Here is a 72,089-nt window from a genome sequence, read left to right on the forward strand (position 1 = left end):
GAGAGATCTATGGTGCGGTGTTCAAGCAAGCGTCCGTCATCAGACTTTCTGAGCGGTATGAAAGCGTGCCGGGGTGAAATGGAACGAAGCACTCTTCAGTTTTGTATCTTTCTTTTTCCCTCAGTTGCGCCGTCTGGACGGCGGAGACACTGTCGTCTGAGACTACTCAGAGCCGTATAAGACTACTCGGCGCGCGCTAATATGACTTTATATTGAATTAAATTTTTATACGAGGTAGCAAAGTATGCCGACTGAACGGAATGGACCTTAATATTGCAAGATACTACCTTGTTTTCTTAAAGAAAGATCACACCTGAGAAGAGGTAAAGTACAGGAATTGTGTTGTGTGTATGCTTATACAGCCGGAAGTTATTGAGCTCCAATGAACGTCTGGTGTTTCAGCTGCTAGCTTGAGATTTTTAGAGTGAACCTCGCAGTAGTGATACACTAACGTACGCCGGTACGATGTCCATCCAGATCGAAACAGGCAAATGAAAGGATTGAACTCAGGATCCCTCGGTTCTACAGCTCCGAGGGGAGTTTATTTTAAGGGCCACAGAAATAAAGAATACAACCTTCTATAATGTCAATATTTTAAACATAGAGCACGTGCATACTGGTCTACTGGAATTAAATGAAGGTATTTTATTTGGACTTATATTTTAAGTAGAATTAAATAACATACTTTGCCTGTTTCTCAACTCTTTTATATATGAATTTTTGACGATGCTGTAACACATCTTAGATTTGAAGTTTTAAGCTGAAACGTTTTGTGCCGAATATTTCATGCTTTGCACACCTTTTACAAAAAGTTTGCGGTCAACTATTTTAAGTTGGTCTTTTGCATTGTGCTTAAAAGGTTTCTAAGCATATAAAAAGTTAAAAAAATATATTTATGTTTAGCAATTAAAAAAAATATCATCCTCGATAATTCTGTCGATGAACCCTTCAAAACCTGTAATTTAAAGTCCGCAAAGACATGTTGCGCTATATTGGTTTCAAGTAAAAAACAAAAACAAGAAGGTTTAGCCAGGTTTGTGTCACAGTCAATTACCGTTGAGGGGTCTCTCTCAACACTAATGATACTCGAGCAGCACATCGACAATAGCCGTACTTAATCGCCAGATAAAAAAAACAAAAAAAACAAAAAACATGTGAGCTCTTTTTTATAAGTCATCTGGTTGATATTGCCTACGAATACTAAAATCTGCGGCGAGTTCAATCCCTAGTTGTATTTGGTTGATTGAGCTTCACTGCGCTATTTTCCAAGGTTTTCTTTTATGTAGGTAGTCTGCAGACAAAATTGTTTGATTCGTTTCTCTAGACATCACTATACTCCGTTTCCAATTCCGATGGACTGTACCGGACCTTACGCGCCGTGTCATTCAACTCAACCTATCAAGTGACAACGCGTCACTGCGCCCCTTTCGAAGGTCACATGACAGTCACTCAGCACTCAATTGATTTGGATGGCTCCTAGCGTTCTCTGTGGTCCACACCGTAAGGTCAAATGAATCATAGGAACAGGCGACTTATAGGAATCTTATACTTTGACCGATAACGGGCATGACGAGGGCAAAAAAACAAACAAAAACACCCAAAACAAGTTTTGTTTAAAAAGGGGGAAAAAAGGACCGAGGAAGTGGAAAGCTAGGCAGCGTCATTGAACCAGTGGTGCGCCACCGCGCAAGTGATGCCTCTAGTGTTTGTAACGTCAATGCACATCGGGTCATGTTTATAGATTAGGCAGGAAAGCTCTGTGTAGCCTTAAAAAGGGGTTCTACAGAACTGCTGTGTCTCCTTCAATCATATGTGCAGCATGGGAATAGAAACGAATGTAAAAACCGTAAATGACAGAAAGCTGAAAAAAGAAAGAATTGTTTTAATCAGTGTTAGAAAATTTTGTTTTTCGATATTGATCACAGGCTTGCGTGCCAATATCTGAATGTTCGAAAACAATCGCTCAAGGTTTGAGAGTTTTTTATGACAAGTAGGCGACGTAATGAACAGGTAGTGATATATAGAAAAATTGACCTGCACCCAGACATTGTTTCTCATAATTAATGCTCTTCTTTTAATCGCAAGTTTTAGAGTACAGTACACACATTTGTGCTTGTGTAAAGAAATAGTGCCGTGGGTATGCGCCAATGTAAAACGTGGTTTGGGCTTGGCGCATGCGCAGTGGTGACAAGGCTATTGTTTGCTTACGGAAAGTTTTTGGGTGCTCTGTTCTCAACTGTTCTAATGTTATTAGTTAAGTTATTTGCTATCAAACAAGATCACACCAGTAGTGCATGTAAATACGGGTAACCACCTAGCCCTTCATGATCTACGGCTTTCCGTGTCCAAATATATATTTTTATGCAATTTCGTTTTGTGTACGCTATAAATTGGGCGATGACACGTATAATGTAAAGTGAATTAAAAATGTCGACCGTTTACCCACTGTTCGACCCAACAACATATATAGCATTAGGTGTTTCCAGCCTTCAGCTTCCTAGTGTAAATATCACCCGATGTGCAGTGGTGTTACCAACACCAGGAACATCAATCGCACGGGGGTAGAACATTGGTCTAATGGTGCTACATAACTTTCCACTTCGTTCCTCTTTTTTTTTTACTCGCTTTAGACACAACCTGTTTTTAGTTTTCTATCGCCATGCTAGCCATCGGTCGGAGCATAAAATTCCCTGACATCGCCTGTTCCTATGGTTCGTTTTACCTTATGATGGACCGCAGAGGACGCTACGAACCTACAAGTAAAGAGTGTCACCTGACCTTCGAGGGAGGCGCCGTGACGCGTCACTTTACGTTCAATTGACTGAGGTGGCCCGTAGCGTCCGCTACAGTTTATTGTAAATAAAAACGAAGTAGCTTGATGTCTAAAAAAATTAATCGAACAATTTCTTCCCAGTAGACTACTAACATTAAAGTACGATTCTGGGAAAGTAGCGCAGTGCAGCGCAATCAACAGAGTACAACACCGAACCAAACGCGCAAAAAAAACTCAATTTCCATTAAAAAAAAAAATTAGCCACATTATTAATAAACAAAACGTCGCAGGTTTTTTGGTCAATGCTCCATGGTGTCTGAACGATAATGCAACCAAGTACGACCACTGTGGATGCGGTGCTCGAGTGCCACTGGTCGTTGAGTCAGAAACATTTCAACGGTAATTGACTGCAACACAGACCTAACTAAATGTGTGTTTTTTTTTCTAATATGAACGAATATTGTGCAACATCTCTTGCGGTTTCCGATTTACGTGTTTTCAAAGGTTCATCGAGCGATGCCTACAAAAAAAAAAATCGACTGCGATTATTGTTTTTTAATTGCCTTTCAAATTTGTATAATTCTGTCTTTTTCAATATTTAGAAAATATCTGGGAGCAATGCAGAAAATACTTACAATAATTGAGCGCCCACTTCAATTTTAAAAGTGAATAAAGCATAAAATTTGGTGTACAAAACGTTTAACATTAGAAACCTAATTCTAAGATGTGTTAAAAGATCCCCGAAAAATGCTTGCATATGAGAGTCGCGCGAGAGGCTAATTATTTCATTCTATCTAGTTTAAATAAAAACTTAAATAAAATAAATTTAACTAATCTAAATATACCAGTTTGCCTGCTTTTTATGTACAAATATTTATGTTATTCGCGACTCCAGCAAAACGGACGCCACCAAGCGGGAAAACCCGGAACCAGCCGGACCAGGTCGCCCCGCGCCCCTCCGCGTCTCTGGCTTTCGCGGATACGTGTTGTCGGCGCGGTGGCGAACAATGTAATTTGACGAAGGTCCGAAAATTTTTTAAGTTTGCCTGATTTTTCATTAGTCTGGTGAAGCCTCAGCAGATTTTTTCCTTCCATCACGTGTTTGAAAGCCCGTTTACTCCACAACACACGGTCGCGTGCTTTCGATTTCTTGGATGGGGAGGAATCACGGAAAAACGTTTTGGTTTCTTGTCTGTCTCGAATCACATTCAAAGTTACGACTACTTGGTAATTGATAAGTGCTCTCTTTATAAGGATGCAGAACAGTGGACTGGGGACGACAGACGGGGTGTTTCACTGGAGGGAATACTAACGTTACAGTCAAGTAAAGGGAAGGTTCGATAGCTGCTTTTCTTGAGTTTGGCTGCGTTCGATTAGCTTCAAGTCTGAGGCACCCACGCCGGTCGGTGCTTTTGGCTGTTTTTCGCCGAGAAAGCCTCTGGACCACAACGAAGGAGTTGGACTGTTTTTGCAATTACTTGATTCCGGAAAACCTGCTCGCTGCATACGATTAATGAGGGAAATTGCTTGCTCTAAAAAAGTGGGGGACGCGTCTCGCAAAGTTAGGAGCTGTCACGGCATTATGACCTATCGCGCCTCCAATATTTATATTATACCCCCTTCGAAGCCAGTTGCGATATACGTTTACATAGTTCAGGTTGACCGGCCACAAAAACTACTAATTTTCTCCGTCCAGTACTCAAAGTCAAGTTCACTGCAGAGAGGTTCTGCGTAAATCTCCGATGAAGGTTCTCTTCAGTTTGTCCGAATTCGTCTCCGTGCTACCGGCTACTACCAGTTGGCTGAGTTTAAGTAGTATCTCTCTGTGTGTCAAATATACTTCTATTCAGCAGTTCACTTCATAGCTAGTAAATTAAGCCCATATTTAAACCCGAAGAATATACTAATATTGCTTTAGTGGGGCCCATAGTAAGTAATATAATACAATGCCCGTATATTCATCAAAATAACTTCTCGATTGCTACTAAGACATGAATTGAATTACGAGTATCAGCTGCTTAGTGGGGCGCCAGCGGGTTAACACGCTCTTTGACTCAAGAAGCGCTTGCTTAATTTTTGCGATTTTCCTGCAGCCTGTGTTGTTGACCGAGCAGACGACTGGAGCAGTTTCTTAAACGCGGATACGCACAAAAGCTCGATTTTGCGGACAGATAAGTCGCATGGTCGAGGCATCTGAGTTAGCTGAAGATTACTCTCGGTGGAACAATTTTGTAGGCATCGCCGCTTTCCTTAGCTGATTAAAACTGATTAGAGTCTATTGCCGTCTCTCCGGAGCCCATAGTTTCGGTTTTGAACAAAATCTCTGATACGAAAGTTTGATATGAAAAGAACAAAAAACACGGGGAAAACAAAACTATGCTCTGCAAGTTTATTTGCACCGGCTACACTTAACTGTCGCATTTCAGATACCTATAAAATTGGGCATTAAAGAAAAGAAAACCTGTTAAATTCAATGCGCCACCCGTTCAGGCGGCCCGGCCGAGCCAACGCGACCTGGACTCAGCCGCCATGTTTGTTTGGTGGTGGCGCCCCCTATAGGTCGCTGGAGTCGCGAATAGAAAATTGTATTTTTTTAATCCTGATGGGGCCCTCAAAATTTGCCACGACACGCAATAGGGAAAATCGTAGTTCCATCTACTTTATACGCGATTTTATTTTTTAACCAAAAAAAGGTAGCATTTTGCAAAAGCAAGGTCCGTTCTCATACTTCATCACCTCATGCAAAAAGTATGGGCAAAAAAACGGCACCAGCGCTTGCCCCGTCCACCTTCCTCGTCTTCGTTATTTGTGCGCGGTTTCCAGTTGTGGCATTGCAGCCCCACAACCGTCCTTATCTAAACAAACCCGTAAGCAACTGCAAAAAAAAAAAAAAAAAAAATTGTTATGCTTAGTTTTTGCAAACGGAAGTATATAAGCGTGAATATTATAGAAATATAGAGGATCAGAAAGCACATTGTTTGTGTTCGCAGCCGCGGTTGTACTAAAGCTGCCGTAGCCCAGCGAGGGTGTTTCAGAGGAGCAGCGGAGAGCTTCGAGTCTTCCGCATACTATTATTGAACCTAACTTTATATCCGCATCTATTAAAATGATGTTGGTAAAGGCCATACTCGTCGTCTTCTTTGCGGAAATCGGTGAGTGCACAATATTTTCTTTTGCAATGTAAATTACATTGGCAGAAAAAAGGGTGCATTTTTACACCCTTTGTTTCATATATTACGTACCCCAAAACTTTAGTTCGACGTACAGCGCCCTATAGTCGAACAGACGGTCCCAAATCTTACGAGGGGCTTGATAGCCGTGTGGTACACCTTATTAAACTGACAGACTGTCAGTCCTGATTAGGAGTTACACTTGTAAAAGCAACGGGTAAAGCAACACGGCAACGAAGCACAATGCAAGGATCACCAAAAAACAATGCAAATCAAGAATATACAATAGTTAGGTTGCGTCCAGCTGGAAAAGGAATAATTAAAGATCGATGGAAGAAACAACATGTTGTGGCAACAGATTCCAGTCCCGCACCGTACGAGGAAAGAAGGAGTACTTAAAACAATCTTTATAGAACGAAAACTCTTGTAAGCGACACGAATGTTTGTTACGAGTGTTTGTTACACAGCGCATACAGCTCTGTCGGCGAATCTAACCTGCGATATCTAGAAGAAATAAAACGCAGGGCCAGTCGCTGTACAATTTCTAGGCCAAGGATTAGGCTTTTTATGCGCGGGTCCCATACTTCCGACGCATATTCAAGCAAGGAAAAAATCAGGGTTTTGTAAGCGATCAGTCTAGTCTTTGTAGATGTCACGTCTTCTGGAAACGTTTAGAGTTTTAGACACTCGCCTTTTTTTGCAAGGCGATTAGTTAATGACCATGGTGGTCTTTACAAATTAACTAATGCTGCAATTGATTTTCCTTTCATACATAGTAAAAGTTTATTCTAGGTTCCTTAACATTAAACCGACTTTTTTATTATTTTAATGTGTCTTGCAATACCCCATGTCAAAGATTCAGCACACGTTTAATAAGTCTGGCAATGCATGCCTTCATTTCTTTGCTTTTTCGTTGTTAAAAAAAAACTTTCTCAAGTGTGCTAACTAGCTTGTGACATCTTTTTTCGTTATTATTGAACTTGAGTGAGTGTACCCTTATTCAGACCTAACAGCTGTATTAGTACACGCTATGAAAACAGGATTGATTGATTGGTTTGTGAAAAGCGTTATTAATATTATTATTATTATTGTTATTGTTATTGTTATTTCTATTGCTGCTGCTGTTGTTGTCGTTGTCGCTGTTGTTTGTACATAAATAATTATGACGTGCTGCTAAGGTAATAACAAAAAACTTAACTCGTACTCCATATTGAATGTGCACTGGGTTCAATCCCCACCCCTGCCTGTTTTGATCTAGATGAGCGTCGTATCGGCGTGCGGTCGTGTGTCACTACTGCGTCGTGCATGCATTTAAAGACCCCAGGCTAGCTGTTGTACTGCATTGGTTAAATTGCTCATCTATAGCTGAGAGAAAAGTCGCGAGTTGAGGCAGGATAACTTCAGGCTCTGTAAACATGAACATGCACACAATTATTGAATATTCAAACCTGAGCGTGAATGCCGATCGTGTTCTTAATTTTGAAATGCTTTTTTTCCCCTATCAAGAATCTGGTTTAACTTCATCAACAAAGGGAAATGAAGAAACCAAGATTCAGTTGCCCCCAGACTCTTACATAAATGCAACGGATGCTGAGGGGTGTTGGTACCCGCAAATAGTGGATTATATTGAAGGACAAGGCCTTACGGTAGGTCTATTTATTTTCCGTTAGATCATCATTAGTTTTTGCCTGAATATTTTAACTGATATCTTGTATGATTGTCTACTGCACACCATACGTAAACCTAGAACTTAGAAAAAGCTAATGCTATTGAGTGCTCTCTTGATTAGCTTTGCGTTCATCTAATAAAAAACATATCTTACCTTAAAGGCGGGCGCTCAAAATTTTCTTCAGCGTGGCAGAAGATTCCCCCTCTTTTCTTTTTTTCCTCCTCCCCTTTCCTCCTCCATTTTCCTCCTCGCTTTTTACGGCCTTCTCGCACGAGTGCTAATGGGCTTACCGGCCCCCCGACAAAATCTCTGTAACCCTTCAAGGTTTTCTGCTTGAATCCCAAACACCAGGGATTAGTTAGGCGGGCTGGATATGAGCTTGGAAGGGTTCGGGCTGGCTCGTTTTTCCTAAGTTCTTTTACATTCAGATACTTCCGCATGCGGCCACACGCTACAACACCGCATATTTATCTCCAGTGAACGGAACTTGAACATCACAGCAGAAGGAAAGAAGATGGGTATTTTTATCTGAACTTTGAGCTCTACCCAGAGAGTTGAAAATTGGTCGTCTAACAACGGCACTCTGAAGAGTGATTGTATCACTATTGTGTTTTTTTTTGTACAAAGTAATAATCATGAGTAATTACAAGTCAAAGACATTGCAGTCAGAGGGACACAGTCTGACCACTTCTGGGGCATAATATAAAGGTTCGTACTACAGGTGTTTTCTAGAGTGACGGCTGCCAGGTTGAAGCTACAAAGAAGAGTAAAAACAAACTTCCATAAAAAGTGGAACGGTTTATGGTATATTTAATCTATCTTCAGCCTTTGAAAAAAACGTCTTCGTGGCCAAACGTGCATTTAGTTTCTGTCAGCAAATGTAACTGAACACTCGACAGCCGACAAATATCTTGCGTATCAGCAAAGAGAACGGGAAACATGGAGATTGAACCGCAAAATTACAATTTTCTTCGCGTAAAATAGTGCAACTAGCAATGGTAGCATATTATGCCATTTATTAAAAGACAGCAGGTATTACGAAGCTTCCATTCTCTTCCCTTCCCATTTGTTCGCTGATTAAGAAATGGAATGCCCAGATAAACTCTGCAGCCCTTTCATCATAATTGTTCGGGGCTCTGTCAGGGTGGGCGAAGGCCAGCGGCCACCTCCAAAAAACGCCAGGAGTTCGGAAGGTGTACTACCGCAAGTTTTCGGGCTGCTTGGCTAATTTAGGCGTCTGGCGTTAGCGGCCAGCTCAACGTCGTCACCAAGCGGGAAATCATGCCGAAATGTGTCCTTGAACACGTGCGAGATCTTTACCCGAACCCAGCCGGGATTCGCCACAATTCATCAATGAAAAAAAAAAAAAAACTATAAAAAGGGGTAGGCTTAAACGATTTAGCAATTTTTGAATATAGTTATGCTGACTAACTTTCCACAAGTACAGAACGAAATGCAGTGGAAATGCAGAGCTCTTATGTGTTCTTTATGTCCATACTTGTCTTTCGCGCTGTACACCAATTAAAACAAATTCTGCAATATCTGTAGAATATGCCTGGTTATGTTGTCTCTAAAAGAAAAATAATCAAGCAAGTTCGGTATGGTGAAACAATTTGTCCACATACAATTTTATGTGGAATTCAACGTCAAAACAGTACTTCCGTGGGAAATAATGCATCCGTCGCTCTTCGTCTTCCTGAAGCTGTCAACCACCGATTTCGGCTACATGACTTTTGGGTCCACAAGATATCACGCTCAGTAGAAAATTCGCCTTTCTACCAAAAGTACTGGAAATTATTTATTTTTAAAACAGGTCGGGTGGTGATGCGTGCTTGAGTGTAGGACCGTTGACTGGGCACTGGTTTGCGCCAAGAGTGCAGTGCTTCCTTTCATGCTGCCCGCGACGAGTGTTGAAATTTGAATATAGTAGAAATAAAATCAACTGACACTCTTAAAATTGTTTTAAACCTGCGCTTTCTTCAGGCATTAAGATTTTGATCCTACCTTTTATTCATTGTCGTCGTCGATGAGGGAGCAACTTTCCGAGGAGGCCGCGCTGTCCGCGGACGCGGCTTGACAGTCAAGGTCGCGAATGCTTTTCACATATCTTTAAAGACCAAGCATAAAAATGAAAGACGCTTACAAATCTCTGTAACGCGAAATTAGGGCGCAGCCACTTTGCGCCAATGAAACCAACTTTATGTTTTGGGCAGGCGTCTTGCGTGAGTTGCAGTATTCTTAATTATGCCTAATAAATTAAATGTTTAGGACTAAGTACCAAACTTTTTTAAATGTATTAAGAACCGAAATGTCAATTGGAAAGTTCTAGAGCTCCTTGAGAAATACCCAAATTAGCTGTTTGCAACGTGATACGGCTCGCGTGGCTTTCTTCTGACCAGTAATAAAGCTTATGAAACATGACAAAATACCCCGTGATAAAGCGCCCACCCCATCATAAACTCAGTTTCGAATGTCCCGGGATTTGTTTTCATAGGCCGAAAAAAAAAAAGATGCATTCAAGACCCGTGCCCCACGCTTTATTTATATCAGCAAAAGAACTGCCCCCTGTTTCATATACGTTTTTTTTTTCTTTTTTTTTTTTTTACTTACTAGATTTTAGAAAAAAACGTGCAAATTAACCTCTTGTGGATGTGAGCTATACGGCCAGGCGAAGATTGGGTTCAAGAAAGAACGGAACAAAAACCGATTGATTACCTAACATTTGTTAATGAACTTTTTGATTATAAAAGAAAACAGGATAGTTGATTTATAAAGTTGTTGGGCATAATCGTAATCCACCAAATTGTGCAGTGAAAATTAGCGGCGTTGCGGTTTGTGTAGGTGAGCTATATACGGCCAGGCGAGGATTAGGTTCAAGAACGAACGCAACTAAACCAACCGATTGCCTAAAATTCGCTAATTAACCTTTCAATTAGAAAAGAAAACGGCATCGTGTATTTAGAAAGTTGTTGGCCATAATCGAATGCTACCGAACCGTCCATTCTTAAAAAGATGTAACGCGCGTACATTATTATACGGCGTCCTGATACGGCGTCCTCCTAATTTGGGCGCGAAAATATAGTTATGATTTTATGTGGGCTCCATCTCCGCGTGGCACAGCCTTACGCCATGAAGCCAAAGTGATAAATCATGCGCATCGCTGTGACAACGCCACTGTAGAAGGGGCGAGGAGTGCGGCGGCCGAAAAGATTGCGGTAACACGATTCGCGTCCAAATTAGGCGTTTTAGGACGCCGTGAGCCACTTCACGTGCACTACATCTCTTTAGAAACAAATTATTTGGTGTTTTTGATGACTACAGATAAGGCACAAACCGCAATTGCATAACTCTGACGTCTTTTTTAGAAAAATGTCTAGTCGTTAAAAAAAATCGCCCTGTATAAGCGCGATTGTAAGGCAGTTCTTTGCGTCCGGCGACATCATTACGGCATGGGAGGAGACGTTGACCACAGATCATACGCTGTGTATGATCTGTGGTCGCTGTTTTTTTTTTTTCGCACGAGAATGAGCAAATATTTGATACCAAATAAAATAGACTTAGCATTCACCAAATTCGGCTTGTTTACTTGATTCAAATCGATATTTGATTTGATTACACTTATTCTGTACCCGCACACGCCTACTTTATTCCCAAATGAGTTGCAAGTGATAATTACATTGTTTTTTTGTTGTGCGAGGTCATCACAATTTACTATTAACAATCGGAACTATGCGATTACGCGGAGGAGGCGCATTTGAAGATATTCAAGATTGTTCTGAATACACAGACAACTTCAGACGTCTTGCCGTATGGCTCCTTTCCTACACGCAGGACCAATAATAAAGCCAAAACCTTATAGAGGAGACTATCTCTATCAACTCAAAGCGCAAACACCGTGTGAAGCGTGTCTCCGTACGTTGGAAAAAAGATACCGGCGAGCAAACCATAGCGTCGAATGTCCATGCATCAAAATGTCCGTGCACCGAAATATCCGCGCACCGAAAAGTCCCACACCGAAAAGTCTTTGCAGCAAAAAGTCCGTACACTGAAATGTCTGTGCACCAAAAAGTCCGCACCGAAATTCCCTACAGAAAAACGCTCTACACCGAAAAGTGCTAGACCCACTACGGATGGGATCCTCCGTCACCTCTGCCGGTTTACGAACCATAATGATTCAGGACCACTGGTCTATGGAGCGCCATCCTTGATATACAGAAAACGCCGCTCGTACCTCCCGTTGTCGCCATGAATCCGCCTAAACAACGAAAAATGCCAAATCAGATATTTATATGAAAATTGATACTTTAATGACTACATCTTTGAGCAGAACAAGGTATTTATGCTCTCACAAGAGCAAGAATCGTCCTCCAAACCAATGCTAAAAAAGAGCCAATGCAACTCGTTGGGAAGGGCAAGTGCCAAGCTCGCTCAAAACAGCTCCTCGGTTGGTTCAGCTCCTTGTCGCAGGTGTGCCGGCTGGCTTCTGGATAATCTTTTCAAATCCTTGAAGCTTTCATTTCCTCCACCCCAAACTTGGAAAAAAAGGAAAAAAAAAGAAACAGGCAGCCGGCAAAAAAAAAACAAAAAAAAAACGCGAAATGGCGAGGAGGAAACGAGAGGCGATTTCCTCCTCTCACAGTGGCGAGAAGGAAAGTGAGGGTCGGGTTCCTTCTCTCTGCTTGCGGGCCGGCCTTTAAGAAAAAAGTGAAAGTCGTTTACCTTGTGTTACCCTGCAACGCCGAATTGGAGCGCAGCTCTTGAGGAGGAGGAGGGAAGGGTACTGAGGGGAGGGTAGACCGGTCCTCCTCCTCCTCCCCTCATTCTTTAACATGCTCCGGGGGGGTCACCTGACCTCGGGGGGAGGGGGCACGTGACCTCCGGGGGGGGGGTGTCACGTGAGTTTGGGGGGAAGGGGGGCCACGTGACTTCGGGGGGTCACGTGACCTTGGGGAGGTCACGTGACCTTGGGGAAGTCACGTGACCTGGAGTGACCTTGGGGGTCACGTGACCTTGTGGTGACCTTGTGGGTCACGTGACCTTGGGGTGATCTTGGTTACGCCGACGGCGACGGCGACGCCGCTCAAGCCGGAAACGGGCGCCTAAGAGCTGCGCTCTAAAAAAAGTCCGAGGACACCTAAACACTTCTTATGAGTTGTGAATGCGAAAGCATGAATGTCGGTCTTCAGCTCCCTTAATTTTAGTTTGTCTGCGGCGTATTGGGTGGACGACCACGTTTCGCTACTGGCGAGATAGCGGCCGACGGCCGAGAGCGCGCTCTCGTGAAGTGGCCGCGCCGCGCTGAGGAAGAGAGAGAGAACTTCTTTATTGAAAAGAGTATTGCCCTATGTCCAGGGCATTCTTTTGAATGGAACCAGGGATGCGGTGGGCTAGATGACTTATCTAATCTTTCGGCCTTGATTACCCGTTTAACATGGGCAACGAACGCTTCGAAGAACTGTTCCACTTGATCGGGCGGGTGGGGCCTCTGAGTTCGGCCGTGCAAGCTCTGCGGAGTTTACCCGGGCGGGCTGTGCGGCCACCGTTCCCTGCTACCGGCGGCCGGGCCGCTGTGTGCGCTGCGCCGCCATGGAGAGGGCTTCTCTGGTGGCGCTTTTTGGAACTACGCCGCACGACAGCCAATGGGAGCTTATCCATCAGATCGCGGGTTCACTTCGCTCCATTGGGACAAGGGAGTTTATTTGCCGTTTGGCGTGGCTTCAAAGCTGATGACGTCGGTTTGCTCCATGGGACAGTTAATGCTTTCATATGAATAACTCGAGCAATAACGGCGGGTATAGGTCACAAGTTATTCACAATATATTGCTAGTAAACTATATTCGACTCCAAAATAACTTTAAAAAAACCACAAGGTATACAAGAAAATAGAGTGGGAGGAGGGGGGGGGGGGCGAGCAACGTAGCCAGATCGGGATGTGGTAGCGGTACCAGACTCTCGTTGAAAGCTCCCCCAACTTCAAGAGACACCAAAATCAGCATAAATACGCATTAGAGCAATTAAATATTCGTATTATTCCGAATGCATAGTTTAAGAGCACATAAAAACACGTTGCGATGATGCAGAGGGCAGATCCCGTCGCTGTAATCTTTTATTTTTTGGCATCACCGACGCAGACAAGGAAACGTGGGCTCAGTCAGAGTGCTTGGTCACTAGCTTGTGCTCCGAAAAACTAAACGTGCAAGTTGAATCATCTAGGATTGAAAGGGCGCATCGCCTAGGAGCATTCGACCCTCAGAATTGTCGCCCAATAATAGTAAAGTTTTCTTCGTTTAAAGATAAAGATAGCGTTCTTTCATCAGCCCACAAGCTTAAAGGAACTCGCGTAGCCATCAGCAAAGACTTCCCAATTTCTGTCCGGCTCGCACGCCGTCACCTTCTTGATTTTGCAAGGCCAAAAGGTACCCCCTACAGACTGCGTCATGATAAACTTGTTATAAACGATAAGTGCTACGTATTCGATGCCGCTCTTGGCGCCGTTAAAGAAAAAGACACATAGCCACGCCAGCGCTTCTTCTCGTCGCCCTCTAGGAGTCGACCGGCAAAGCACCATGTTTTCACTAACAAATCTTCAAGTCATTCTATCCTATTTACTAACATTAGAAGCCTAATACCAAAGAGAGACGAAATAATTTCAGTAATTGAAGGGTGTAATGCCGCTTTTGTTGTACTTACAGAGACGTGGCTAAGCCCTGATATATCTAACGTTGAGCTATTTCCCTCGCACCTAAACTTTCGAGTGTATAGGTCTGATAGAAAAACTTGAAAAGGAGGGGGCGTACTTTTGGCCATAAAAGACCATATACCATCTCGGCTAATACCGCTTACCACTGACCTAAAAGTTGTTTGGGTGTATATTTTCACAACGCCTTCCGTAATAATGGGTGTGTGTTACAGGCCGCCGGATAATAAGAGAGATTTTGTTATTGAGCTGTATAAATGCCTTTCTGAACTCGCATCTAAATATCCTAACGCTTTAGTTACCCTTTTTGGTGATTTCAATTACCCAAATATTGACTGGTCACCTATTTGTTCCAGCTGTGCATTTTCTCAAGAGTTTATGGACCTTTGTTTAGATTTTAGCCTATCTAATGTTATCACTCAACCCACTAGAATTACCAATCGCTGCAGCAACGTACTCGACCTATGCTTAAGCAATGACCTTTTACTCTTCAGCAACGTCACATACTTACCCAGCATTAGCGACCATCTCGTCACTGAGCTAACATTCTCCATCACTACTCCTAAGAAATCACGTTATTGCAAATTCATTCACGATTACGCGAGAGTCGACTACGCATCTATCAACACCAACCTCGAAGAATTTTATCACATATTCTCAGTTAACTTCGCAGAAAAGACGGTCAATGAAAACTGGATTCTTTTCAAAGATAGACTAACATCCCTAATCAAACGTTTCGTTCCACTCACTCGAATTATATCCGATAACACTAACCCTTGGTACGATAAAACAGTTCATTGTCACTCCAACAGGAAAAAAAGAGCTTATACGAGGGCAAAGGCTCATAACACTAACGCTTCTTGGAACGCCTATCACGAATGCGCTAGGGCCTACAAATCCGCGATTCATGATGCCAAATCCAAATTTTATACTCATGACCTCCCCAACATTTTAACCAATAAACCTAAAAAGTCTTGGAAAGTAATTAACCCAGCACTCTTTCTTCCATTACAATTCGTTGACGAGTACGGCCTTCCACTTTCTGACGAACATAGTGCTCTTCAAACTAACAACTTTTTTAGCTCGATCTTTACCAATGAAGACTTGTCAAGTATGCCCAACTTGTGCCAACCCCTTCATCCTCCTATGAATCCTATCATGATCGACCACTCTGGTGTACTAAAGGCCATTGATCAGCTGAAGGTGTCTTCTAGCTCTGGCGACGACCAAATAAACTCGAAAATATTAATAAATACTAAACACGTCTCTTCAACTTTCCTCTGCGACATTTTCTCGCAGTCTCTTCAACTTTCTGAAATTCCATACGATTGGAAAATCGCTAACGTCATCCCCGTTTACAAGGCAGGTGATCGCCAACTAATCTACAACTATCGCCCCATCTCGCTCACCAGTGTGTCGTCTAAACTCTTAGAGCATATACTCTATTCTAACATAATAAACTTTCTAGACTCCCACAGCCTTCTTTTCGAGCATCAGTACGGCTTTCGCAAGTCATACTCATGCGAAACGCAACTAACAGCTTTTCTTACTGACGTTTACTCAAACTTTGATTCTAATAAGCAAACTGACGCCATATTTATTGATTTCTCCAAGGCATTTGACAGGGTCCCTCATCAACGTCTCTTACTGAAACTTAGATATATTAATATACACCCCTCAGTCGTCAAATGGATCTCCGAATTCCTCACAAATCGCACCCAGTACTCATCTACTAACAACACCAAATCTACAACGTGCACTGTAACCTCCGGCGTCCCCAGGGAACCGTTCTTGGCCCTCTTCTATTTTTAATATACATTAATGATCTCTACCTCAACATCTCCTCTTCAATACGTTTGTTTGCAGACGACTGTGTAATTTATAGACCTATTAATTCAAACCACGATAATCAAATTTTGCAGAATGACCTCGCACTTATAACTCAGTGGTGCCAAAAATGGCAAATGACTTTAAACTTTAATAAATGTAAATCTCTAACATTCACCCGCAGTTTACACGTTTCATCCTTTTCTTATCACCTTTCCACTATCCCAGTAGCTACCTGTTCCTCATATAAATACCTAGGCGTTCACCTGACCTCTGATTTGTCATGGACTATTCACAAAAATGCTGTCATTGCCGATGCTAACCGTACTCTCGGTTTTCTTCGCCGTAACCTCAGACTAGCTACACCTTCAGTAAAACTACTTGCTTATACGACCTTGGTCAGATCTAAACTTGAATTTGCTTCATCCATATGGTCACCATGGCAATCATATCTAACTAACAACCTTGAATCCGTTCAAAACAGAGGTCTTCGTTTTATTTACTCTGACTACTCCTTATACACTAGCATATCAGGATTACGCAAATCAGCTAACCTTCACTTACTTTCTTTACGTCGAAGGGTGTCACGTCTCAGTCTTCCTCACAAAATCTTTTACACAACAACCATCTAAAAGATTCTCTACTATCACCTCCCTACCGTATTTCCCTCGTTTTGACCACTCATGTAAACTGCGCTCAATTACTTCGTCATCTGTCTCTTATAAAATGTCGACTTTACCATCTGCTATTGACGATTGGAACTCATTACCTGACCTCATTGTAAACATGACTGACACTAACAAGTTTGCTGCAGCCGTTAACCTCTTTCTTTCTGAAATACAAGTATAGGTTACAGCGTGTTTTTTATTAACTATTTTTGTTGATGTTTTTATTGTGTTCACTCCCTTGTATAATGCCCCCTGGGGCCCTCAAGGAAAATAAATGATGATGATGATGATGATGATAACAACCAAATCAGTGTCGGGCACGCACAAGATGATTCTGCAAATGCTTAAAAAAAGCTAGTGATGGGCCGAACTTTTACCGAATCGAAAATTCGGCGGCGAATTTTGGAATTTGGCAAAGCATAACTTTTGCCAAACTTTTCCAAAAAATTCGGCAAAGATTAGGCAAAAATACACTTATCAGACTTAACGTTGATATTTAAAACTTTGTGGCGAAAAAATGTTTCATTTTTTTTTCTTAACTTAAATGCAACATGTAATGCATATTGACACAGTTATTACTAACTAAGGTGATATTCTACAATATAAATGAACCCGTCCCCTTTCGTCCCATTCCTGATTCGCCCGTCCCGTTTAAACCTGTCCCGTTTAAACTCATTCTTGAAACGGCCTTCTCATTTGAACCCGTAGCCGAAACACTCTTTACGTTTCAGCCCTTTCCGTCTCAACACATTGGTATGAGGCCCGCACATCTCAAAATCTTCGCGAAAAGTCTCCATCGTTCTAACCCTGGTTTGCGCATCTTTTTTGCTTAAGAATATGTTCCGAAATGACGCTAATGAAATTAATGCAGAAGTGCAGGCGGGCTAGTTACTTTTGTTGGGAAATATGCTTGCATGTCAAAATATTCTTAGAACATACAAAACCTTCAGACAAGCTTAAACAAAATATATTTCCACTTGAACCACTTAAAATGTTTCTTCTAAGATAGTCCCCAAAATGTGTAACAAACTGACTATATACACTGCGAGACAATGTTACCGCGAACACGACGTTGGTCGATTTGTACTTTGAAACACTATTAGAAGGTATCAAATTGTACCGCTTAGGTTAGTGGCCCAGATGAGCACTTTCAGAGACACGAATTATATTGATGGCAGTCCTTCGATTTTTTGAGAAAAACAGTAAAAACCGACAATCGCTTGTTCGCGCTAACAGTATCGCGTTTTGTTCAATAGGGAAATCATAGAATGACGTAGGCAAGCACTTTGTGTAAGCTAAAATTAGCGTTGCCATAAGGTTTTCCAGCGCGATGCTATTTTTAGGGTATCTAAAGCGCTTACGTACGTTATTTTAAACCTCCCATATAGTGAATGAGAAATTTCGAAGAATGAAAATTAAGGCAGGTTGATGAGCATTTGACTGCGACTTCATTTTCTTACGATTTCGAACACTGAACCTTCGGACGCACAGGAAAAAAATATAAACCACAAAATGCTATCGCCTTGTTGAGGAAGTCGAAAGGGAAAATTGCGCCATCAGAAATGCGACACTACAATTTTGATAGTTCGCAGTTGGCCCCTATCCTGCACGGCACCACCATCTGCAAGCTGCTGACGAGATATCCTTCTCAAGGCCTCATCCCGTTTGATCACATCGATGAAGCTGTAAATATTTGAGTGATCCGTTCCATAAGCAGCGTTTTTCTTACGTTGCCACGTCTCTAAGGTTGTTTCGGGAGAAGTGAGGTCTGCAAGGAGAGCCATTGGACACTTGAACCGACTCAACTGTTAAAGAATAATGCAAATGAATCAACTCAACTGATAACGAACGACGGTCGAAGCGAGAAGGTCGTCTTGGGATGGGCGAAATGAAAACGGATGAAACGAGAAGGTTGTTTTGAGCCGTGTCGAAACGGGAGAGTACAAACGGGAAGGTTGAAATGAGAATGAGTAGGAAACGCTAACCACCCGGCTTCGCGGGTTCAGTGGTTCTTTCTGAGGGAATACACGACTGCGTTGAATGAAGTTGGTGACGATCGACTAAACTTTTATTCTCGGGGTGAAGTTTCTGTGGAATTTCGAAAGCGAAGAGTGCCCGTGCAGAGCTTTGATCTACGCTCGAGGTGCACGAATGCGCGAACGCGTTCCCTTGGAGCTCGCTTCCGCAATATTTGACAATGTGAAAACACTGTGAAGTCGAATCACGTACAATGACGGCGTGAAGTGTATCAAGGTCGAAGTGAATGCCAGCACACGTTTCAAGGATTCCTGATAGCACAAGGATATAGGCGGAATAGGATACATAGCTATTTATTCTCGAATGGTCTAAATGACGTTCAATTAGTTTCACAGTTCTAACACCGAATAAAACGTCTGTCGCTTAATTTTCAGATGTGGTCCGGCACAATTTTTCAAAAATTATCAGCCACATTATAAAAGCGTTTTGCCGCCAAGCTTTCCGTAATTTTATTGAACGCATCTGTGCAAAATTTTCATCTAAATTCTGAATATTCCTCTTATTTTTTCTTTCTACTTTCGCTCTCTTGGCACTTCCAGGATAGATTGATGGCTCCACACTCGCGCCTGTTGGTTCGGAAGATCTATGTGCTGAAACTGTGTCAATGCAGAATGCTGTCAAATCAGCCATAACAAAATTCCAACTCTTTTTCACTGTCCAGCTGTAATGTAGAGAGTATTTCATGAGTTAGTGACATGTTTCTTTACTATCACAAGCCCCTTCTTTTCAGTTACTCCACCAAACCAGCTGCTAAATACTTTTGCGGCACATCTTTAGAGCTTTCTGTACCCCTAGTTAACGTTTGTGAGTGTACGTGTTCTTCCCAAAAGTGTCGCCTTGATGAAGCGTTACTCCGGTGCAAAACAAGGCTAACATTAACTATCGTTAGTAGCTTCTCGGTGTCTAGTTCGCATTTTTGTAAAACTTGATCCACCTGAGCGAACAAAATGCCGAAATATACGGAGCGTTGCCATGGCCAAGTAAGTAAGATTAAGATTTTAATGGCCCAGCGGCAACGGTGGTTATAATGCGCCAAACAAAATGTGTTTTAAAGATCAAGAGAAACAGATGCTAGGTTACAGAAACTTTTACAACTGGAGTAGACAGCCAGTTTTGTTAATAAAATCAAAAACTCATCTAAGTGGTGCTAAAGCGTTGTCGCCAAGTAAAAACATAAGATAAAAGTGAAGATGGTTTCTAAAAACTTCCGAAAAACATGATACGCGCAGTTGACGATAAAACATACACTTCCATAAAATGTGTAAAACTGTAAGTAATTCCCCGCAATGGGCACAAATTGTAACATCTTCGCCACAGAGAATGTACATATGTGTTGAACGTGAATGCCAATTCTCAAGCGGCACAACAGAACCTCGAGATGGCGGTTTTTAAGAAACGAACTTTCCCAGATGCCTATCATGGGTTTAATCACGTGGAGCTCGATGTTGGTTTTAGTGTTTCATTCTAACTGCCACGTCTTTAAAAAATATTTCTTTAAAAGTGGTTTAAAATCCTTGTGGGGCAGGTCAAAAGATACTATTGAGTTCGTGGCCGATACAGCCAGGCGATCTGCGTTCTCATTTCCTTTTCATATTACATCCGAGACGAAGAGCTCTGTTTGCTTTAAAACGAACATGTTGTGTAAGTACAGTCTTTGTAGAAACTCTGGAAGAAATATCAGCTGAGACACTTTGTGAATCGACGAGAATTACTGCGTTTAATACACTGTTGTCCAGAATATGCTCAATGGCTAATAAAATACCATAAAGCTCTCCAGTGAAGATGCGTGCCATTGCGTCAAGCTGCATAGCTCTTCTAAAGTTATTAAAATAAACTGCACAACCAACGGGACATGAAGATTTCGACCCGTCGGTATAGTACTCGGTGCAACCTCTAGATATCCTTTCTTGCATAGATAGAAACTCTTGGTGAAAGAAACTGTGAAGCAAAGGTCTTCCCACTGTATTTGTTGAAAGACCAGTCACAACATATGGGTACCTCATTCCAAGGAGCAATTCTTCCTATAGATTTCAGCATGTTAACACCACTTACAGAAGAAACAGGCAGGATGAGAAAGCTACAAATACGCTGAACTCGAAAACCTAGGGGCGCACAATTGTTGGCATGTTTGCAAACAAGTTACAAAACTGAAGGGTGTATAAAATACTATAAGCAGGAGTTTTCGGATCCGACAGAACTTTGTAATAATAACACAGGCTGAAATACTGTCGGTGTTTTTCAAGACACAATAGGTGTGTGTCTACATACAAGCTTAATATGGGTGATGTCCGAAATGCCCCAGTGGCAAGCCGGAGTCCGAGGTGATGAACTTGATCCAACATCTTTAGTGTGGAAGGTCGCGCCGAACCATAAACAATCGCTCCATAATCCAGGCGTGAAGGAACCGTAGGAGGCATCGCCTGTCAGATCCCCAAGATATATGTGACAGCACCTTAAGGATGTTTGAGAATTGCAAGCACTTCTGCTTTATTTCCTTTAAATGAGACTTGAATGCAAGCTTTTTATCAAGGATCATGCCTAAAAATTTGTGTTCGTGCTTCACCGATATTTCTGTGTTATTCAATTGTAAGATTGAATCCGAAGACTAACCTCGTCGCAGGGAGAAGGGCACACACGCAGTTTTCTGTGGGGAAAATTTAAAACCGTTTTCATTTGCTCACTTGCTCATCCTAATTATTGTGAGCTGCAACTTCCGTTCACAACTAGAGAGGTTGCAAGACGAAAAAGATATTTGCACGTCGTCCACGTAAAGCGAGTAAGAAACGGATGACGGTATAACTTGAGCCAGACTGTTTATCTTAACTGCAAATAAAGTGGCACTTAAGACTCCGCCTTGGGAGACACCATTTTCTTGTAACAAGACACTGGATAAAGTCGAGCCTAATCGAACTTGAAATGTACGTTCACTTAACAAGTTCTGCAAGCAACGGAGCATGCGGCCGCGCACTCCACAGTTGTTCAGATCTCGAAGGATACCATATGTCCATGTAGTGTCATATGCCTTCTCTAAATAAAAAACACTGACACACAATGCTGCCGGTGTACAAAGGCCTCACGTATGACGGTCTTAAGCCGAACCAGATGGTCCATGGTCGACCGACCAGCCGGAAAGCCACACTGGTTAATGCCAAAGAAGTTTTTCTCTTCTAGAAAAATAACAAAAAAACATGAGGCGGCGATTTATAAGTTTTTCACAGGTTTTTCCCAAGCAGATTGTAAGTGCTATGGGGCGGTAGCTTGTAGCCAGAGAGGGATCTTTTCCAGGCTTCAACAATGGTATAACGTGGGCACATCTCCAAGAATGCGGAAAAGCAGCAGCTTCCCAAAGGTAATTGAAAAAGGAAAAAGGAAAAAAAAACACTCATGAGACAGTTGCTTGAGTATCTCGTGAACTCTGTCTGGCCCAGGTGCAGACTGTTTTTTTAAGCTGAGAGCAACTTTACGTTCACCCATTGGGAACGGCCTGTTCTATGCAACAGAATTAAAGCCTGACATAGTCATTTTCTGCTTTTCAGCGGTAGACCGGAACTTTAAAAACTCCGTACTTTAATTGAAAGAATTACAAACACGCTGAAAATATTCTGTGAGGAAGCCTTCTCGCCCTATTAGAGACACTGAGATTGAAGAAAAAAGTTAAATTTTGAAAGCATGGTACTGCCCGCGAACTTTTTTGGGACGATCCCATACTTCTTTAGCAATGACAAAACCATTCAAGGATGAAACATACTCTGTTCATGAAGCCCACTTGGCCCGTCTTCGCGTCCACCAAGCTTGCGCTCTTTTTTTTTTTTTTAAGCTCGATCAGGTTACGGAAGGTTGGATATCGCCGAAAAGTTCCCCATGCCTTGCTCTGGCTTTTCCGAGTGCTAGTACATTCGTCATTTAACCAGGGCTTGCACCTCCGGGGGAGATTTCCTGAAGTCTCTGGAATTGAAGCGGAAGCAGCATTTATAATGCATTCTGTAACATAAAGCGTCGCATCTTCCAAAGTCATATGAAGAAACAATGAGGGATCAAGTGTTGCTTCTAAACCAAAAAAAAGACTAGACGGCCTTTTCGAACTTCCATCGCGGAAGGCGAGTTGGTATCGATGAAACTGGTAAAACGCTCCCTAACATTATGGGTAGATGGTCGCCGCCAAAAGGATTGTCTAAAACATTCCCTGAAAAGTATGAAAGCAGAGATGGTGATGATAGTGATAAGTCGATCGATGTAAAAGTATTGTGGGCAGCACTAAAAAATATAGGTTTTTAATATTCAGCAAGCAGATTCCAGTTGATAATAAAAGTCGTTCAACGCCTCCACCTCGAGAATCTTGACGAGAGCTTCCCCACAGGGAATGGTGGGCGGTAGAATCACCAAGAATTAAAAAAAGTTTCGGAAGTTGATTGATGAATGCTTGAAGTTCATGAAAATGCAGCGGAACATTAGCTGGTAAGTACTAGAGTATACTAGAGTGATGAGCGTGGTCAAGAAGGATGCGAGCTGCACCTGCCTAAAGTGAAGTTTTTAAAGAAACTTTGGCACACGCCACTCCACTCTGAACCACCACTGCTACATCACCCGAAGGGCTTGAGGAATGGCGGTCCTACCTAAACACTTGGTTATGACGCGAAACCTGCGTGTGCGAGTCAGTCAGGTAAGTCTCTTGTAGGCAAATAGCATCAGGGAGGAGCTCATTAAAAATGAATTGATGTCATTTATGATACGTTGAAGGCCGCGACAGTTCCACTGCATAATACCTATATTGTTAGCCAGTGCGAAGTGAATATTCAAACCGGTAAAAAGTAAAATGAGGTGACTATGGCTTAAAATCTATATTTTTGCATGGGGCGTTTTTCTTTTTTACAGCCTCTTTCTGCTGGCGAGTGGAGTCACTCGTGGCAGAAAGGGAGGAGTCAGATCCCGCGAGGAAACTTTCCTCGCCGGACTTGGGTCCACCCTCGTCCATAGGCTCCTCAAGTGGAGCCGGGGGAGACGTGCTGGGGTCGGCAGCCTTAAGGGCTCACTAGGTCTCTGCTGGGTCGAGACGCAGGGTTGCCCCCGTCCTCGAAAAGGCAGGGAGGTAGGGGCGGTGGGGGGGGGGGGGGGGGGGGGGGGGTGCCATCCCCTGCTTCAGGGTGGACGTTGAAAAAACAGCGTCCACCGTGTGGTTGGGGTGCACTGCAGCTGGCACTGCTCCCGCGGGTTTTAGAGGAAACACTGACGGGAGACACAAACCCTCTGGAGATGTCTGTGTTCCCGCCAATGCCATCACGGGTCGTGCGGGTCCCCCGCGGACGACCTCGGCATACCGTCCTTTCGATAGGAAGGAAAAACTTTTTTTCGCTTCATGGTAGGAGATGTTTTCTGTGGTCTCCAAAGTCAGTATTTCTCTTTCTTTCCATTTCAAACAAGAGCTCGAATATGCTGGTTGACGGCCATCACAGTTGACACATTTCGATTCGCTCTCGCAACGTCAGCAACATGCTCTTTATTGGAGCACTTCGCGCAAGTGTCACTTCCCCGGCAGCTCCGTGACCCATGGCCGAACCTTTGGCACTTAAAGCTCCGCTGAGGATTCGGAACATAGGGGCGAACACGGCACATGAGGTAGCCTGCCTTTATGGTCTCTGGGAGAGTGGTGGTGTTGAAGGTCAGTATAACATGTCTCGTTTTACGCTCTACACCCTCATGACGAAGGGTGATGCGTCGAGCAGCAACAACTCTCTGTCTGAAAGGCCTTCGACGAGTTCTTCCTCAGATGAGTCCATTAGGTCGTCCTCTGAAATAACTCCTTGTATTGTATTAAAGGAGCTGTGCAACAATTTCAGGGCTTTGCTTAAATAATTGTGGAAGTTGATGCCTGACACTTCTGCAGTGAACCACAGAAGACAGATTTTCACTGGATACCCTAGTTTTTATTTTAAAAAAAAATGAAAAAGATCCAGGTTTTTGCCGCCTCTCAACTCGTGCATCGTCTTCTGGGTCACGTGCACAGTGACGTCACTTGAGTAGGCGCGGAGTTTTGGAAAAGTTCTCTCTTTAGAGCCATCAGCGAGCAGCGAGAACTCATCCGCTCGCAACCGCGTGACCACCCGTCCTTGCCCGTCCGGCGCTGTCCCCCTCCCCGTCCGACTTCTGGCGGCTGTTCGCGGTTTCATGGACCTAGGATAGACGGCGCCACTAAAACTCCGTATAATAAAAGTTTTGTCGATGATACCAGGGTTTTGACGCATTTATATATATATATATATGTTGGAACGACAAGATTTATAAAAAAAGTTACCTTTTATCGAGCAGGTATTCGCACAACTTGCTATCTTTCTTAGAACTACCCAAGTGACGTCACGCCGCTTGTTTCTCATGGCCGCCGCTCGTGGCTGCAGGTCGGGAAATATTCCTAGTTTTGCCTCGCTATTACGCGGCGGAATCGCAACATTTCGATGAAAGGAGGTGTGTTTTCTGCCATTTGTGACACAGTGAACAATATCAAAAGCAGAAAATGCCAATTCTTTCAACGTTAAAATCGTTTCACAGCTCCTTTAAGTTTGCGGTGTGGCGTAACATTTACATTATAGTCAGACACAGCATTGAGGAAAAAAGGGCATCACTTTGCTTTTTGGTGTTGGTCTCAACAAGAAGGTCACCAGATGCCATCTTTTTTGCAGAGTAATCCTTTCCAACTATTCCTTCCAGTAACTTGGCGACCAGGAAAGGGGGCAGTTTTGCAAGCGGTTTTTCTTCTTCAGAGTGCAACACAAGGAATTTTGGAAATTTCTCACATACTATGTTTGTTTCGGGAGTGACTTGAGCTTCCGCGCGACCTCCTTTCGGAGGCCGATCAGGAAAGGCTTTGTCGCGCAGACCCATATGAGATGGGAGGAAAGTTCAGTGCACGGGTGCACCGCCCACCACGGAGTCCAACAAGGGGGCAGGTGATGTGTCATAGCAAGATGGGCTTGGCTGATACAATTACTCTACCAGTGCTGCCCGGGCACTATACCTTAGTGTGGTTGCAGGGAGGGACCTGTTTCTCCACAAGGTTGACCCTTGCCGCATAAGAAGGTGAAAAGGAAGGAAGAGCGTCTAGGAGAAAAGAGAAAGAGGTGGAAGGAAAAATGAAAGAAGGGAGAAGAGGGTAGAATAGGCGACTGACTGAATCATCCTGATCGAGCCAAGCCAGGACACCCGTCTACAAGAAGCAGAGGCCGAAGTGGTGTATTGACTCGCCGGGAAGCCCCAAAGGGTTTAAACATACCCCGGGCTCAACTCAACCACTAGGGTCCCCTTTTCCCCGGACATAGTTTAAGCCACGCACAGCCACACGTGGGCGGGCGAACCCACATGACTCGGGGTTCGTAGTGACGCCACTCACCATGCACCTACTACAGTAGGTGCCCCCTGCGTGCGGGTATGGTGGCCCACGTGGCTGGGGTCCGTGGTGACGCTACTCACGAAGCACCTAGCGCATAAGCTGCAGGCGCCCCCTGCGGAGCTCGGTTTACGCAGAGACGCCACTCTCCGATCACCTGCTTTCACAGGCGCCCCCTGCGGGGTACACTCTCAACAATAGGGTAGTCGTTGGGTACTCCATTTGGGGTAGTCAGAAGCCGTCATATATATCGCTACCCCCCTCCCCTTAGTTATACTAACGACCCCGTGGTTAGTCACACGACACGTAATCAACAGGCAGTCACAGTGACCACCCCCAAAAGCAACATGGCGGCCGGCAAGCGACAGTGGAGAAATACGAGTAAGGATGGCAATGTGGGTTAGTTGGTTCATACTGACGAAAAGGCAAACAGAGCGCAGTAAACGGGGACTAGAGGAAGTGCAAACAGGACAAGCGCTGACTCTCAACTGAAATTTAATCACATGGAAACAAAACAAAGAAAACAGCAACTCAGCCCACGTCACATGATACATTCACCACGTGTCCAAGAGACTCAGGCTTTCGTGGACACGTGGTGAACGTATCATGTGACGTGGGCTGAGTTGCTGTTTTCTTTGTTTTGTTTCCATGTGATTAAATTTCAGTTGAGTGTCAGCGCTTGTCCTGTTTGCACTTCCTCTAGCCCCCGTTTACTGCGCGCTGTTTGCCTTTACGAGTAAGGCCTAGCGAGCTGGACTGCTTTTTGCTAAAATACGATTTTCAAGTGCGTACGCCCGTTCCCTGCCTTCCGTGCACACTAAAGTACTCCAAAACGCGCCTCGAAGCACCGGCACCGCACCTGTTACGAGTAGGCCTAAGAATCGAGTCACTCTCGGTTCTTAACAAACAAGCCTCGGCGCCGCGGGTCACCTCGCCAGTGAGTCCTTTGACGTCTGTCCTTGATGCGCGTCTTTTAGTTGTTAGACAAAGACAACGTACCGCTCGATTTATTTCGTCTGCCTTCTCTGAAAGGCGAAGTCGAGCTCGCTCGTGAAGACCTGCCTTCCGAAAGTTGCAGGGAAGGTAAGACAGACGCAGACGACGTTGCAAAGGAGCCGACGACGCTCATATAGGGGGTCGCGATCAGCCAATCAGACCTCGGGGTTCTGACGTCACCGCTACCCCCTGCGCAAGAAGCAGACAAACTTGCCCTCCGCGTTGGTTTCATCAATTGAAAAAGAGCGCGAACACTCGTCAACGTAAAGCAAGGAGTCTGCAAATTGCCTTTGAGTTACTCAAGGCATAAAGATCCTTATCTCGGTACATGTCTGTGCATGCCCGGGGAAGCACAGGCGCGTTGCGCCGTACAAACTGGAGGTCGCGGTAGAACCTTCGCCTATCATTCTCGTCAGCACCATCCTGGCAATTTTTATTAATGCGATAGCATTCTTTAGCTACTTCACCCGGTGATCGCAATACGGGATCTAGCCGCGAACGCGCCGCGCATATACGCGGCGCGCACAAGCGGAGCGGCAGTACGCGCTACTTCACATTCGCTCCCTCCTCGAAGGACATGATATCCTTGACATCGCTGTAGAGGACATCCAAGAGGTCGCTTTATATGTCGTCTTTGACGTCGTCCTCTAAGATGTCATCCTCGACGTCGTCCTTGAGGTCGTTCTTGAGATCGCTCTCGAGGTCGCTCTCGAGGTCGCTCTCGAGGTCGCTCTCGAGGTCGCTCTCGACGTCGACCTAGCATGCAGATCAACCCACGCCGCGCATACGCAGATCGGCAGTACGCACACATTCACATTTGTGCTCAAGCTACGAAGCAGGCACTCATTGCCACGGCGCAAGTAGATAAAGCCACGCCACGCACACATACACATTTGCGCCCAAGCTAGGAAGCAATGAACCTTTGTCCAGTAAGTTTCTGTGCTTGTGCACACCATTCCCCTGTCCTTGCTTCCCGCTGTCGCCATTTTCGGAGGGCAAAAACCAACCTATTCAGCACCTATCTTTTCGCGTATTTCGTTGTTTTTTTTTTGGCGATTCTTCTTTGAGTATACGCTAGTATGGGACATAAAAGGCAACGAAGTTTATTACAACGAAACGATGCCTATGTATTCTGACGGGCGGATGCATGTTGAGCCGCCCTTAATTTGCAGCTCGAAGAGATCTTCACAGACGGCGCTCGTTACTGTAAAAAAGGTCCATTATCGGTTTGAATTGAGCTAGTTTGTACTGTGGGGATCGAAAAGAAGAAGAATAAAGATGCCTCGTGAGGCAGATCGAACTAGCTCGCGCTCAGGACGAGCGCGGGGTAGAACGGGCGTAGACACCAGTGAAGCGGCTGTCTTTTCTTCAGTCTCCACATTGGCGCCCAACGTGGGGCCCGAACCCAGATTCCCGCACAGTCAGGTACGTTTAGCAGGCCTTCGCAGTCGCTGCGCCTATACAGACATTGGACTACTTCACCGCCGAGCTTGTTATAGTGACCGTTAAAATGTCAACTTCGCCCCCGCTTACGCGATCCCGTAGCCGCCCCAATGCAGCGAACACAGCTCGTGCTACCGCGACTGGTGATGGAGCGGAGGACTTGCGACCGGGCTCTGATATACCCACAGCAGACTTGAAGGTTCCATTGCCCGCTGAGAGCCTTTCCCCACCGGTGCCGCTTGCACCTCTCGCCGCGTTGGGCCCATTGCCAGAACAAATGGCATTGTTCCTGGCGGAGATGTCGCGGCTCCTGCAGGAACAACGCCGTCCGCTACCACCCTTAGTTCCAACACCTCGGACGGGGACATTGCGTTTACATGCCGAGATTCCGAAATATTCAGGCTACGCAGATAGAAAATCGGTTGCTGATTTTCTTGACGAATTGCGTGAATACCAGGCGGTGTCTGAAATGTCTGAGGTTGAACTTCTATCACGCGTACTGCCGATCGCCCTCACGGGAAGCGCCGCGACATGGCGTCGGAGACAATCACCCTTCTCGACGCTACAAGACTTTTCGGAGCAGTTCAAAAATGAATTTCTGCCTCCCGATTACGGCGCGCGAATGCTCGATGAGCTTAGGGCGCGCACTCAGCACCGCGACGAGTCCCTAGTCGAGTTTGTTCGGGCGCTCCAAACTCTCTATGACAGGGCTGACCCTAGTGCGTCCGACTCAGACAAGGTGTCGCGGGCTATCCGGCAAAGCCACCCGCAGTTTCATCCCTACCTGCGTGGGCGGGTGTTCCGGAGTTTGGACGAGTTGGCCCAAGCAGCCCACCAGATCCAGGCGGACATCCTGGCCGAACTAAGATATCGGCCTCCTCCACCGCCGGAGGCTTGCCTGGAACCGTCCTGCGCTTGGACAGGCACGACCAGGCAATCCATGGACGAGCATGGGTCACGGCCAGTTCTCCCCGGAAGGGTACCCCGAGCGCTGGACCCTTACACCCACGGACTGGGCGATGGTGCTCAAGTCCGCGAGCATGGCCGCCAATACCAAGCCCCATCCAGAGAGCGATACCCAAGGGCCACCTCAGCTACTCTCCGCTGCTTCCGGTGCGGAAGTCTCGGCCACTTTCGCCGGGACTGCACCCGGCGGGTTTCAAACGACAATTCGGGAAACGAGGTAGGCCGCCGATAGCAGGGCCCTGTCTGTCGGTGGCTTCTCCTTGTTACAGGCCCTCGGTCACCCCACCGTCTCGGTTCTTCAGCAGTCTCGGCCCAGCCTCACGAGCAGCCCCGCCGGGGGCCTCCTGTGATGAGCCCGATGTTGCAGCACCTGGTGTGGCGCCCGCTCGAGCGCCCGATGACGCTCCCGCTCCCGGATTACGCGGCGACGCTCTCGCAGGCGCTCGCGGAGATGCCCCAAGTCCCGGCGTGGCGCCCGCTCGAGCGCCCGATGATGCTCCCGCTCACGGATTATGCGGTGACGCTCTCGGCGGCGCTCGCGGAGATGCCTCCGGTAGTACCAGCGCCGGTGCTTTCCCCGAGGCTTCCCACGGAGCGGTTCTCGGTGGCGTCCTGGTCCCCGACGAGACAACTCCGGAGAACAGACGTGACGACAACGGCTGCTCGCAGGAAGTGGCAGCGGCGTGGCCGCCCGTCGTCCACCCACATGCCAGAAAAATGGCTGATGCGACCACACCAGCGCGGCCTTCTGGAAAACCCGTAGACAAGTGTATGGCCCGTGCGGTCCAACCGGAACCCCGTGCCCACTACCGAACGGTGACCTGGGCGGGTCTACGAGACGTGACAATCCTCAGCATTTCATTGATCATGGGAATCCTAGCGACCATGGTATCATGGGTGAGTCGGCTGAAAGTCTATGACAAGCTACTTCGAATTTATAGGTTCCGTCCAGTCACGTACTTTATACCATCCCTTGACGCTATGCGTCACGAAAGTAGAGGTATAACAGAACCCTACATTGTGGTTAACATTGCCGGTCAACAGATCGCAGCTCTCTTGGATACCGGAGCTGCAATTTCACTTTTTGGAGACTTCGTTAGAAAATTGTGCAAAGACCGGAACATCTCAATGCGGCGTTCTCAGAGAGAGCTCCGTACGGCATCTGACCAACTTATCTCCGTCACTGAAGGAGCTCGACTGAAGCTGAGCTTTGATGGGCGACAATGTCGACAACATTTCACATATCTGCCGGGTCTCGCCTGCCCTATTCTTCTCGGTCGAGATTTCATCTCCAGGGAAAAAATAGTCCTAGATTTGTCAGCAGAAGAATATCGATATGGCTCGCAGTCCGCTACTTTCAAGTTTGCAGTCAGACCAATGCCTACGGCAGCTCGTCCTCTAGAGGGTACAATATGTGAGAGATTCCCCTCCTCGGGGTATCTGCACGTGGCAATGAAGTCATTTTCTGGCACCGACTCGGACCGTTCACGTATAGCGAAGCTTTTGGAGAATTTCTCACATATGTTTACAGAAACACCTGGGAGGACTAATATCCTCGAACACCGAATTGATACTGGAGACACTCCGCCTATCCGATTTAACGCGCGGCCCCTAAGTGTTCACAAACGCACACTCCTGGACGGAGCACTGAATGAGATGATTCGGACCGGAGCCGTCCGTCCCTCGAAAAGTCCATGGGCTTTTCCGGTCGTGTTAGCACCCAAGAAGGATGGCACCGCACGCCTCTGCGTAGATTACCGTCCTCTGAACGCGGTCACGAAGCGAGATGCATACCCCTTTCCATCAGTCTCGTCTGTTTTATATGCACTGGGGTCTGCACGGATATTCACAACCCTCGACTGTAGTAGGGGATTTTTGCAAATTCCCGTAGCAACAGATGACGTCCCTAAAACAGCATTTGTTTGCCCCAGGGGTCTGTTCGAATTTGTCCGACTCCCCTTCGGCCTATCTAACTCCCCTGCGAGCTTCCAGAGGCTCATGGATACAGTCTTGGGTGATGCAAAGTTTAACTATGCAATGGCCTACATGGACGACGTAGTAGTGTTTTCTAGTACTATCGAGGACCACCTTCACCATTTACAGGTCGTCCTGAAGCGCATGAGTGAAGCTGGTCTCACGATTAACCCTTCAAAAGTGCAACTTGCATCACCCAAAGTGGAGCTTCTTAGCTTCGTGGTCGACCAAGGATCGCTCCAGCCGCAAGCAGAGAAGCTCAGAGCAATCATAGAATTTCCCCAGCCACGAGACAAAAAAAGTTTACAACGGTACCTTGGCATGGTGGGATTCTACCGCGAGTTTATTGCCAACTGCGCTGATTTGGCCCGGCCCCTTCACCAGCTATTACGCCGGGAAGTTCCATGGACCTGGACTTCCGCTCAGGAACAAGCGTTTAAAGCGTTAGCAAATGCTATTGCGGATACTGCATCTCTGAGACTTCCTAATCTCAATGCTCCATTCGTCCTCCAAACGGATGCCAGTGATTACGGTATAGGTGCAGTATTACTCCAAGAACATAACGCAGCGTTGCGGCCCGTTGCATTCGCGAGTCATACTCTCACCGCGGCCGAATGTAACTATACGGTAACCGAAAAAGAATGTCTAGCTATAATATTCGCTTTGCGAAAGTTTGACATGTACCTAGATGGAGCGACCTTCACCATCCAGACTGACCATCAAGCATTAACATGGCTGAAAAACCTTAAACACCCCGCTGGACGCCTTGCCCGCTGGGCTCTGGCTTTACAGAAATATGATTTTTCCATTGAATACAAACCGGGAAGGTTCAATGTCGCAGCAGATGCCCTGTCACGAGCACCCCTACCCCCCCGAAAAGCGGATGACACAGCGGAACTCGTCGCTGTTGCTGACGCTGAAGTCTCCTGGGGTCTTTCTGTGAGCCGGGACGAGCTACGAGAAGCCCAGCAAAAAGACGACATGTGCCAAAAGGTATCTCGGTGCTTGACTCAGCCCCATCAAACCGATGGAAACAGGACGTATGGGTCGGTAGACGCATATGTGCACAGCGAGGATGGACTCCTCCTTCGCTACATACCGCAGGCAGACGAAGCCGACCCCACAACGTCCCCTTTTCGTGTGGTCGTACCCCGTACATTAAGGCAAACTTTCCTCCGGTATTTTCATGACAGTGCGCTAGCGGGCCACAGTGACGGTCAGAAAACCTACCAGAAACTGTGTCGCGTTGCCACTTGGCCGAGGATGCGCCAGGATGTTCTCCGCTACACACGCAGTTGCCTACGTTGCCAACAAGCCAAACCCAGGGGAGGTAAACCCCCTGGTTTGATGCAGTCAGTGGAAAGTCGTTATCCATGGGAGATTGTTTCATGTGACATAATGGGCCCCTTTCCACGCAGCCCCAAAGGAAACAGGTATCTCCTGGTAGTCACCGACCACTTCTCAAAGTGGGTGGAGCTTCACCCTCTCCGCCAACTGAGTTCCAGGACCATTTGGGACAAATTGAGGGACACCTTCACCCGCTTCGGGTTCTGTTCCCAATTAATTTCCGACAACGCATCCTACTTCACAAGTAAGGTTTTTGAGGACTGTTGCGCAACACTGGGCATCCAGCACAAGTGCACCACTCCTTACCACCCTCAAGCCAACATAGCTGAGAGGGTCAACCGGAACCTCAAAGCAATGCTAGTGGTATACACCGAGAGACATAAAGACTGGGACAATTACATCCCGGAAATGGCTTTCGCCACTCGAACTACGGAGAACCGTACGACAGGGTTCACACCTTCCCAAATAAACTTCGGACGCGAGCTGCGATTTCCCCTCGAGAACAGCTTTTCCGACGATAATCGAAGACCAAACACCTCGTACGCGAGATTCGCTGAACAACTTCGTGATAAAATCACCGACGCTGTGCGAGTGGCTCGACAAAATATTGAGTTAGCGCAGCTCGATCAGAGGAACCAATATGACCAAGGCAGGAGATCCCTAGAATTTTCAATAGGCGACTGCGTTCTCCGGCGCGTGCACCCGCTTAGTAATGCAGCAAAGGGATTCGCGGCATCACTAGCTCCTCGTTGGGAAGGTCCCTTGGAAGTTGTTTCACGGGTATCACATTTGGTGTATAGGTTACGACATGTCGAAGACGGGTCGTTAACTGGACCCGTTAACATTTGTGATCTGAAGCCGTTTGTTTCTAGACATGTCACCCTTTAGGGATGTCCTAAGAAACACAGTCCCCCGTCAATTTTTGCCACACGAAAGATTGTTGCTCATGGTTATTTTCTATCCAGGCATGCCACCTCGACGCAGCAACACCCATTCCTTCCGACGCTCTCGGAGCCGCTCCCGATCCCCCCTACGCCCCCAATTCAACCCACGGGGCCACTCGCGCCGCGCCAGGCGACATAACCGCCGTCAGCAACCGCCACGCACTGCCGAGGCTGCCACCTGGTGCGTGATGGAGGCCGGTCGAATGGTCACATTCGCGTCCCGGATGGCCTGGGAACACCAACCTCAAGTGCCACAAGGGACTGCACCAGAAGACGTTCCCCATCCCTTCCGGCGACGGACACTGACGGAGCGCTGTGCTGCAGATCTACCCGCCGCCTACGACGAGGAAGAATATGCCGACATCTGTGAACTTTGCCGCGTCCCACTCATTTCATGCGAACAACATCATCAAGGAGCACTTCACCACGACCGAGAAGACCGCCAGCGGGCGCTGGTGCGAGCTGGATCACGGGCCCTTACACCTGCCGACATCGAGGCCGCCCTCCTTATTGTTGGCCGTGCCTGCCCCGAACGCCTGCGCCGAACACTACCCTTACCACCAGAACTGGCGAACATCAGACTCAGCGACGACGAAATGTAACCAACTAATTAGGAAACTCCCTCCCCCCCCCCCCCCCCCCAAGAGGGGGATGATGTGGGGATCGAAAAGAAGAAGAATAAAGATGCCTCGTGAGGCAGATCGAACTAGCTCGCGCTCAGGACGAGCGCGGGGTAGAACGGGCGTAGACACCAGTGAAGCGGCTGTCTTTTCTTCAGTCTCCACAGTACATATTCAATGATGGTGCTGAAACAACTTGAAGAATTAACGATTGCACAAAGACAGAACAGGGGAGACACACGGAACTGACATTATGGTGGGAAAATAGCTTGAACATTAAACGATACACCGAGACAGAAGATTAAACGATTACTAAGAGACAAAACAGTCACTCAATTTCGAAATGTTGCGCTGTAGTCGCGCTGACGTCAATGATTGCATCGCAAATACTTTATAAATTAAAGTGTCTACTCAAAATTTGCGTCGTCGTATTCACAGTGAGCTGCGTCTTGAGTCTCATGACGAACGCTATCACAATTCATAGACAACCAACAATAGTAAATTCTGCAGACAAGTTTTGTTTTTCTTTTCTTCTTCTAAAGATTGAAGATGCTTTGCTTTTTGTAGCGTTAAATAAACTCACCCGCCATTTTAGGCCCATACCGGCAGAAGCACCGCTGCATCTCTTCCACGAGGCCAGAGTTCGCATTTCATATCGTTGTTTCGGTACTGATCGTATTGGAGGCACCGCAGTCGCACGAAGTCTTTCATGAGTAAAATTAGAAAGAACGCCTATTCAACGTTGGGGCCCTTCATTCTTGTTTTCTTCAATGGCAGATTGGCCAGGCGTTGACTGAATGCAAATCGAGCGTCAGTTGCGCTGCGTGATGGTTCTCTTTTAACTTAGAGAGCAGCGAGAGCTACGGGCGCCAGGTTACAACTTTGAGAGGTGCTTATCTTCTTTGGTTGCACCTGCAGCGAAAGCAGAAAACCTAAGCTACGAGCTCGGACTCTCAGTCCTCCCTTCGGTTTATAATAAGCGTGGGATTTAGCACCGGGTCCGCGGACTTACCGCCGACCTGCGGACATGTCCGTAATAACGTCAATCTCACGTGTTTCGCATGTTTTTCTGGTCTGTGGCCCTGGTTTTTTTAGTTTGTCCACCTCGTGGGTATACCTTAAGCAGTCTCCCCGTACCGTGGGGGATAGTGAATACATACGAATAAGTACATGATTACTTTTTATGTCTTCTGCTTCCATACATTTGACTATGCAGTCATAAAGCTGCGCACGCGCTCTTCTCTTTTCTTTGGAGATGCCACAGAAAGTTTTTCATAAGTATAGCTTCCCCTTCTTAAAAAAAAAAAAGGGGGGGGGGGGGGATAATGTTTGCGTTCATGGTGTGAGGTAAACCTTCTTGTCCTTTTAGCCCACTGGCGGGCATGTTGTTTTTGTTCGACACCGTGAAGTATGTTACACAGGCACTCACTAGTCTTATTGTTGTGTGATTGAGGTTCCACTGTGTCAATGCTTCCACAAGTTAATACTAATCGGCCACCGAAATCTGCTGCGAATTATATCGTGGATCTCCGCGTTAATAGCAGTATTGCATAGATTGGAAATTATGTCGTCTACAAAGTCTTCTTGTCTCTTGCAATATACCCCCCCCCCCCCCCCTTCGCTCCAAAAAAAAAAAATCAGGCATTGAAAGCAAGTTACATAAAATATAGGACAAAAAATGGAGCGCTTACGTTAGAAGGGCGTAATATCCCCAGAAAGTGTATATGTTGCCTTCTTAATGTTAAAAGATGAAATTACATTTCTAGGGTTTCTTGGTTCTAAATTGTACCCAAACCTGCCCAAATGGTGAAACACGAACTGTTGTTGATGGAAACCCATGCACCGTAAGTTTTCATAACTGAGATTTTTTTTAATTAACAGAGGTTACCAATGCTTCGACCCCTTAAATGATTCTCAAAAGACAGTTTCTAAACGTATTGTGCTACGATTTGCTACAGAGGTGCCCCTGAGCGAGGAAGCTTAAAGTGAAAATATCAGCGCTTAAATTTACTTCGTTAAAAACGAAAACTTGTTCTGGGAAATTTGTGGCTTTTCAAAACAATGCGTGCCGTCTGCTAAATGATGCCGATATATCAGAAGCTTCGAAGGCGCGCCGGCACATATCTTAGCAAATAATCTTCCGAAAGTTTTGACGATACTTTATTCATAAAAGAGATTGAGTAAACCTCAGTGCGATATTTTCGGGAACCATTTTTTTTCAGGCAGTGAAAAGTGGACTTGAAGGATCGGTCTACACGCTGTATATTGTGAGACAATTTTAAAGTGTTCCACTAGATCGTTTAGTCACTGCCGCTACGCTATCCCTAATCTAGCTTGTACGATATCTGCTACAACAAGGCGTGGAGTCGTGCTAGTTGGTTCATCACCACAGAAGTGAAAAAAAAACAAGAAACAGTGCAGCGCTGTGTGTGTGTACTCCCTCAACTTGTCTTCCGTCTTTTGCGCTGTTTATTTTTTCACTTCTGTAGTGACATCCGCTGCAATCCGCTGCAAATGACAGCCTTACTGGAACTAACGCAGCGCCACTAGCGCTTCTGTCAGACACTAAAGCTTGTATAAAACAAATGTTTGCAGTGCAATTCCTTGCAATCTTTACTTAATGTCGCTATCTGAATATAATTTTTTTTCTTATCCAATAAAGTGCTCATCTTCGCTTTCTATACGTAAATCATTATCACGTTTGTAATTGAATACAAATGACAGCCAATCTGGCTGTATGCCTATTCGATCTGAGTCAAACGCAGAGCTAACAAGGGAAAGTTTCGGGAATCACAACAACCGTAGCTCGTCTGTTCTGCCGTTGTGATCGTTTTCTTTCTCTTTCTCACTGTTTACTGAAGATCAAATGCCACAAAAATCTCCCGGATCCGCCTCTTTGCTTGTTTCTTTTTGTTTGATTCTTTCCTCATTGCAAAAGCGGCCGTTAACGAGGCCGCACTTTTCGGCCACAGCACGGATTGCAAAGCTTTCTTTTTTTCCCGTGACCGTATTTAGAATGTCCATCAGAAATCGTAACTTGTCACAATCCTGGTATGTATTCTCGCTTCTCGCAGGAGCAAGATACGATCCGCACCTGAGTAGCGCGATTGCGAAGCGGACACATGCGGCGCGGCGGCCATCTTGAATTGTGTTCCTTCCACTGGCTCCTCCTAACCTCCCCAAGACTCGTTTTCGCGAGACCCATGCTAGGCTAGCACACCGCACTACGTGCGCTACGTTTCTCGCAATTTCCCTAAAATCACGCGCCTCCGTTGGCTTCGACACCTCCGCTAATTTTCCGCTAGCATCACATATCCGCAGTAGTGGCGTCACTCTAGCATATAACTTAGCGGGAGTGCCAGAACAATCTACCAAAACTCTCTGAAAATTTGGGTGAAGTCCCCAAGGTGAGGGAGATTTACGCAAGGATAAATTGACTTTACTTTCATCTGAAATGGCCCACAACTCTCGCCGTCTATGCAACTGGTGTGCAATGAAAGAATTCCACCTGATCCAGGCATCGATCTTGGGGCCGCTCCATGACTAACGTTGAGGTTTCTCAACGGGGGAGTGGCCTAGTGAAGCGCTGTGCTGGCAGAACGCTCTTCCAGAAAAACTAACGAAATGGAGTGATTGCCTTTTAAAAAAAGAATACAGAGCAGTGTACCTTTCAAAAAGGGGTGGTGCTAAATAAATGATTTCCAGACTGTAAAGCCGTAGGCAGTATTAAGGTTGAGAGCTGGGATAGTTAGTAGGGGTCAAACATATTGAGATAAAACTGCGCAAAAAGAACTAAAGGACGCGACAAACCGGACAGGACAGAGCACTCCCCTGTCCAGTTTGTCGCTTCCTTTAGTCTTTTTTGTGCATTTTTATCTCATTATGTTTAACCAATAGAGAGCACTTACTGGTTGCCATAAGTGAGTCCCCGGCTGGTCAACGCGTGCTGGCAACCGACTTCCAGCTTGTAATTTTTTTGTTTTTTTTTAATTTTTGCAGCGTGAATATTTTATTCTTAAGATTGCCGGTCTTAGCAGCCTATAACTGTGAGCTTGTTCCGAGCATGCCCAGTGAACAGCGCACTCAAATATGACGTTTATGTGAATACCTCTACAGGGGCTATTCACTGGACGCAACAGTTCCCAATGATAGGCTGCTAAGATCGGCATTTGTGATGGTGCGGAATGCACGCTGCAAAATAACTCTAGAAGCTCAGCGTCAGCACGGGCTCAGCGGTCGCGCTCACAGCTAGGATATACTAGAATGGGGAAGAATGCCGTCCGGCGGCCGTGAGTGCGTAGCAATGTGCGGGCACGCCGGTGAGGGCGCTGGGGGGCAGAGCGCGTTAAGAGCGCGGCCATCCGACGGCTGACCGAAGCCTGGTGGTCGCGGCTGATACGCTTTATTGAGCGACAAAATGGTCGTATTCTTTGTGTTTGTTTTTACCTTTTTCATCCTAATCGCACCTTCTGAAGAAGCGTGACTTAGGCGAGCGGCAGAAGCTTATATTCAAATCGGAAATGACGTTTGGAAGCGGTCGGTTCCTTACAGAGTCTTTCCTCTTTAATTTATTCTTTATTATACTGTTATAGAAGAATAGTTGTCTACATCACCTTACATAACATCATTAAGAAAGCGAAGTCTGAACATGGTATGATGTGCGATGCTTCTCTCTCCACTTTAGTGCCCAAGCTCCTTTAATTATATTTTTGACAGCGGTACACCCGTGACCGATATGAAGGTGAACAGCCCTCTGGTTTATTGCGCACCTGCAAGTTTTGGAACAAGCTCTGTTCTAGAAGAGGGCTAGAACGCCAAATTCTAGCCACGTACCATTTGAGACGCTGAGAGTTAATATAGCTTTAGGGAGCCGTAAAACAGGCAAGAAACCAGGTAAGGTGTTCACCTTCATATTGCCGGCGGGTGTACAATTTCCAGACTTTAAATACCTAGTTTTTGCTTTGGTGTTAATGCTTCTTGTTTGTGTAGCATTGAATAATGAAAGCGGACTTTTCTTGACCTTTGCATTTTCTGCCAAAGCTTATAGACCAGGAGATGTCTGAATCGGTTTCATCTAGTGAGTATGTATCATATGAAAATAGACACAAAAACTGGCAAGATAAATGAAGCAACTTCAACTGCTGTCTTTATTGAAGAGAAGTTGTTGAAGTTGCTTCATTTATCTTGCCAGTATTTTTTTTTTCATGTGATACATACTCACTAAATGAAACCGATTAAAACATCTCCTGGTTTATAAGCTTTGGCAGAAAATGCAAAGGTCAAGAAAAGTTCGCTTTCATTATTTAATGCTACACAAACAAGAAGCATTAACACCAAAGCAAAAACTAGGTATTTAAAATTCTGGAAATTGTACAGCTGTCAAAAATATAATTAAAGGAGCTTGGGCACTAAAGTGGAGAGAGAAGCATCGCATATCATACCATATTCGATCTTCGCTTTCTTAATGATGATATGTAAAGTGATGTAGACAATTATTCTTCTATAACAGTATAATAAAACAAGAATTAAAGAAGAGAGACTGTGAAAAGAACTGACCGCTTCCAAACGTCATTTCCGATTTGAATATAAGCTTCTGCCGCTCGCCTAAGTCACGCTTCTTCACGGGGGTGCGATTAGGATGAAAACTATTCTTTCTCACAGCCAAGAAGGTAAAAACAAACAAAGAATACGACCATTTTCTCGCTCAATAAAGCATATCAGCCGCGACCACCAGGCTTCGGTCAACCGTCGGATGGCCGCGCTCTTAACGCGCTCTGCCCCACAGCGCCCTCACCGGCGTGCCCGCACATTGCTACGCACTCAAGGTCGCCGGATGGCATTCTTCCCCATTCTAGTATACGAAGTATTCACTGGACGTCATATTTGTGGGTGCTGTTTAGAGCGCATGCTCAGAACGAGCTCACATCAATAGGCTGCTAAGACCGGCACTCTCGAGAGTGCAGAATGCAAGTTGCAAAAGAACTGTGGAAGCTCGCCGTCAGCACGCGCTCAGAATTCGCGCACACAGATATGGCCGCCAGTAAATACTCCCTATACCCTAGCTGTGAGCGCGACTGCTGAGCGCTTGCTGACGCTGGGCTTCTACAGTTTTTTTGAAGCGTGCATTCCGCACCATCAAGAATGCCGATCTTAGCAGGCTATCATTGTGAACTATCGCGTACAGTGAATACCCCCTGTAGAGGTATTCACATAAACGTCATATCTGAGTGCGCTGTTCATAGGACATGATGGGAACAAGCTCACAGTTATAAGCTGCTGAGACCAAAAATCTTAAGAATAAAATCTGTGTTCGTCCATTTTGTTTTGTCGTTCCCTATCTCAGCGTTTACAAGATGTACAGTATCCACGCTGAAAAAAATTAACACAAAATACAAACTGAAAGTTGGTTGCCAGCACGCGTTGACCAGTCGGGGACTCATTTATGACAACCAGTAAGTACTGCCTATTGGCTAAACATAATGAGATAAAAATGCGCAAAAAGGACTAAAGGAAGCGACAAACTGGACAGGGGAGTGCTCTGTCCAGTCCGGTTTGTCGCTTCCTTTAGTACATTTTGCGCTGTTTTATCTCACTAAATTTAACCCCAACTAACTGGCCCAGCTCCCAACCTTATTACTCCCTATGGCTTCACAGTCGGGAATTCATTTAATTAGCATCACCGCTTTTTGAAAGGTACACTACTCTGCATTCCTTTTTAAAAGGCAATATATATATATATATATATATATATATATATATATATATATATATATCTTTCTCAGATTGTTCAGCACGCTACACCACAAAATCAAGTACCCCAAGAGAGGAGGAGAAGGAGGAGGAAAGGAGGCGAGGAGGAGAGGGTACGGATGAAGAGGAAAGGCATACCCTCCTCCCCGTACTCTTCCCTCCTCCTCCTCAAGAGCTGCGCTCCAATTCGGCGTTACAGGAAGTAGTAAACGTGTTTCCTCTTTTTAAGGTGACTCTGGAGCTCTTAGATGAAGAGAACGTTAACATTACGGTGGGATCCTGTGACCAAGGATGCTGCGCTCCTGCCAGTCCCCCTCAGCACCGGACTATTACGCTAAGTAAGTATGAAATATTACAATATTTATATGTCATAAATCAAAGTACCCTAGTCATCTAGTTAGCTCCTGTTATGCTGCTCATACATGATACAAGAGACATGGTGTTCGCTGCAGACATTATGGCAGAAGTATCTACGTACATGCCTCAACCATGTTCGAGGCATGTTTGCATCATACATGCTGAGAGTTAATGTCAATACAGGCAGTCTTTGGATGACCAATGTGAGAGGGCCGTAGTTCAAAGAAGAACCACGACTGAGACACTGTCTTCAGACTGTCTTTTGCATGGTATTTTTGCAGTGTGACCGTGGCTTGAGGGTTATAATTAGGCGATACAATTAGCCCAGAAATTTTATTTCTAAACCAACCTATCACATATTTTCTACGATACTGAAGTGATGCAGGAAGTAGAGGATTATTTGCTTCACTGCTAAAAGAAACAATGTAGGGTGGTTTAAATTTTTAAGTTCTTCGTGGTTGGTGAAGTCTGCATGCTGCTCAGTGTTTTACAGAATTATATGACGCTTGTTCCTCCGCCTGCCAATAAACTGACAAAACCGGAACAAACCTTCTGCTTTCTCGCTTTCTGGACATCTAAAAAGAAAGTGACGTAAGCAGCGACCTATCAGTTTCAATAGCTTTTAGCAGTCGCTGAACGTGGGTGACGTGGTGGCGCCCTCTTAAGTTTTCTACCCGTGGCGTCAGGACCGGGATTATCAGTTATGAACGATACGTTCGAGGGTCTGTGTAAAAATCTAGAGAAAAGCCCCCCCCCCCCCTTTGGAGGTATTGCATTCTTACACCAATACCGTAAAACTCGACAGTCTGGCATGTCTCTTTTTTTTTAATTGATCGACATTTAGCGCCTGTAAACAGTCAGCTGTCACCATATTATTTAGGATCGTTGAAGGTTTTTTTGACCGAACATAAGACCTTACCCAGAGTTCGTGTTTATGCTGGCGTTTGAATACCTCTAAAGGCTGCTATGCTCGAGAAAACCTGTTTCTACATAAAACCGAAGATACGAGAGCGCGCGCTTGAGAGCTGACCAAAGCTGTGCTTGCGCACTCGTCCCTTCTTCGAAAGTGCCAATGAGAGTTGTCCCCGATTATAAATAGCTTATAGCGAGTGTTTGGTTAATCGGGGAAGCCCGAGTACAGCGACAATTTTGGTCACGCAAGTCGTCGCCATCATCAACGCGCAAAGGGAAGTGAACGCCAAAGCCGCGCCCGGTGTCGTAAATAGCGACCTGATGCCAACGGAACAGTGTGAGGTATGGTAACAATGCAACAGAAAATATGACGCCTGTTAAAGTCACTAAATAACTTACGCTTACAATGTCCCTTCTCCGCTCGGTTTTCTCGGACGTCGCCATTTTGGCGCATAACGCAGGGCGTACGCAATCGGCGTTCGTTATGATTGAACATGCGGCTTTCTGAGCATGGATATGATGTCAGGAAGCTAGGCCATCCATGTTTTGCTCTATCGCAGAGTGTTTTAACATTTTCATAAAACAGAAAAGCGTTTCATGTGATATTAGAAACGGCTTCAGACAACTGGTCACTATGATTATAAACACCAAGATTGCTAAAGTGTTGGTACTCAGAATCATGGTCTATTTAGTGGCTCTAGTCTTTTCCCAGACAATGCCCAAACGTAGCATTGGGCAAGCATACGCGTTTGTATATTATGCTCTTTCTACTTTCCCGCACGAGCACTTGGAGAGCCAATCGCCGCAACTTACGGAGGCCGCTCAGCGAATGGGGGTGCCAAAATATATGTTTAGACCTAAAAACGCAGTATGAGTTGTGACATTAAGCAATGCAAGCGTGACGTTTTGCATTGCTTAATGTCACAACGCAGAGTGTGCTTTTTGGTCTAAACATATGTTTTGGCACCGTCATTCGCTGAGCTGCCTTCGTAAGTTGCTGTGATTGCATCTCCAATTACTGTGCCGGAAAGTAGACACACGGGATTTTTTTAGAGTGTACCTACAAAATTTTGCCAATTGTTGAAGGTGTGTTTTGACGTTTTACATCAAAACCGTAGACATTTTTAATACAGAAATTAAACCTAACGCAAAAGTTGCGTGCGTTACTTTTCATTGGCAACTGTAACGCTTACGTGTTTCTTTTTCTTTCTTTCTTTTTTTTTTTTTGAGATAACGTTGGTCGGTTGCGAAAAACAGTGACTGTGTGGGCGAGCTGCTGGTAGTTAATCAAAATGTAATAGCGAAGACTCTGGCGAGGAAAAATTAAGAAATTTTGAAGTCGAAAAAAGTATTCCTTAGACTTGAATGTTTCTTCACTTTTCTATACCACAGCCTAAGTTGTTATCTTATGAGTAAGTCTGTATTGCGTTCCTTGTTTTTTTTTTCTTTGTTGTTTTTTTGCAAGCAACGTGTAACGTATTTTGTTATATTTTTCGGTACCACTTACAACATTCCCAATGATATATATCTTGAATTAAGTGGTGGACCGATGCCCATTTTATTTTGATTCTAAGGCTGACACATTTTCACAGCCTTCTTGCGCTAGCTCGTACTGATGGATTGATGTTTCGGTCGCATATGATGGTTTTCAGGCTGTGAACGTATTTTTCTCGGTTATTCTAAAGAACACGGTGCTCCTTGGCTAATTGCAGTAGACTGAATTTAAAGAGTAAAGTACACTACTTTACTCTTTTAGGAAAATTTGAGTGAAATAAATATTCAGCGGTGGCCGTAGCACGCAGCTTCGAGATTCCACTTTATCTATGGAAGAATGATGGGAAGCGGACGTAAATATAGTGCGCTGTCTAATACACCTTGGGACTAAGTTCATATTTCAAACAAAGTGTTATTGCAGGAACCGGAACCTTCTTTTATAACTGCGAAGTTTCTTAGCAGTTTTTGCTCTTTGCAATGCCTGCACGTCTATTTACACGCAAGACACTCAAAAAGCCAATCATTGCAATCTACGAAATCAGCTCACCGTATGGTGAGGCGGATCATCTATTTAGACCTTAAAATTAAGTCTGCGCTGTGGCATTACGCAATGCAAGCATGACGCTTTGCATTGCGTATTACGACGGCAGCTGCACTCCTTTCGCGCAACGCGCGAAAGGAGTGCACTAATCTTTACGCATACCTCCATCGGCCAGTGCACCTCGTATTAGATCTTTGGTCGGAACACGTATACAAAATGCGTATTTGCAGTGGTGTGGACCGAAGGCGCCTGGACAAATATTCGTTGTAGAAGCGCGCGGCCCAACAGCCACACAAGTTCTTCTTGTATATGTAACCATGCAAAATATCTTCAAATATGCCGAATATTTGTCCGTAAAACATAAAAAACATTATTAACAATTTTGTATTTCGTAAAACAAGGCTAGGGCTACGTTCATGAAGCAGGAACCGTAAAAATAATACCTTTATTTCTCTTCCTTCATATAAATGTTTATACAAATAGTTACAAAAATTAAATCTTCTACATGCTCGTTAGCTTTTAGAATGCTTATTTTTATTGGAAAGCAAAATGCTCATACCCATTTGAATAACATTTACTGTTAGTGAGCGCAGCGGAGGACGAAGAAGAACACAAGAAAAAGGACAAGAAGCAGAAGAAGAGCAAGAAGAACGAGAACAAGAACAAGAACAAGAACAAAAACAAAAACAACAAGAATTCATAGTATAGTCAAATACAAGTTAAGAATGAGCCAGAAGCTCCGCCTCCAGCGCGAACCTTTTATCTTCGGCACGTCCAGCCAACGCATGCTGGAATGCAACGAGCACGAGATGGGCCCTAGGCTCATCGAACCCAAAGTTTGAGCCGAAACTTCGCGCAGGGGACCGCGACAAAACAGCACACTACAAAACAACACGGTCAAAAACAGCGCGCGTTGAAACAGCACCGCGTCAAAACGGGACAGTAACAGGAGAAACACGCGTCAAAACAACTTAGCAAGAAAACAGCACGCGCGATACTGTTTTTTCGCTGCAGGATGCATTATTAGCAGCACGCGCCTAAATTAAGAACTTGCAGCTAACGTGTTTGGCAGAATTCTGTATTGTCGTTACATCTTATTATCTGCCGTTATATGAATCTATATTATTACCTGCGCCGTCATATTTTATTACATCCTTAAAGGTTTTCGTGAATGTTCGGTAACATGGAACCTTTCTACCGCGAGCCCATGAAGCTAAATTTTTTGCTGTCTTTTTATTGGCTGGTTAATAGTTAATTTGTTGACGTTTTAATTTGATACAAATGCGGCACCTTGCTCCCCCAAAGAAAGACTGCAGATCACAATTGTCGAGTCTCGTGGAACTGCTAAAGAAATCGTTTATTTGACAGGCATTGTTGTTTAAATATAGCTTACATTCAATAAGGAAAGCGACAGCCTACAAGAGTGTCAATGAGGGACTGTATGTTATACTGGGACAGGATGTTGCAGTCTGTGAGATTCTCGCGTATGGCTTTGAACCCGATGAGGTGCATCCTCTTTGGCCGTCGATCCTCTTCTCCTTTGGATAAATAGTGCGTCCCATTTGTGTCGATACAAATTGTTAACGAATTATCAATTACTCAGTGATTAAAAGGATGGCAAGAAATTGAGCTTAATTGGCTTGCGTTGGGAAGGTTTCATATTACTGAACAAGCACGAAAAACTCTTTTAAGTACGTAGTAAAATATAATTGCCCAGATAATAATATCAAGTCATATAACTGTAGCTAATAAAATGTAACGCCCATACCCATGTTCTGCTGAACAAGTTGACAGCAAGTACTTAATTTAGGCGCGTTCTGCTAATAATGTGACCTGGAGCGAAAAAAAGCATGCATTTTTTTGTGTGCGGTTTTCTTACACGTGCTGTTTTGCAGCGTTTTGTTTTGACGCGCATTGCATTGTCGCTGTGTTGTATTGACGCGGCGCTCTTTTGACGCGTGCTGTTTTCACCGTGCTGTTTTCACCATGTTGTTTTGTCGTTCGCTGTTCTGTCGTGGTGCCTTCGCGCAGCGCGTCGATTTGACTTCGGCGACAAGAGCGCTGAGTCATCGTCGGGCAACTCTAATCGTCGCGCTCCGTAAATTTCGGCCTCAACTTCGTGTTTTTAGAATCGATGGCCCCTGGAGGCGGAGCTTCTCGCGTATCAACTATCTGACAGAGTATTCATAAAACAAAAATAAAGATTCGATGTCATCATAAAAACTGACCTATAATCATTAGAGCGTGCTGCATAGTGTCTCAGTAAATGGGAACCCCATCAAAAGTCTTTTTGAATGAGAGCGTGTTGGTAAGGTCATAATAATAAACTTAAATCAACAAACGTCTTGTTTTGTGTTCGTCTTTGTGTTACTTTCCATTTGCACTAGATCCTAACACAACCATCAACTACTGTTCAGGTACAGTGCAATCACCTGTCCAATATAACGCGTAATCGGTGGCCGAAACTTAAAGGCACGGCGGAACGCTGCCGCCACGAAATGCAGCAAGCAGATATGCAGCACGTGTGACGAAGGATCGCTGGCATTTCTGACGAACGCCGTGATTTGATGCAGCATATCCGAGGCCGGGTTGCATAAGGTACAATTGCGGAGGATATGAAAAGTCCCAGACGAGCTCGTGGCTTCGAAGACCTTTAGTGCTATCTGACGGAAGACAGCTGAGTAACCATAGATGCTATTATATGACAGAGTGGTATTTCCAAAATGCCTCTCATTCATACAATGGAGTGTCTCTCAATCAAGCACAAGCGTTTAGTGACTTTGTGATTACGGTGCTAGACCAGGGCAAGAATAGTGACGAAATCGGCGTTCACAGGCAGACTGGCTAAATAAGTAAGTGCCTGTGACAACTTGTGATGCTTTCCAGCCTGATTTCCGTCCATATTTTTGCCTGGAACATTCTAAAGGCGCGGGTCGTCCAGATTTTCGTAACTGGTGCGAGTTGCAACAATAAAAAATTCTCTAGCTAGTGCTGCGCGTCTTGGTCGTCTCGGTTCTTTGTTGGTCTATACCAAAATGTAATCGTCCAAGCTGATTGCCTATTACGTCCAAGCTGATGACATTTTTTTGTGATTATATTTCTATTCCGTTACTAGAGCCTAGCACACTAACTCCCGAGTGTGCGATGCAAAATTAAAATGAGATACCCAGAAACCCGTTGCAGGTGCCCTGAAGTCGCTGACGCATATTTTGAGGAATGTATTCGGAAAAGTATTTGGAGGATACCAAATACATTTGGTTGTATTTGTATCTTGTACTTAAATGCTTTTTTGGAGATTTGTAATTAAATACATTTTTGACGAAGTATTTTGTATTTGTGTTTTGATACATATTCGCATGTATTTTGCCCATCCCTGGGTTTATTTGTGTTCTTTTTCACGTATTTTATTTAGACTCCGGCGGGCTCGAACTCGCCCACTGCATAAAAAAAAGCCGCATCGTAATCACCATCGTCACCATTATCCTCGTTTTGAAGTAATGAGGAGCCGCTGGAAAATGGGGGTTGGCCTCAGGCATCGCTTTCGGGAACGAGGTGATGTGGCTTGAGTCATACGTGTAATTTTCTCGAGAACAGGCGGAAAGAAGTAAGACGAATGGCTTCACAGCTCCCGCCAACAACCTCGATGGGAGACAGTGGGGAAGAGCAGCTAGGAGAGATACCTTAAGAGAATGAACCAGAGAAGGTGAACCAGCAAGATCTGCATCTGCATTGTTTACAGGGATTGAAACACCAGATAGGGGAGAATAACAAGAGCGCTCGCACATCGCTGGAGCATCTCAAACTGAACTTCGGTGGAAAGCCAAAACCTGGAGGACACCGTTGCAGTCGATTTCAAGACGGCGAGAATTCTGGTGCAAGAGAAAGAGACACGACGCTGGAGGGACTAGATGGCCCAGAAGTCATCGCTGCACGCGTAGGGGGGCACAGAAGAACATTATTTAAGAAGGAGGCGTTTTATAAAACAACAGAGGAGGTGGCCTTTTATTTAAGGCACCGGCAGGGTGTCTCCGAACAAGGCAATTGAGGGCTCGCTTCACCGAAGAACAACCGGACCCCTGCTCCATCCGTGGGACGAACACACAGACCATCCGTCATGTAGTGTGAACTGCCAAAATCTAAGGCCCGAGCCAGAATCAGACTTGTTCCCGGAAGCACTTGGCTTTGGAACGATGGCGGAACACAGTATGAACTCGGTTGACGCTGCACGCAGAATCGAGAGGATCACTGACTGCACCAAGAGGAGACGAGAGGACTGGCAGTGTCAATTCATGAAGGGGTGAGCTAGTGGTGAAGTATATTCTAGCAGGAGACGGGCTTGGACTCTGTTCACCCATTACAAAGGGAATGGTCAACGCAGTACAGTCCAATGTAATCCAATTTAGTTCGTAGGGGGCCGTTACGCGGCAGTTGAGGAACCGCATTACACTGTTGCATCTTGCTGTGTTTCGTGTGGTTTGCGTGGTTTACTTAAGCATGGAATTATGTTTTAACGGAAGCGCCTAATCCTAGAAATTTGTCTGTATGTTTGTCCGTGCATTCACACAATACAGTTGGTGAAGAAATGGACGTCACGTGACGTCATAAAATCTTCTGACACCATGACTTAACACCGTGACGTCAAGTCCTGTAACCACGTGGCTTCATGTCATGGTCTCACATGACACCATGACTTGAAATTGTGAAAATGTTCTGCTACATTTACAGTTGATATGGATGACACGTGTCCTGAAGTCACGTGACGTCAGATGACATAACACAGTGACAACAGGTCTCACGACTAGATCAAGTGACACCCCGATGGATGGCAGAATATCACTGGAAGACGAAGAAATGTAGGGCTACCTTCTCCGACCTCCCTTCGTCTTCCAGTGATGATCTGGCAGGCACGTAGCTCGAAGGTTTTTTTCGAAGGGAGCCCTGCTTTCTGTTCTCCCCCCCCCCCCCCCTCCCCCTTCCAGTTTTCCATGACGCGAACACTGAGGGAACTACAGTTTGCTGTAAGTAAACATTGTGTTTCAAGAATAAAATTTTGGGTCGTCCTGTGTTTTTTTTTTGCTTAATCTTTTCTTGAGCTTATAGAAATTTATTTTCGCACGGGACTGGCTTCATTCGGGTTTAATGGCGCACTAGCATCTGAGGCTATAATTTTCCTAGAGCTTTAACTATTGCAATGCACGTGTTAACGACGGAAAAGAGCCATAGCAGTCAGCGATGTGATAAACTGTGAACACACGCGATTATAAAGGTAAAAGTTATCGTCACGGGTTCGGGGTGACAAAAAGCAATCGCAGTTGATGGCTACGGTCAATGTCCGTAAAAGAAAAAATACCTTTTTTTTTTTTTGCGATTAGCGGTTTCATATTTAGGGAGGGATGTGTTCTTTGTGAACTTCTAAGAAACGTTTTTTTACGGCATAGGTCATACGCAGGGCATTCGATCAGGATGTGTAATTCTTCGAGGTTTGCTACTTTATTTATATATGAAGAACAACCTTCCTGTTCAAGCGGTATCCATAAATGAGACGTGCATTATGAATTAATCGTAACCGCAGTGCTTAAAGTCTCCCACCGGTGGCAGGCACTCTCTGGTGTTATCATTTCAGGGGGGGGGGGGGGGGGGTTAGTGGGACATATTTTGAGAGGCAGCTTTCCTTCAAACCAATGAAGTGCACATACATCAAAATGCTTCACAGCGTTGGGTTGTGTCAGCGTCAACCCTAGGCATATACAGCGAAGCCGTATATGCCTAGTGTTCCATGAATTTTTGGTATCCGTGTGCAAAAAGAAAAGTCAGAAATTGTATATAAAAGCGCTCAATTGTATGGAAATTCATACACGACCCGTTACCTTGACATGCATTTTGGTAATGAAAGAGGTCGAAACGAGTGATAATGGAATACATCCGGGAACAATGGGCCTTTTTCCGCTCGAGTCGGGTGACGTCACTGCTTCACATATATAAAAGCAGGCGCTTTTATACTCACTAAAAACAAAGGGGCGGGGGGGGGGGTCTGACCCTTACACCCTTTGCCACATATACGACGCCACTAAACTTCAGTTGGACGTACAGAGCACTGACGTTAAACCAACGCTACCACCTTTAACGAGCGGCTAGATGGCCGAGTGGTGCAACTTATTAAAATAGCTAATGTACGTGTTACTGACTAAAAAGAAGTAATCGGGGTTTTCTTGGCCCTACTGCAAAACCTCAGCGTTTCTGTTCTATACTATTTTATACGTACTTCATCTGTTTAATATATTATATCGCATCGTCATCAAGCCTCTCGGGAAAGTTTGGACCTTCAGTTTGACTTCAGTGCGCTGTATGGCGAACTGAAGTTTTGAGGGGTCGTATATGTGACAAGGGGTGTCAGGTCTACACCTTTTTTAGAGTGATATATAGGGTGGTCTAAGTCACCAGGCTCGATCTAAAATGGACCGTAAAAATCGACGCTTGAACGTAGCAATCTAAACCTTTCGTCTAAGGTGTATTTAACAGGTCGTTTGTTTTTGGTAAAATTACAAAGCGTAGTTCTCTTTCTGTAAAAAAAAGGCCAAGACACTTGCCAGGGTCTACGGCGGGCAGCGACGCAGACGACAGGGAATCAGTAGCGGGGAGTGTTTGGCATTCGTATTGATAGATGGCGCTACCTCCTTATCGAAACCACCGTGGTTTATTAAATTGAGCATAATCTTTTTCAAATGTACCTTCGGTTAAAAAATAAATACGGGCAATGAAAGCAAAACTTAAAGTAAAAAAAATGTCTGCATAACAGCGGCGCTCTTGCGGCCAACGGATTTCGTCTGCGTGTCGTCTGCTTTCTTTCACTAGTCGGCTGCACCTTCGGACGCTGCTCCTGACGCCATCTATAAATACGAACGCCAAACACACCCCGCTACTGAAACCCTGTCGTCTGCGTCCCTGCCCGCCGTAGACCCTGGCAAGTTTCTTGGCTTATTTTTTACAGAAAGAGAACTACGCTTTGTAATTTTACAAGCAAACACCGACCTGTGAGGTACACCTTTGACGAGAAGTTTAGATTGCTACGTGCAAGCGTCGATTTTTACTGTCCATTTTAGATCGAGCCTGGTGACTTGGACCACCTTACATATGTAAACCAATATATGTATACATTTATCTTTAGCAAAGAATCTCACCAAAGTTATAATAGAACCCATTAGTGTATATCATAGTTATCACAAAGCGATTTTCACTGCTGTTTCAAAAAGATGTATATTTACTGTTAATAAACATTTGGTGAAGTGCTTTTGTGTGTCTCTTGGTGAATCATTTGTGGTGGCGCTGCACTGCTTCGCTGGCCAACCACCTTCGCAGAGTGGAATGGCTCACGATTTTGAGCCGCAGTGAACTAGATTGAGCTTCCTCAAAGCCCCATGTGTGCCTATTATGGCTTAACATTGGCTTCCAAGCTCGTTCAAAAGCGTTATTTTTATCTCCTACTGAATGCGCACAATGTTTCCTTCTCTGAATCCTACAACCTAGTTTTTTGCCAGGTGGAGCCCGGGATTGAAAGCGATTTCATGGACACTCTTTTGAGTTATCTTGCGTTTCCCTTTTGACGTTTCTAATATTTTTTTATAGTTTTAAGGTGCTGGCACTCTTCCTCGCCCACGGCTGGAGAGACAAAATTCACGCTCTTGGTTGTTGATCAGCGAGAAAGGCTGCTGTCCTCTAGCCGATGTTGTTTCCTGAGCGTGCACGTTTTTCGTTTACTCGCGTACTCATCATCAAGTGTGGCTGCTTGATGAAATTGTAGTTCAACTGACAAACCTGCAACAATGTAGCAAACAGACATGTTTTATGCTGGCTTAGCACGAAAACGCTTTTTCAACATTTTGACATCACAAGGCAAACACAATTTTGGAAGTTCCTTGGTTTAGATTAACAAGCACGTCCCACGAAAGGTTTGAGGATTTATTTCCACCACCTGGCCATGGTTTGACGAGCAGCTGAAATCTAATTACATCTTGAAGTCGCAATAGCTGCAATTCCAGTCTCTCAAGTTCACAAACAGCAAACCTTGAAATAGCGGCATGCTATTTTTGCTATGATGGCCATCGAAAATACAATTAACTCATGTTCCAAATGTATTTTCAACCTTATAATAAACTTAATACCGAAAAATATACCGAAGTAGCGATCGTCACACCGCAGAGCAATCAACCGGTTGTAAAATTTTAAACGGAAAAGAGAGACTCTTTTAAGGAAAGCTTCAGATCACCCAGAAGCGATCTGCAACTTTGACACAGTTAGAATAATCAAGCCGCCTTCAAGGTGAACGCAAAGCAGAAAACTAGCCACGACCGAGATGCAGGCTCAAAGTGCCAACCAAAGGTCAGCTTTGATCATGAATACCCTTTCCATATTTGAAAGCCTCCCCTCGCGTAAAAGTAAATAAATAAAAAAAGTAAATTATAACCTTGAGACACTCCTGCCACTGCGCATCCTCTTGTACTTTAATTTTTTTTCTTCTTTCTAGTTGTATTTCAATCCTATGCACGCCAAGAGAGCCCGCAAGAAGACGGTGCTGTAATCCGTTCTTTGCAGCTGTAAGCTGTGGATCGCAATCAAACCCCGCTTCATTTTTCGAAGTTCGAATGGTTCAGTCAGCGGTAGATTGTGACGTCAACGCAGCTTCTTCAAGATGGCTGCAATGAACTTACAGAACGGCCTTGGGATAGACGGACTAACCTTTGAATTTCCGGTCCTGGAATTTCGACCTCGCCTGACTGACAACGTTAGATTGAGCTTGCAGTACTTGTAAGAGGATCAGTGTAGGCATGTTTCTCTACAGTTTCTGAGTTTGAACTTTGCACAATAATTTATCTTCTCCTTCGGCGCGTTGCCTTGGCTATTTGTTGGCTAAAAGGAAGATGAAGGACACAAAGTACCCGCTCTTGGTTGTTTATTAGAGCCAACGGCTGCTGTCCTGGCGTCGAGTTCTCTCCTTGAACTTGTATGCTTGTCGTTTATTCATTTTTGTTACGTTTTTCTCATCAATCGCTTCTTTTCAAAAGTCCATCAAGCAACCTTGGCGGTCACCATTGTTTTCTTTCTTGAAGAAAGCGTGTGATTGGGCCAGAGTCCTGGTGGAACGCTGACACTGCAGTCGTTTTCGAAACGAACTGTGTCGAGTTCACGCCAAGCGTTAAAGCAGCCCTTGTGTCCAACAGGTGCTTGTAGTGCGTACCTTAACAGCGGCGGACTCGGATCATTGGCGCAGCAGCTACAGGGTGGCGCTCTCAATTTTGAGAAAGGTCTATTCAGGCAGCCATGTTGACTTCTATTTCGATCGACAGGAATCTGAAACGCCAGGTCGCTTGTCAGGTGATCCGAGTCGAGACAAATAGTATTATAAACTTGTTGCGGAATGCAGCAGCGGGCCGAGCATGTCAGCAAACTGAAGTACAACAGATTGTATGTCTACAATGCCTTGTTTGCCATTCTCTTGGGCACAAAAATATTCTTAGTTGAATTACGCTTGGGACAAAAATATACTCTTCTTTCAAATAATAATTAAAAAAAATCAGCACAAGATGCGTGTTTAGCATAAGCACCGCAAACAAGGCACCATCTTTCTTCCGTTTCGGTTTTATGTTTTGTTTACAAAGAAACCTGGATCGCTCTGAGGCATTTTAAGAGAAATCGAGCGTACAGACGTTTACAAAATACACCACTAATACATACACAGGGCGTCGTACGCCGCTGTTTGAGACCCGTGAACGAGCAGAGCAAACCGGTAGACATTTTTCGTTTTCACTTTCCCTTTAATTTTTCTTTTTTTGAAAGACAAGGGGGTGTTTGTTGACCATCCGCACTCTGCCACGACCTGAGCTATATTTATATATTTATACAGTTTTTTTTTTTAACTTAACACATTTGTTTAAAAAAACGGCGAAAGGTACACTAACCAGGTTTGCTCAGGTGAGTTATACGGCCAGGGAGACATAGTATATGGGGATAATCATAACGACCAGTCAGCTAACTAAGTAGAACTTGTTAATTAACTTTTTAATTTGTGAAAATAGTCATGGTTTCAGTGAAAGACTTGCTGAGCGTTATCGGAAAGAACTAAATCAGTCATTTTCAGAACGATTTTGAGCGCGTGAGAAGCGTAGTAATGCAATAAAGCAATAGCCTTGTACCTGGAGCAGGTGAAAGGCTAGCGTTTGCGGTAAGGCGCCTGCGCAATTTTTTGTCTTTTATCTAGCCCCAGCCTTGTACCTGCTCCACGAGTGGTAACTTTAGCGCACTGCTGCGCTTCGCACGCGCTCAAAGTCTTTAAAAAAATACTGATTTAGGGGTTTTGGACGACGCTCAGCAAATTTCTAATTGCCACCATGAGACTATTTTTGGTAATTAAAAAGTTAATGAAGAAATTTTACTTAATTAGCCGACTGATCATTATGATTATTCCGATATACTATGTCCCCTTGGCAGTATAAGTGACCTGAACAAACCGCATAAGTCAGGCTTTTATAGCTTTAATAAACAAATCTGTTAGGCTTAAAAAAACTGTATATATATATATATATATATATATATATATATATATATATATATATATATGTATATATATCAGTGTGTCGAACCGAAAAAAAGTACGGGTTCGGTTACGGTTCAGGTTCAGGTAAATTTATTTTGTTCCAGTTCAGTTCCGGTTCGATTAATTCGATCCGCGAACCGGTTCGCGAACCGGTTGGTTCTGAACCGGTTCGTGAACTGGTTCGGAAATTATAAATGACAAATTGCAACATCAAAATAAGTTACAAATAAAACATCTGAAATCAGCACATACGAAACGGTATACATCGTAGTGCAAGGCTCAGGGATTTCCACCAGGAATGGTTTCTTTATGTGCACTCAAAGGTTACCTCACCGACGTTTACGCATTCGGACTTTATCTAATTGGGTCCGACGCAGTAGCTGTAAAATCCGCGACCTCCTTACAAACCCACTTACAAGTAGAACTCGCTAACTATCCCGCCACCTCGGCGCGTAAGCAATTGAAGGAACAGTGGGGAGAAATTACAGCTTTCTTTATTTGAACTAGCCTTCGGTAACTCAAATTAGACCCTTAAAGAAGTTTTCATTAAACAAGATACGGAATATGAAAAAAACTTTACCGAACGCAACGCCAGAAGGACGTAATAGGATAAATATTAAAATAGAAGAGTTCGCTTTCTCACAAATATGTTAGCTTCTAAGTGCCTATACGAAACCGGATGCATTATTATCAAACTCCACAGCCTTTTCTTTTCTCATTCCGATGGAAGCAAGCTTCAAGAACTCGCGCGTTCCAGAAACGTGTTATGAAATGAGCACACAGCAGCATTTAGGATTTACGAGATTGTAGGAAAAGGAAATCCCGTGACGCGATTTTTTTTTTTTTGCACAGCCTTTCAATTCTTTTTTTTCCGTGCAAGCCGCGACCAGCGCAATACTGGTTCCTATGTCAAGATTCATGGATGCAGCGTTTGTCAAGATTCATGGATGCAGCGTTTATATTCCTAAGACTGAGTGGAGAAGAAAAATATGTAAGCCAGGTGTGTGTCAGTTGACGGCACTTAAAAAACAAATGGCATTGATAGCACATTCATTGTCAACAGCGCGTGGCCGAACCGTCTTGACATGAGCCGGTAACCGTTATTTTTTTCCGGTTCAGTTCCGGTTTGGGTTCATCGCGATAACAATATAACGGTTCGGGTTCGGGTTCAGTTCCGGAAAAAATACCGGTTCGGTTCCGGTTTGACACCCTAATATATATATATATATATATATATATATATATATATATACATATATATAGTGACGAAGGTTTACGAATGCTTCCGTTGATATGTAGGCAAACGTAGGGTGCGTAGACACAGCAGCCATAAGATGATAAAAATAAAAATCTAATTTAATGGCGAAAAAAGTAAACAAGAGTGAAGTGCCGAAAAAAAATTGTATTGGTTTACAAAAATAATCAAGGCTAGGCACAAGAGCGCTATTACGCGAAAAAAAAAAATGAAAAAAAAGAAACTTTAAGAAGGACGAAATAAAAGTCAAAGTTAAACACAAAAATTTACTAAAATAAAGAGTTTAATTGAAATTAGAATGCAAAATTAAGAATAAACAAAATAAGAAAAATAAGAAAAGAACTTTAGGTCTGTCGACGTTTCGACAGTGTCACTGTCCGCCGGTCCTGAAGTTCGACGTTCTGACAACGACGTTCCTAGCGGGGTCCGCTCTTCATCAGGTACTGGCAGAGTGCGGATGGTCAACAAACACACCCGTGCCTTTCCACAAAAAAAGAAAAGGAACAAATGTATACATTCAATTGATATGCAAAAATGTATTAACAAAAGTTGCAGTTTTTGCAAAATAGCTTAAAAAGTAAGTAATCCACTGTTCAACGTGTTTATACACTACTTAAATGAGTTTCCAGAAACTTTAAAATGGTACTTTTAAATTTATTTATTAAGCGCATTTCTTATTTATTATTGTACTCTGGTCGAATATCTTGCAAGCTACTGTCTCTTAAGTAAAATTACCCTTTGTTATAGATGAAGCAAAATGCTACTTCGAGCACATAAATAAGCCATTACTAATTTACATTGTTTGATTAAACTTGTATTCGATGGGATATGCATTGGTCACCGTTGAACTTATAGCGTTTAGCGAAGGTGGATGGTAAAAGTCACATTGTTAAATTTCGTAACTTCTCAAATGTTTTACTTTTTTTTTCTTTGCAAAAAAGGGTTGTCTTTGTAAAGTATTTGCCCACGCTTGCTGTAGAACCGCACACGTACACCTTAATCAAATAATATCAAATATCCCACAAAACAAAATTGTAATGCAAAGCTCTACGAACATGTGAGAATCCAGAACTATTAAAACAAAACAAAATAATACACCTCTGTCACATGTTTTTTGCACTAGTATACATTGTGTAAATTTGCAGAGGTTCGGGGCAACAAATACGGCCCATCACCTTTCATTTTGTAACATTGGTGCTCTATATTCTGGTCAATACATAGGCAAAAAATAACTATAGTTATCGTTACTTTGCTGGAAATCACGTCCTGACGTGATGTTTATGTTGCGCATTAAAGCACCTAAAGTCAGTGACAGGTTAAGAATCCAGAAAGAGCGCCGCCCCCAGCGCGTTCGTTGCATTTAAACAGCTAAAGTCAGTGACAGGTTAAGAATTTAGTAGAAGCTCCGCCTCGAGCGCGTTCGTTGCCTTCTGCCAGGCTCTGTCTGCGCGTGCCACGATGTGTCATCAACGGCAGGAAGCTGTCGCCGGAGGAGAAACATCTACTAAAGTTTTAACCTATAACGGATTATAGACGCACGTTGACCACAAAAGGGAAGTTCTCTTCAGACGCATATAAAATTACGCAAAAAATAAAAAAAAAAATAAAAAAACAGTAATCACAAAACAAAACATAATAGTGCGACGAAAGAAGGTTTATATATCTCAGCAAAAGGCACCAGAGTGTCGAACTGAAATTTTTATCGGTTTGGTTCGGGTTCGGGTTCCGTTTGAGTTCCGGAGAGCAAAACTAACGATTCCTACTTCAAACCGGTTTGAACCGCTAAATTGAGAATATATTTCCAGTGTTGTTTTGCAACAGGCACATATTTTTCTATGAAACAAATAACTATATATATATATATCTTTTTTTTATCGTACATCGACTTTTATTTTCAGGTATGAATGATAAGAAATTGCGTTATTTAATTTCGACGCAGCAATAAAAGAAAACCTAGATTAACAAACAAAACGTCGTATTTATGCGACTCGACGTCTATTTGGTTATCTTTGTCACAGTTACTTTACCTGAATTAAATGGTTATCACGGAATGTTGTAGGTCGCCTAAAAATATCGTGATTGGTACAACTTTGTGTCGCAGTATTAAAAGTTGAATCGTAGTTGTGCACTGGAACTGTGTTGATAATTGCAGTTCATAAGATCATAAAATGGACACTTCGTCTCCATATATATCGTAAAAAATAGTTCACGAAATACGTTTCACGATATATATGATGATGACGCAACTGAGCTAAAAGCAATACCATTTTCAAAAAATCAAGAAAGTTATGTGACAAGCTCTTTCAGTCTACCTTTTATTGGAACACTGAGCGGCCATCACAACGCTTGTCTTCCTAACCAAAATTGTTTACACTCAGCACCGTGATGCAGGCGAAGAATCTTGCAAAAAGAAGTGATCAAAATTGTTCACTCTAATCTATATGCACATTCGTACTCAGATAAAATCTGGCTAAACTAGTGCTAACCCAAGTAAACATTTTCTTATACGGGACAAACTGGCATAGCCATAGCCTGGCTGTTGAGGTTTGTTCTTGACACGATGCCGGTCAATTCAATTTGCAAACAAGCACCACTCTTGCTAATTGGTGATTCTTTGTTAAACATGGGGGATCGGTGGCCGAGTGGCATTTGTTTTTGAAGCAGCTGGTAAATCGTTTATTTTTCTTACATAAAGTAAAGGACCCGTTTTTGAGCACAGTTTGTCAAGTGCGATTGTGTAATGTTCTTCCTGAGTACATAGTATCGTCAGGGTATGAAAATGGTGGATGTATTTCCGGTTATATGCGCGGTGGGAGCGTACACATTCTTAAGAGCAAGCACGCTTTTCGTTGAAATATGTGAGTGAAGTCACTAGGAAAAAGCTGTAAGAGGATCGTGTTGACGTTACCCTGCCGGTTCCATTGTATAGAGCTCTGTACTCTACAGGTTCGGGGCAGGATGTCCAGAAACGTGTTAAGAGAATGTCCGTCCCAGCGTGCATCAAAACATTTTTTTTTTATGTTGCACTCCGGTACTCTGCCTGCTAAAACGTGGATGGTGGAGAGGGGGTATGTTTGTCCCGTGGGGTGATCACTGTTTTTTGTGTAAGAAATTTGAGTCAGTTGAGCATGTTTTCTTGGACTGGTGGGACGCTATATTTTTCTGGGATGTGTTGCAGCGTACTCTAAAAAAGGAGTTTCCTCTGGATTCTGATGGCATACGGTTCCCAGCAGTCGAAGACGAGAATTGTGTGCCTTTCGATTTTGTCATGTTACTTGGCCTTCACAGCATATGGAGATGTCGCATGGCGGTTCGCCATGCAGATGTTGACACGAGGCCTGTTGGGGAATACTTTTCAGAGTCTGTCCGTTATATTGTCGAAGTTTGGAAGGTTCAATCAAATGTCCCGGAGTGGTTACCAACAATGGAAAAACTGTTAAATGTAAAGTTATTTTAAATCATGCCACGTCAGTCGGTAAGCAATTGACGGCATTTTTACAGCACTGTACTTTTTGGTTGCACTATGTCAATGTCGGCAATAAATTAAAAAAAAAATGTGTGGCCGAGTGGGCTAAAGCGCACACCCAGCTCGACGCGTGTGGAGCTAAAGCTCGCGCTGCAGAACCCAGAGATCCTGGGTTCCAGCCCCCCCCGCCCCTGCCCGTTTCGATCTGGATGAGCCTTGTATCGTATCGAGCGTTGCGGTGTATCACTACTGCGTGAGCACGTTAAAGACCCCAGGTTAGCGGTCGTACTGCACTGGCAAAATAGCTCATCTACAGTGTAAACCCGTGTCACCTCATCCTGGCAGACCGACCTTACGCTGTATAAATAACTACTAAAACGTCCAATTTGACTTTTTTTACTTGTTAAACATAGAGTAGTATTTTGACATGGGAACTACTTAAACTGGCAATGAAGCGATTTTTATACTTTCGCTAAACACTACTCAGAATCACTTCCTAAAGTTAATAACCGAATAAACCGGGCTTGGTTTTTTTTCCGCAAACAAATTCGAGAAATATGAGCATTGTTCATCCACTCAATTCCGAGCCAGAAGAAGCGGTCACGTGACCAACGTTTATCATGGCCACGCGCTGGGGCTGGCAAAGTAGAAAACGCGTGCTGAGCTCCAGGTATTGTTTGAGTTCAGCTCTTCCCATCACCGCAGTGGTTGGACACGAGCCGCTATCCGAGTGCCCGACGAGGCATTGATTGTTTCTAGCCGAAGTCGAGTGCTCACGCAGTTCTCGTGTCCAATCCATGAGCCGCACTCGACTGTTGTCAAGCGGGTGATTTCAATCCCACAATTACGTCATCAAAATTTGCGAAGGCAAGACAAAATAAATAATTCCCTCCTATCCTCCCATTTTCACCGTGACTAAGAAGCTTCTGAATCAGTAGCGGTCCATGCGAGTATACTTGGGCTACACTCTAAAAAAAAAAAGGGGGTATCACCTTACACCCTTTTGATCCATATAATGCACCCCAAAACTTTAGTTCGACGTACAGCACACTGTAGTCGGGCAGACGGCCCCACATTTTACGGGGGGCTTGATAACGGTGCCATATAACTTATTAGATAGCTAAATTACGTACCAAAGGCCACAGAAAGAAAACGCTGAGGTTTTGCAGTAGGGTCAAGAAAACCCCGATTATTTCTTTTGTAGTCAGTAACACGTACATTGGCTATTTTAATAAGTTTTACCACATGGCTATCAAGCATCTCGTGAAAGTTAGTACCGTCAGATCGACATCAGTGTGCGGTACGTCGAACTGAAGTTTTGGAGTGTCTTATATGGGATAAAGGGTGTAAGAATCCATAAATTACACTTAATGCAAAAGAGAATGATACGCGTTATTGCCAATGTCTCATACACCGAACATACTGACTACCTTTTCAAGAAATATAACATTCCAAAAGTTCATGACATATACCGAAGGAGGCTTATGCGAGATTTTTATTATAGCATTAGGAAAAATACCTCTACATTCTTAGAAATAGGAAACTTAGAAAAAAGGCAACCTTCGCATAAAACACGAACTCCAGAACCATGGATAGTTCCTCGTTCTCCGACAAATTATGGTGACCAAATGCTTAAGAATACTTTGCCTCGACTACTAAATTCATTTGAGGAGGCTGGCACCGATATATCCTCTATAACCCCTTCTGAACTGAGATATCTTTTATGTTCATTTTCTGATACCGGTGCCCTTAGAACTGCCTGAGATGAAAACGAGCTATTTCCTAGAATTGTTTTGTGTTCCTTACCCGACCTAATCATGTTAAATTGCAACTGTATACTAATCTGTGGAGCTGTATCGAATGAGTGAATCTGATTGACCAGGAAGTGTTTTGTTACTGTGTGTGAGTGTTTTGTGAGTCCAATGCTGCCATCATTTAAAAGGGGGCCGAGGGCCCCACAAGCTGCGTTTGTAGCTTTTTTCCTCGCCCTCCTCCATTCTGTATGAAATGGAAACCAATAAAGAAAGAAGGAAAGAACGAATACACCCTTTTTTATAGAGTGTGGATCAATACGCCTTTGTATAGTCATGAATATTCGAACCCAATATCGTTTCATAACCCCTTTAATTGGTCACTTTCTGATGATGTACCTGCGTAATCGTCATAGTTCCACCACTAGCCTCTGTGTGCTTTGTTTTTGTCCAGCCCATATACACATAAAATTGCTATTCCTAACATAAAAGAGACCATAATAGACTTCTATATCTTTGAGAAACTATTTATGTGTCAAGCACATATAGTTATTTCAATCAGCTTCATAATCAGAAGTTGGTCTATGGCTCTCTCAAATCACTTACTCACGTACCTATCCAGGGTAAAAACGTCGGAAAAGATTTGCAGGGCATCTTTCAAGTAATTTGGGGAGTATTTTCTTACGGTGTATATCTTTAAAATGATCGGCCACTCATTTATGTTGTCAAATCTTCAGTCAGTAATGAAATATATTTTATTGTCATCAACAAATTTGACTGTATGAAGTTCACATAACCGCTTGAGACTGACACGAGAGGACGTTACTCGAAAATACGGCAGATGTTGAGCCTTTTTGCTGAAACGTGCTTTTTATTCGCTGTTTTGCCGGGTTCGCGGCTTATGCCAAAAGGACTTCGTGCTCACATAATGGATCTGAAGGAAAATACACGAAATGTGCAAAAAGAGAGAGATAATAAATGACATTCATCAAAAGAATCCAACACACAATGCCTTATTGCAAAACAAAAGACATAGTAATGTAGTAATATCTCTAATTACACATAAATAGCACGAAGGAGAGACGAAGAATCTTATAATCCTAACGTCAGACACATTTGTGCATAAGCTTGCACGAACTCAAAACTTCGCGAAATACCGCCTCGGAACGCTAATGTTATTTTCGATTTTACGCGTATTTGTTTTGAGCCCCACTTTAGAACTTTGTACTTCATAAGTCAGGCGCTCTAACATTTAATTATAGCTGCCGTATGTCATCGTGAGACTGCTATATATACTGCGCAACTTTACAATTCGGACATCTCTTTTGATAGTTGTGCGAACATCGCATTTCGCCACAAAACTTAACTGTTTAGCAAGGTTTACACGTGACTTCATCGCGCTAGATATTGGTGGTCATTGCAATTTTTTCTCGCTGAAAAAATCAAATTCGGTGGTGAAAAATTCGCGCTGCAGAAGGTTCACGCCTAGGGCAAGCCATGTATTTCAGAGACAGAAACTTATTATTGCTTAGTGCAGCGTCGTGAGGAAGAGCGGAAGTGTCTGATTCTATGAAAACGCACTTTCTGGCAAGAGTATTTTTATAAACAAAGCAGTTTGCGAGGACACGCTTTCTGGTCTGTGCCGAAGATGGGGTACCAGAGGAACCTTTACAGCACGGCACATCTTACAAGTACACCCCCCCGCCCCTTTTCTTTAATGTGTTCGTTGCTTCTTTGAATGATACTTTTTATTCCAGCATGGACTCTCTATTTCGTTTTGCGGGTGTTCATTCGACAATTATGTTTGTGTCACTTGTACTTTAAACAAAATTACGATAATGGTCGAAGCTTGGGGAAGAACTTGAGAATGACACTTCTGTGATACTTAAGGTGGCTGCCAACGTTCGGCTGTCTAGTATAGATCTTTCTTTTCAGGTATCCCTCCCGTACACACTTGTAATTCTATGTAATGTATTAATAAGTCGCATTTAGTCCTTTCAATGCTTCTATTCTCGGAAGCAACTTTCTGAGGCAGTACAGCAACAACGAAAACATATTTGGGTGTCACAATGATGTGTATGTTCAAAATGGGTGGTGCAACAATTTTTGTGTTTTGAGTATATACCGCTAAGAACTAATTCCTGACGTTGGTAACTTACAAACATATCCATTCGTTTTTCTCTCCGCGCAATGGCAGACAAAGAAAAAATAAAGGAAAAAACAGCTTTCCACTCCTCAACCCCTAATTAGAACAAGCAGCCACGTGATCTGACACTAATTATATACAGCCAGTGTTCATCATAGTCATGCACTGGGGTTGGGACACATGAAGCATGGGTAGAGTTAGGCTGTTCTCATCTTTGATCTAACATGAGCCATTAACCGAATGTTGGGCAATGCTGATTGTTATGGACCCGAGGACTCGAATCGGGCTCATGACACTCGAGAACGTAACGGTATCACTTGCCTGGCGATGCGAAGTCATGATATCATGTAACGTAACAGTGTTAACCAAGCTAATGAATCCATTGAGGGTTCTCAATTTAAATTGACATGACGCAGTAAGTCACGCCAGTTTAAATCGACATGACGCAGTGTAGCCTACGTTGCGTGGCGTCACGGGGCCACGTCACGGGACAGAACTTGACAGCCTGTCTTGACACCATGACGTCACATAACCCCGTGACACATGATTAATTATAGTGCGAGTATGTACAAAAGTGGCCACAAAAACCTACAATTTATCATGCATTAAAATTCTGTATATGTCGATATGATCGAATAATAGGAATTCAGAGCTATGCCAATTTTTATTCTAAAACAATCATTTTGTGATATTTACAAAAAAGGAAAACAAAAATTACCCTGAACCGTCTTAAACAGGTTACCGTTATTTTTTTTTTCGGTTCAGTTATGGTTCAGTTTCAAGATGGCGTCAAGGATCTCGCTTGGGTTCAAATCTGGTTCGGCTAAAAATAACGGTTCGGTTCCGGTTTTCGGTTTGGGTTCGGTTCCGTTTGGATTCTCTGAACGGCACTTGCAGCCCGAGAGCGAACACGATCGTCGCTGCGGTCGCCGTGCCCTGATTAAGTATTAAGTAAGGTGTACCATGACGTCAGGGGAAGGACTCCGCTTCGCGATCTCGCATCCGGCTCGCTTCTGTCCAGGTTTCCTGGTTTGGCCGTTGTGTGCAGCAAGCACTTGTGTACAAGACGCTGGGTTAGGCCGATAACGACCTGCTTCCATACCTTTTATAAGCGTGCTTGTCATTGGGTCGAAAATCTCGAAAGCTATGGGCGGGTGCAATTCCGCCGATGAACCTCTCTGTCGGTCCACACGGCACAAGGCAATCTTGCGAAGGGTCGGTAAAGTGGCGACGTAAGTGTTACAGACGCTGTAGTTCTGTCCCTTGCATGTTCAAGAGTTAGATGAATATTACACCTCACTTTGCAGGCATTTCAAATAGGATTTATATCAAAGGCTTCTGGGCGGTCGGCAAATTAGCTAACGGTCCCTACTCTGCGCGTGCCAATTTGCGTCCGCTGGTTCCCAGATTTGAAGGCCATGGGTCTGAAATCTTTTGATGCGCTCGTGAAACAGGTTTGTTTCGCATAAATGTAGCTTTTTCGTGAATTAGTTTATATAGTTCGTACACGTATGCAGTCATATTTTATTTGTTAGAAGATACACAATTACTTGAAATTAGTTTGTGTGGTAGTAGGAAACACGGCCGAATGGGCCCCAGTCGCTCGTATGAGATGTATTGAACTGCCAAAAATATACATATCAATAGCACAGTAATTTACAGTGTTTATCATTTTTCCTGACAGTCTTTCTTTATTTCAGCCTTGTGTATTCGGAAAATGCACCGTTTAGTTTGAATTGTCATTTCCAATTAAAAAAGATACTGCTGCAGGTCCCCGAAAAGCTTTCTCAACCTCCAAACTCCCTACCGCTGGACTCAACCCAGGAAAGCAGGAGGAACAGTAAGCATTCGAATGGCTGTCCAGTGGTAGATGTTGCACTAGTAGCAAAAAGTGTAGAAACTGTTAAGGGTGACAGTTTGCGTGAGAAAGGCATCTGTTTTATTTAGCTTTAGTACAATTTAATTTAGCTAAAATCTGAATGTTAGAGCCCAAGGGACTAATAGCGGTCTAGACACCTTCAATTACGTTTGTTGTACATTATTTGAGGGATGATATAAACAAGTCCACGGGTACCACCAAAGGGCTTCATCGAAATAATATCCGAATCCAGCATTGGTCAAATGCGAGCAATGTATATAAATAAATGTTCCTTCTCTCTTTGCTTTGCCCCTGCACTTGGGCTGTCTCGCTTGTGATTTTCTCTCCATGGCGCAGACTATATTTAACATGTTGCTCGAGCAGCATGAAGCTTTTATGCTTCGGCGTTTTCGTTTAAAAACAGATACAAAAAAAAAAACCGAAATAGTATAATAATCTGCCAATTTATTCAGACGATCGGCAGCACTGGTTGTGTGTGATGTAAATCTATAGTGATGCTCCTGCAATTGGGGCCTTATTTCTTTATTGTCATATACCGGCTGCGATTCATGCATTGCCTGCGCTGTCAACCATGCCCGAAATGTTGGTTGAAGCTAATTAAATTAAAGTTCGCAAAAAAAATAAAAAAATTTAACGAACGAAACGTTGTCACAGCCTCGACAGGGCGAGCGAGGCGAGTCAGGGGAAAATTCTGTCTTCGCCGTGACGTCACCCCGGTTCGCCGTAAGGCAAACCGGGGTGACAAAATACTCGGGGCTAATAGTAAGTTACAGCTCATGAAGGTATAGGCGAGGGAAAGGAACGCTGGGGAGGAACAAGCAGACTGAACGCTGGAAAGGAGTGGGGCAAACCTCCTCCTCTTTCCGGCGTTCCGTCTGTTTCCTCCTCACCGGTCTTCCTTTCCCCCGCCGTACGTCCTTCAGTTGCGACAAACTGTGGTTGGTTTAAAGGCATGCTCCTTGAACCGTTTCCCAATAAGTCTCTTTTGGCATACGTATGCCTATGAAAAAAAAAAAAAGGGGGGGGGGGGGGGGGTTCTTGCTGCTTTTATTTGGTTCACCCATCCTTTTAAGGACGAAGCTCCTTCGAGTCAATCCTTGTCCGTCCTTCCGTCCGTCCGGCCGGCGTCCGTCCTCACATAAAAAAGAAAAAAATGTTTGCGCAGTCGACAGGATTCAAACCTGTGCGGGGAGATGGATTTCTAGTCCATCGCCTTAACCACTCGGCCACGACCGCGGGACGAGTAGGGGGCTCTGAGATGTGGTAGTAACTCAAGAGCTGGGGTTTCTGCATGTCATGGATGAAACGTTGCATGTAGCCGCTCAACGTCTATACAGGAGAGGGCGCTGTGGTCAAATGCGTATATAATCGCGTTAAACTTTGCATGCATTGGCTCAACGTTTATAAGCGAGAGGGCGCTGCGGTCAACTGCTAAAATGCGTATATAACCACGTCCCATACCGCACATTCTTTTTCTGACATGGACCGTTGACTTAAGCGGTGGAAATGCGTTCCCACGGCTTCTAGCCGATCCAAGCTGATCCGCTAGAAGAACCACTGGCTCTGCATTTCACCCACCATAAAGCTGTAATAATGAAATCGAAACGCAACCCGGAACTCCGCACTACCTATGAGCAATAAAATAAAATCAGCACCATCAGCACTACCTATGAACAACAAAATCAGTATCATCAGCACCACCAGAGCTTCGCCCTAATCAACATCATTCACCACGTGGAAATGCGGTCATTTTTTCTTTATATGCGCATTTTTACGCGTGCACACGACGTTCAATTTTTCAAGGACCTAACTCTGTCCTTTTTGTCTAAATATTATTAGAGGTGTTATTTCTCTCCCCTCTCCAAATGGAAAGAAATAAAGAGTGTGAGTTTGAGTTTGAATACCGGTTCAAATCAAATAGCACTACCTCATTCATGACTTGCGCAGTCGAAGGGCAATCCACGACAATCTGTTTTCTTAGCAGTTTTAAGCTATTGATGACAATGCGCTATTAGATTCCAACCGGTAGTCTCACATCTCTACCAGTGAATAGCAAGAATGCATCCTGCTATACTTCATAGAGGTTCTTGAAAGAAAAACAAAAAGAGTTTGAGGTGAATTCTTGTTCATGTTTGTCCCGTGATTTTGAAAATCACAAGCATTTTACCAGGAGGTATCAATAGACGCTAGAAAGAACGAAAAGAAAAAACAAAAAAACTAACCGGCGGGTATGACGACATACCCAGAGGTTTCAACTGACTTGCTGCGCTTGCCGCTTGAGAAGGAACGCATGCAGCGTTTTTTTCACTGGGCGGATCAGGTTGGGGGGGGAATACGCGGAAATGTTGAAATCTTTGTACACTACGTCACGATTTTCTCCTCCCACCTGAAAGGAGTGTCTTCAGCGGTATTCGGAAAGTGCTGCTATGGCTACTTGGCACATCAATCTGAAATATTAGTTTAATATTTGTTATCCTGAAATCCAAATGAAGGCGACTTAACTGTTTTTCCTAAATTACAGGAGTCCTTCAGTTTCCCTCGAAAGGCTGGTTCACACAGTTGCAACTGCTTACTACCGAAGAGGCTAAAAACAAGTTTGTAAGCCTCTTACTACTGCTTATGGACATCTGCGAGGCGGTCGTAAGCAGTCACAAGTGGCTTAAAACCGGTTTTTAACCTATCCGGTTGTATGCATTCGTAAATGTGTGAACCAGCCCTAACATACACGAAGTAAAAAAAAGAAAACATGCTTGTAGGAAAGGCAAAAATTATTCGTCTTCGAGAGGGGTATATGTAGACTTAGAAGTTCGCGAAGGATACAAATAAAAAGCCCGCAAAAATGATGTAATTTTTACTACTTTCAGTAGACCTTGTGTGCCAAATGGTTCTACATGTGCATCAATAAAACAATCAGCATAAAGTATAAACATGTGCAGTCAACTCATAACGCTGCCGCCCTCAGAAGACAAAAGGGCCACTGGGTAAGCTTGCAAAGGAAAGAAAAAAAAAAAAAAACAGGAAGAAAGTAGGCATTTTCAAAACTTCAGTTCCATGCAACTTGCGCTCGTTTGAAACCCAAATATTTTTCCAGCTGTCAGGAGATAGTCGATGTCGGGATTATCATCACAGTGAACGTACCGCGAGGAACACTTTGCTAAACTGTCACGTCCCAAATCTGAGAAATGAGGCTTCACAATTTAGAGAACGGCAGCGCAACTTCATCGGCAACGCTCCCGACTAATTTGAAGGCGCTTTTTAGGGCGCATGCTCAGAACGAGCTCACATTAAAAGGTCGCTAAGACCGACAATCTTGACGGTGTGCAATGCACGTTGCAAAAGATTTGCGGAAGCTCGCCATCAGCGCGCTCTCAGCATACGAGCACACGGCTATACCATAGGGACTTTTAGCAGACCATATTCTAGAACCTTTACTAGCGGGAGCTCGAGCCGTCAATTTGAAGCATGGATGGAGCGCTGGGTCCTGTCTACGCAGCGTACCAGTGGCGGGGGGGGGGGGGGGGGGGGGGGGGGGTCGAAATCCCCCCAAAATGCCAAACTCACCCTACCCCCCCTTTTTTTGCGGCCCACTCGCTCCCCTGCTAAAGCAGTCGGTTTTGCACAGGGCACGGAGCAAAAGGGGAGCGCGGACTATCTCCAACTTATATGCTTTCTGGAAAAGTGTTTGTGGGGTAGAAAAAACTAAAAGAAATAGAATAGCAAATATTACTTCATTCACGTTTATTTGATGGGATGCGGAACTTGATCTCAGATATATAGAGAACGAATATTTCGAACCATTTGTGGGGTGAAGGATGGCGATTTCAAGGCCAAATATAACAAACTATCCTCACAAATAGTTCAATCAAACCAAAGCGAACATAATAAAACAAACATATCGGGATAATATGAAACAATATCAGTGATGTTAGGAATATTAAAGGAATTGTAAAAACAGTGGGCATTGTAAGCAACGGGTGGCGCTGCGCTCACGCATACCTTGAGTACTTTCGACTAGAAATTACAACGAATATAAAAGTAACTGCGACAAGTTATTTCAGAAAGTAAATTACAGGTTCCCTTGATCATCTCATTTATGCCAAGCGCCGTCACATTAAGATGCAGCTGCTTGCGTTCACGGCAAAGAATATCCAGGACGTCCTCCGCTTGAACTTCAATGTCGCAGTGTACATTCAAAAGCGCTAGACCGAGCAGTCGCTCATTCGAAGTGGACGCTCTCAGGTATGTTTTCAACCGTCGTACTGACGAGAAAGAGCGCTCAGCTTCCGCCGTTGTTACGGGCAGAGTCGCTAGGATCTTGAGGAGACGATGGACGTTTGGGAATAGGGCCTCCGGACAGAGGGTGACCGCCTGTAGCGCACACGTGACGGGCGTTTCACGTATCTCCCTCTTGCATCTGGCAGCCCATATGAGCAGCTCGATTGGGAGTTCAGGAACCGAAACCAGGCCCGAATAGTGATCCGAGAACTCTTCAGCGCCGGCAGCAGCCCTTCTTTCCGGGATCTTTGCTTTCAGAAGCGACGAAAGTAATCAGAACGCGCGCCGGTGCTTTTGAAATCTCCCATCTAACTGAGTGATCAGGTAATCCATAAAAAGAAGGAACACGGTGCGCTTAAAATGCCCCTCCGTGCTTCCACCGGGAATGTTAGAGCGGTGACGTTACCGACTTGTTACTGGCGGCATCTGAATTTCAGCTTCCACTGTCTCGGCCATTTTAATGGGGGCTTGGAATATTGCCCGGAAGCCCGATTCACGCATCTCAAGTGCTGCGAACTCCAAGTCCGCGACGTAACTGGGAGCTCTGATGACGTCGAGTGATGTTGTCTGGAGCTGTCTCAAGAGCGGCAGCGTCAACGACATCACCTTGGCTGGAATACTAATGGTAATGATGAACGTTGGAGTCAACGTACATGTTAGCAACAAATGAGCTTTCGCAGACGCTTCGCCACCAGCTTCACCTTCTAAGCTTTCTCCTAGACACAACAGCTTCGTAAAGCTCCTCGAAAGTTTGAACCGCCTCGTGGCGTTCAACCCAACGAGTTTCGCTGAACAAATGAAGCCACCGCTTTGTTACTCCGGAGTGCTGTTTATCAATATTTTGTTTTAGCACTTCGGACTTTATTGCAGACTTTCTAAAAAATGTACACACTTCATAAAGTCCTTGCGTATTTCAGGATGCTGCAGGAGTGGCAGAGCGCGAGGTTTAATGAATGGCTTGCCCAGTGAATGTAGGGCGCCACAGGGTGCTCCTGCTGGATTACCGCTTGAACTCCGTTTAGTCGACCAGACATGTTGGCCGCTCCGTCGTATTCCTGGCCACACATGTAGAAGGTTTCCACATCCCTGTCTTTAAAGGGGTTATGACACGAAAATTAAAGGGATAGATTATTCTTGAAATGGAATGCTCCTAGGCTACTTAGTATATACACAAAGTTACGCGATTTTTAGAGCTCTGGTAATTGCAATATTCAATTTACGAATTTTTATCCTTTTCATCTGGCGACCAGGCAACACTGCCCAAGTTAGTCACACCATGGTGCCCATAAACCACGTGACCATGAGCAGTCTCTCATTCTAGGCGCCCCATGATCGTTCAAGCTATCCTCGTCGCGGTACGATCAAAATCGCTCACATAACTCGGTAACCCGAAAGCTATTCTCGCTCTCGCCTCCGTCCCGTTGACCTTCCACCCTGCATGCGCCTGCAAGATATTCCCGGACGACGTTGGCCACAGCGAGCACGTCCGTAACTCGTCGTCGCTGGTGCTGGTCGCCTGCGGGTCGCCAGTCAAAATGAACAGCTTCCCACATCTTTTGATAGCAATCACTCTCATCGCTGCCGCAATAAATGTCGAACACTTCGACAAGGCGAGCGACGCCGTAAGCGCAGGGCTTAAAGTCTGGGGGGTCTCAGGGGTCTCGGACCCCCCACTGATTTTAACGGATGGTCTGGGACCCTCCTCCACAGCCCCAGCATTAGTGAAACCAAAATCATATCTTGCAATAAAATAGCTTGTTTTCAGGGATGGGACATTTGGGGATTAGCATTTTGAGGGTTGCAGGTACGGCGGTGACATAGTCAGCAGTGGGTTTTATTTTATGTGCATCTAATACATTTCGTCACCCCCCCCCCCCTCCCCGCCCTCCTCCCTTATTGTAGGGACCCCCCTCAACTTACGGGAGACTTCAAGCACTGCGTAAACGTAATCGTCACGGACCGCATGCTGGAGAAGTGGAAGGTAAACGAGGAAGCTGAGGCTCAATACGCCAAGGGAGCCAAGTCTGGGAGTGCGTGCAAGGAGATACCACGCTGGAGGCTGGCTACGTAGCCAACCTCCAGCTCCGCCCGGATCTGCCTCTCCGAGGGGCCCGCATATAAATCGATTTATCCACGAAACTATAGCGCCATTTTCAATATAAATTTAGC

The 72,089-nt window shown here is 44.4% G+C and overlaps 3 protein-coding genes across 3 annotated transcripts; all 3 read left to right on the forward strand.

Moving 5' to 3' along the window:
• Window positions 1-5,879: 5,879 nt before the first annotated feature.
• LOC120848696 lies at window positions 5,880-45,418 on the forward strand. Its single transcript, XM_040220710.1, has 4 exons — window positions 5,880-5,925; window positions 7,450-7,589; window positions 41,486-41,594; window positions 45,145-45,418. The coding sequence occupies exons 1-4, from the start codon at window positions 5,880-5,882 to the stop codon at window positions 45,261-45,263; spliced, it is 414 nt and encodes a 137-aa protein (XP_040076644.1). The 3' UTR covers window positions 45,264-45,418.
• On the forward strand, window positions 28,925-30,069 carry LOC121048381. The gene is made up of 2 exons (XM_040504641.1): window positions 28,925-29,838; window positions 29,924-30,069. The coding sequence occupies exons 1-2, from the start codon at window positions 28,933-28,935 to the stop codon at window positions 29,969-29,971; spliced, it is 954 nt and encodes a 317-aa protein (XP_040360575.1). The 5' UTR covers window positions 28,925-28,932; the 3' UTR covers window positions 29,972-30,069.
• LOC115311520 lies at window positions 30,116-34,504 on the forward strand. The gene is made up of 2 exons (XM_040220711.2): window positions 30,116-30,518; window positions 33,908-34,504. Exons 1-2 carry the CDS (start codon window positions 30,339-30,341, stop codon window positions 34,073-34,075), a joined length of 348 nt encoding a protein of 115 aa, XP_040076645.1. The 5' UTR covers window positions 30,116-30,338; the 3' UTR covers window positions 34,076-34,504.
• Window positions 45,419-72,089: the final 26,671 nt, after the last annotated feature.

Source organism: Ixodes scapularis, unplaced genomic scaffold, assembly GCF_016920785.2.
Source record: "Ixodes scapularis isolate PalLabHiFi unplaced genomic scaffold, ASM1692078v2 PGA_scaffold1__304_contigs__length_218370807, whole genome shotgun sequence".
Lineage (NCBI taxonomy): Eukaryota > Metazoa > Arthropoda > Arachnida > Ixodida > Ixodidae > Ixodes > Ixodes scapularis.

Coding starts and splice junctions, on each gene's coding strand:
- LOC120848696 (XM_040220710.1), top strand. CDS start 5,880: ATGATGTTGGTAAAGGCCATACTCGTCGTCTTCTTTGCGGAAATCG. Junction 5,926..7,449: donor CGTCTTCTTTGCGGAAATCG/GTGAGTGCACAA, acceptor TCCCCTATCAAG/AATCTGGTTTAACTTCATCA. Junction 41,595..45,144: donor GCACCGGACTATTACGCTAA/GTAAGTATGAAA, acceptor ATTTACTGTTAG/TGAGCGCAGCGGAGGACGAA.
- LOC121048381 (XM_040504641.1), top strand. CDS start 28,933: ATGGCATTGTTCCTGGCGGAGATGTCGCGGCTCCTGCAGGAACAACGC. Junction 29,839..29,923: donor ACGACAATTCGGGAAACGAG/GTAGGCCGCCGA, acceptor TCGGTTCTTCAG/CAGTCTCGGCCCAGCCTCAC.
- LOC115311520 (XM_040220711.2), top strand. CDS start 30,339: ATGGCTGATGCGACCACACCAGCGCGGCCTTCTGGAAAACCCGTAGAC. Junction 30,519..33,907: donor TAGCGACCATGGTATCATGG/GTGAGTCGGCTG, acceptor TTTTCTATCCAG/GCATGCCACCTCGACGCAGC.